The sequence below is a fragment of the Muntiacus reevesi genome, chromosome 12 (assembly GCF_963930625.1).
Source record: "Muntiacus reevesi chromosome 12, mMunRee1.1, whole genome shotgun sequence".
Taxonomy (NCBI): Eukaryota; Metazoa; Chordata; class Mammalia; order Artiodactyla; family Cervidae; genus Muntiacus; species Muntiacus reevesi.
Window position 1 is genome coordinate 11,762,621 of NC_089260.1, and position 72,089 is coordinate 11,834,709.

General features: G+C 44.0%; 1 protein-coding gene across 6 annotated transcripts; it reads right to left on the reverse strand.

The window, feature by feature from the left end:
• Nucleotides 1-25,976: 25,976 nt before the first annotated feature.
• TP53INP1 (tumor protein p53 inducible nuclear protein 1) lies at nt 25,977-42,045 on the reverse strand. Of its 6 annotated transcripts, none has more exons than XM_065903477.1 (5): nt 39,567-39,584; nt 38,805-38,876; nt 35,295-35,552; nt 34,339-34,699; nt 25,977-30,837 (listed from the first exon to the last, which is right to left on the reverse strand). In XM_065903477.1, the coding sequence occupies exons 3-5, from the start codon at nt 35,404-35,406 to the stop codon at nt 30,588-30,590; spliced, it is 723 nt and encodes a 240-aa protein (XP_065759549.1). In that variant the 5' UTR covers nt 35,407-35,552; nt 38,805-38,876; nt 39,567-39,584; the 3' UTR covers nt 25,977-30,587. The 6 variants fall into 6 exon arrangements, with proteins under 6 accessions (XP_065759549.1, XP_065759547.1, XP_065759548.1 ...); XM_065903480.1 differs by lacking the exons at nt 38,805-38,876; nt 39,567-39,584 and adding exons at nt 31,917-31,954; nt 41,848-42,045 and having other exon boundaries at nt 30,711-30,837; XM_065903475.1 differs by lacking the exons at nt 38,805-38,876; nt 39,567-39,584 and adding an exon at nt 41,848-42,043.
• Between the last annotated feature and the right edge of the window lie 30,044 nt (nt 42,046-72,089).

A 72,089-nucleotide genomic window follows, 5' to 3' on the forward strand; every position in this document is an offset into this window, starting at 1 on the left:
TGCGGCCACATTTTTCTGTTGAGTTTTCTTAGCCTTCAGGGAAGTTTCGTCGCTCCTCTTCAGATTTTTCTTGTGACGGTACCTTTGTAGAGATGTGTTCCTGCCAGTGCCTTTGATTGAATGTTGACTTCTAACTTTTTATCATTTTGGAATGAGTCAGAATTTTCTAAAATGACTGTTAGCGAGAGAATCCCTTGATGGGAATGAGGGAGCTTTCCGCATTTCTCAGCTCAAGGCTTCCCGCCTCTGTCCCCTCTGTCGTGTAGCGTATACCTGACTTTGTGGCACCTTCGTGTATCGGGGCGTCCTGTCAGTTTAGAGCTGTAACCTGGCCCAGCTGAGCTCCTGTCGTTAGTCCGGGGCGCCCCTGGGTCCTCCCCCAGCCTCTGATTCCCAGGCATCCTGCCCCTTCCTGCCTGCCTGCTCTCCTCGCTTTCCTGAGCTGCAACTGCGGCTGCCCCAGTCACTCACAGATTTATTTCTTCCTCCCCAGTGTCCCTGCCCTCTTCCTCCTTAGTCCGGCTCACCCAGCTGCTCCCCCCGCCCCCAGGCCAAGCCCTCTCCTGGGCTGAAGTTTTGTTGGGCGTTGCTGGGACCTGCCCCTGCAGGACGCTTGGACCACTTCTGCCCTTCCCTGGGGCACCTGCTGAACCTCGTTATAGTTTCCCGTGTTTGCTGGGGGCGGGGGCGACACTGCACACCATACGAAGTCTGTGACATTTCTCATCTCCTTGTTTTACTAAAGATGTAAGCTTGTTGGTGTTTCACACCTCTGTTCTTGCTCAGAATGATTTTCAGGAAAGTGGGAAAGATTCTGCACAAAACTGTCACCATGTACCCATCAGGCTGACCTAGCATCCTTGGCCAGGCATTCAAAGCCCTGCACAGTCTGGCCTCAGTTTCCCTCCGTGCTCTTGGATGTGACCCCGGCTCTGGCCAGACTCATCTCCCACCAACCCAGGAACTCACGGCGCACATGCCTTGCTCTCTGTTCCAGCCCGTGTTCCCTTCAGGGCCTCTTCATGGTAGCTGTTGTTTTTGGTGTCCCAGCATGTTATTTCTTCCCCCTCTCTACGTACCCACTAACAGGGATAGATGTGTAAACCCAGTATGTTAATCATAGTTCCCTTTCCCTGGGCAGCAGTCTAAGGGAAAGCTGAATGGCCCACGCAGGCCAAAGTCCCTCCCTGACTTCCTTTCGCTGGAGCTAGCTGACGCCTGCCTCTTGCCTCTGGGGTCACTGTGTCAAAGAACGTTCATCTGGAAGAACACACCATCTGCAAAATTACAGGACGTGGTGACACACGGGGAGAGCTTCCTTAAGTCCTGGATCCACCGAGGTTCCTGGTGACATAAGCCAGGCCGTCACAGTTTAGCTTAAGTGCAGCTGAACGAATCCTGACAAATGTGCCTTATTGTGTTCTCCCATTGTCCTGGTGTTTTTGTCTATCGTAGCGCACATTACACCGCATCATAGTTGTAATTGCCTGTTTATTTGTGTGTGTCTCCCACCGAAAGCCCTTTGCTGCAAGATCCACACTGCTCACCTGGGTGCCTGACCAGCATTGGGCCGTCAATAAATACTCAGTTGAAACTTCATTTTTGCCTTTCCTAATTCTTCCTGTTACTCAAGGTCTCCGCCTCCAAGTTCTTTGTGCAGCATTACACATCAAATCCAAGAATCTACGTAAAATGTCCCGGATGAAGCAGGTTCTCATCAGAGCTGCAGCCTCCCCTTCCCTAGTTAACTCGAGCCAGAAGTGATGTCGTCCTATATCTTCTTTAATTAAATGGTATCCACTCATACTGTCTTCAAAGAGAATTGCAAATGACCTGTAGCTGATATAAGTTTTCAAATGTGATTGTAGATGCCAGAAGCAAGGCCCTGGTACCGTGTTACATGTAAAAGAATCCGCAGTTGTTGAATGAAGAGCTGAGTGTGCAGCGCCGTGATCGATACTTCAGAGATCAGAGGGCAGCTGGCAGTCTGTTACTGGCTGTGGAGTCGTTATGTTAAGTGAGTCACCGGGTAAATTCAGAGGGGCCTGAAAGAAGGAGGAAGCTGAGTCACACTTTAGCAGAATGGGTGAAAGCTGTTCGAAAATCTAATTAAGCCAGAACAACTGACCACAGCTGAAAAATAGTTGCGGTTATTTTCTCCACCCAGACATCTCATTCCTTAGTAAAGGTGGTTAACTCGTCCAGGCTCAATAGCTGGAAGGAGAAATGAGACATGAGGGGATCTGGCAGAGTTCCTGATGTCTCCCATCCTGAGTGTAGCCCAAGAAGAGGCCCGCAGCCCTGGGTCCAGAACATGTTCATACCTCACAGCAGCCTCATACTTCTCTCTGGCTGTGTCTTACACATGTAATTAAAGCATATATACATATATATATGTTAGTTGCTCAGTCGTGTCCAACTCTGCAACCCCTTGGACTGTAGCCTGCCAAGCTTCTCTGTCCATGGAATTCTCCAGGCAAGAGTACTGGAGTGGGTTGCCATTTCCTTCTCCAGGGGATCGTCCCAACCCAGGGATCAAACCTGGATCTCCCAAATTGCAGGCAGATTCTTTACCATCTGAGCCACCAGGGAAGTCATATGTACTCATATAATTAGTGATAGTCTGGTTGATTCAACTCTTCTGGTGGATTGCAAGCTTCAGAAGGCCAGAGACCTGGTCTGTCTCGTGCAGAGCTCAGCCTCCCAACACCTAGAACAGGGCCTGGTCCTTAGGTCTGGGGCAATAGTAGGAGCTCCGTACATATTTTTTTAATTCATATCTACAATACTGGACACAGCTTGTTTACCTTTTATGTATCTTGCTAAGATGTTTACATGTCCAGATTTCCTTGTCTGATGCACATGTTAAAAGAACATCTTCAGGTCCAAGTCCTGTCATGTCAGTGACCTCCAGCGTCTCACTAAAGTATCTCCAGTGCTTAAAACAGAAGACATTCTTTCAATATTTTCAGAAAGAATGATCTAAGTATCTGATTAGTGAAGTTTAAACTAAGGGAAGAAATGTGAACAAGTGGCTCAGACTTAGTAAGAATGTTCTGCTGGGTTTGTTTTAACCTTTGCAGTTTAAAAGTACCCTCTCAAATGCTTAAATCTTACAGCAACACTATGAGGTTTATTTTGTCAGTTTTACAGATAAGGAAAGTCTCAGAGGAATCACAGCACTTGTATAAGATCACATAGCTGGCAGGTTGGGACCTGAACCCTAGACTGCAAATTGTACGACCTTTCAACTTTTTCATAGATACCACTTAGAGATGAGATGAAATTATCAGGAAACTATCAACATTCTATCATTGGAATTATAGAATCTTAGAGTCGGAAGTGGCCTTCCATGTCAAAAATTCCAAACCCCTCTCTCATTTTTCAAAATGGAAAAAGAAGTTTTGGAGAACTTCTGCGAGCTGTCCAGAGGCACGCCTCCCGTTTGAGCCGTGATTCAGCTGGTGGCGGCCCCTCCACGCTGGCCTCCGGCTGGTCGTCAGATTTCACTCGCAGTTGGAGACGGTGGGCCCAGCTGCAGGAGGCTGAGCTCTGTCTGCTTTCCTGTATCAGAGGTTCCAGACACCCCGCCCTCTCTTACAGGAGCCTGGCCCTCGCTGGAGGAAACTGGTTTTTTTTTTTCCCTCTTTTTGTCATTTCTTTTTCTTCTTTCTTATTTACCCTGCAGGTGAGGGGTGAAGGCTGTAGAAGAGGCATCTGGTCTTCAGTGTTCCTTACCCCTCCCCCGTAAGACCTGGTTTTGATACAGCCTTTGAGAGTTGATAAGAATGACCCCACTTACCTCTTCATTTATTTACTGTTATTATTGAACCATTCACACCTCAGAGTCCATTTGTGTCTTCCTTTCTTTCTCTGATGCCCCGGGTATAGACCCTACTGTCTTAACTGCGGGTGGGCTTTGCCCAGAATCCAACAGACCTTGCCCCTGTCTTGCAGGGATAACTACCAGCCTTCGAGGCAGATTGCATTGTTTGGCCTTGCACGTCACTCTTTTTTATGAGTCAAACCCTGATAACAGAAGAGCACAGATCTAAATTTTACCAGTAATCAAACAAATGCAATGAAATACCATTTTTGACTATCAAATAGGCAAAATATTATATCAGAGACCTTGGTAGTGTATCTGGCAAGAGGGTGAGAAAATGAGCGCTCATCCATTGCTGCTGTAAGTATGAATTGCTGTTCCTTTGGGGCATACAGCCAGCTACCTATTAAAAAATACAGAGATTACATCCAGTAATATCACTTTTGTTTCATTTATCCTGTGGAAATCAAGGGTCCAGTTTGTAAGGGTCTATGTCCGAGAAAGTTTATTAAAGCTCAGTTTTTTGTGACTGCAAAAAAGCTAAAGACAATTTGAATTTCTGTCAGAAGATGTTGAATAAATTATGGTTTATCTGTAATACAGAATATAGCATGCAGTTATTTTTTAATGAGTTAGGATTATATGTATACTCTTGTAAAACTGTCTATATTACATAAATATAGACATAAAGTAATGGAGTAACATTAATGGGTTGATCTTACCTTTGGAAAAAACCAAATCTCTGTATGTGTGTATTGTTGCTGTTGTGGTCATCAGTCACTAAGCTGTGTCCGACTCTGTGACCACATGCACTGTAGCAGGCCAGGCTCCTCTGTCTTCCACTGTTTTCCCTGACTTTGCTCAAACTTTGCTCAAATTCACGTCCATTGAGTTAGTGATCCTATCTAACTTTCTCATCCTCTGCCGCCCCCTTCTTTTGCTTTCAATCTTTCCCAGCGTCAGAGTCTTTTCTAGTAAGTCAGCTCTTCGCATCAGGTAGCCAAAGTATTGGTGCTTCAGCTTCAACATCAATCCTTCCAATGAACATTCAGGGTTGATTTCCTTTAGGATTAATTGGTTTGATCTTGCAGAGTAAGGGACTCTCAAGAGTCATCTCTAGCACCACAATGTGAAAACTTCAATTCTTTGGCACTCAGCCTCTTTATGTTCCAACTCTCACATCTGTACATGACTAATGGAAAAACCATAACTTTGTTTATACAAACTTTTGTCAGCCAAGTCATGTCTGCTTTTTAATATGCTATCTAGGTTTGATTTGTCATAGCTTTCTTTCCAAGGAGCAAACACCTTTTAACTTGATGGCTGTAGTCATCATCTGCAGTGATTTTGGAGCCAGGGAAAATAAAGTCTGTCACTGTTTCTACTTTTTCTTCTATTTGCCAAGAAGTGATGGGACCAGATGCTGTGATCTTAGTTTTTTTAATGTGGAGTTTCAAGCCAGCTTTTTCACCCTTCTCTTTCACCTTCATCAAGAGGCTCTTTTAGTTCCTCTTTGTTTTTTGCCATTAGTGTTATCATTTGTATATCTGAGGTTGTTGATATTTCTCCCAGCAATCCTGATTCCAGCTTGTGATTCATTCAGCCCAGCGTTTCTCAGGATGTGCTCTGCATATAAGTTAAATAAGCAGGGTGATGATGTACAGTTTTGACTCATTCCTTTCCCAATTTAAACCAGTCCATTGTTCCACATCTGGTTCTAACTGTGGCTTATTGACCTGCACACAGGTTTCCCAGGAGACAGGTAAGTTGATTTGATATTCCCATCTCTTAAGAATTTTCCATAGTTTTTGTGATCCACACAGACAAAGGCTTTAGTATAGTCAGTGAAGCAGAAGTAGATATTTTTCTGGAACCCCCTTGCTTTCTCCATAATCCAATGAATGTTGGCAATTTGATCTCTAGTTCATCTGCCTTTTAGACACCCAGCTTGTACACTTGGAAGTACTCAGTGCACGTATTGTTGAATCTCAGCTTGAAAGATTTTGAGCATCACCTTGCTAGCATGTGAAATGAGCACAATTGTATGGTAGTTGGTGGCTCAGACGGTAAAGATTCTGCCGGCACTGCAGGAGACTTGGTTTCTATCTCTGGGGCAGGAAGATCCCCTGGAAACAGAAATGGCAACCCACTCCAGTATTCTTGCTTGGAAAATTCCATGCACAGAGGAGCCTGGCAGGCTACAGTATATGGGGTCACAAAGAGTCAGACATGACTGAACAACTAACACTTTCACCCTTTGGACATTCTTTGGCATTGCCCTTCTTTGGAAGTGGAATGAAAGCTGACCTTTCCAGTTTTGTGGTCACTGCTGAGTTTTCCAAATTTGCTGACGTATTGAGTATAACACTTCAATAGCATCATCTTTCAACATTCTAAATAGCTCAGCTGGAATTCTGTCACCTCCACTAGCTTTGTTCTTAGTAATGCTTCCTAAAGCCCACTTGACTTCACACTCCAAGATGTCTGGCTCTAGGTGAGTGGCTACACCATTGTGGTTATCCAAGTTATTAAGACCTTTCTTTTTTAGTTTTTCTGTGTATTCATGCCACCTCTTTCTAATCACTTCTGCTTCTGTTAGGTCCTGTCCTTTATCATACCCATCCTTGCATGAAATGTTCCCTTGATATCTCCAGTTTTCTTGAAGAGACCTCTTGTCTTTCCCATTCCATTGTGTTCCTCTATTTCTTTTCACTATTTATTTAAGAAGGCCTTCTTTTCTCTCCTTGCTATTCAGTTGGGTATATCTTTCCCTTTCTCTCTTGCCTTCTGCTTCTCTTCCTTTCTCAATTATTTGTAAAGCCTCTTCGAACAACCACGTTGCCTTCTTGAATTTCTTTTCCTTTGGGATTGTTTTAGTCACTGCCTCCTGTATAATGTTACAAACTCCCACCCATAGTTCTTTAGGCACTCTGTCTACCAGAATCTAACCCCTTGAATCTATTCATCACCACCACTAAATAATCATAAGGAATAATTTAGGTCATACCTGAGTGACCTAGTGGTTTTCCCTACTTTCTTCAATTTAACCCCAACTTTTGCAATAAGGAGCTGATAATATGAGTTACAGTCAGGTCCAGTTCTTGTCTTTACTCACTGTACAGAGCTTCTCCATCTTTAGCTGCAAAAGACATAATCAGTCTGATATCAGTATTGACCATCTGGTGATGTTCATATGTGGAGTCTGTTGTGTTGTTGGAAAAGGTTTGCTATGACCAGTGTGTTCTCTTGACAAAACTCTGTTAGCCTTTCTCCTGGTTCATTTTGTGTTCTAAGGCCAAACTTACCTGTTATTCCAGATATCTTGTGACTTCCTAGTTTTGCATTCTAATTACCTATGATGAAATGGACAGATTAATGATGCATCCCAATAAACCCATCATAAAAAGTTAAAAATATATTTAATACACCTAATCTTCTGAACTTTATAGCTTCAGGATAGAAATAAAGGACAGAAATTGTATAGATCTAACAGAAGCAGAAGATATTAAGAAGAGGTGGCAAGAATACACAGAAGAACTATACAAAAAAGATCTTCATGACGCAGATAACCACAATGGTGTGATCACTCACCTAGACTCAGACATCCTGGAGTGTGAAGTCAAGTGGGCCTTAGGGAGCATCACTATGAACAAAGCTAGTAGAGGTGATAGAATTCCAGTTGAGCTCTTTCAAATCGTTAAAGATGATGCTGTGAAAGTGCTACACTCAATATGCCAGCAAAGTTGGAAAAGTCAGCAGTGGCCACAGGACTGGAAAAGGTCAGTTTTCATTCCAATCCCAAAGAAAGGCAATCCCAAAGAATGCTCAAACTACCACACTCATCTCACACACTAGTAAAGTAATGCTCAAAATTCTCGAAGCCAGACTTCAACATTACGTGAACTGGGAACTTTCAGATGTTCAAGCTGGATTTAGAAAAGGCAGAGGAACCAGAGATCAAATTGCCAATATCCACTGGATCATTGAAAAAAGCAAGGAAGTTCCAGAAAAATATCTACCTGTGCTTTATTGACTATGCCAAAAGCTTTGACTGTGTGGATCACAACAAACTGTGGAAAATTCTTCAAGAGATGGGAATACCAGACCACCTGACCTGCCTCCTGAGAAATCTGTAAGCAGGTCAAGAAGCAACAGTTAGAACTGGACATGGAACAACAGACTGTTTGAAAATTGGGAAAGAAGTACGTCAAGGCTGTATATTGTCATCCTGCTTATTTAACTTATATGCAGAGTCAGTTCAGTTCAGTCACTCAGTCATGTCCAACTCTTTGAAACCCCATGAACTGCAGCATGCCAGCCCTCCCTATCCATCACCAACTCCTGGAGAGTACATCATGTGAAATGCCAGGCTGGATGAAGTACAAGCTGGAATCAAGATTGCCAGGAGAATATCAATAACCTCAGATATGCAGATGACACCACCCTTATGGCAGAGTGAAGAACTAAAGAGCCTCTTGATGAAGGTGAAAACGGAGAGTGAAAAAGTTGGCTTAAAACTCAACATTCAGGGGTACTCTTTTGCCCCCTTCTGATGCCTATGTCAGAAGCTTTGTCTATCTCCTTTATACTTTAATAAAACTTTATTACACACACACACACAAAAAAAAAACCAACTCAACATTCAGAAAACTAAGATCATGGCATCTGGTTCCATCACTTCATGGCAAATACATGGGGAAACAATGGAAACAGTGACTTTATTTTTTGGGGTTCCATGATCACCAAAGATGGTGATTGCAGCCATGAAATTAAAAGATGCTTGCTCCTTGGGAGAAAAGCAATGACATACCTAGATAGCATGTTAAAAAGCAGAGACATTACTTTGGCGACAAAGTTCTGTATAGTCAAAGCTATGGTTTTTTCCAGTAGTCATGTATGGATGTGAGAGTTGGACTGTAAAGAAAACTGAGCACCAAAAAGTTGATGCTTTTGAACTGTGGTATTGGAAAAGACTCTTGATAGTCCCTTGGACTGCAAGGAGATCAAACCAGTCCATCCTAAAGGAAATTAGTCCTGAATATTCATTGGAAGGACTGATGCTGAAGCTGAAAGTCCAGTACTTTGGCCAACTGATGCAAAGAACTGACTCATTGGAAAAGACCCTGATGCTGGGAAAGATTGAAGGCAGGAGGAGAAGGGTCCGAAAGAGGATGAGATGGTTGGATGGCATCACCGACTCAATGGACATGAGTTTGAACAAGCTCTGAGAGTTTATGATGGACAGGGAAGCCTGGGGTGCTGCAGTCCATGGAGTCACAAAGAGTCAGACACAACTGAGCCACTGAACTGAGTCTTCTGAACTTCATAGCTTCATGTCACCTACCTGAAACATGCTCAGAACACTGCCATTAGCCTACAGTTGGGCAAAGTTGATATAAGCCCTATTTTATAATAAAGTATTGAATGTCCATGTAATTTACTAAATACTGAAAGTGACCATTAGAATAGTTTTCTGGGTACAGGATGATTGTAAGGGCATTGGCTGTTTACCCTTCTAATGGTGTGACTAACCGGTAGCTGTGGTCTGTGGTTTGAGAGTATCAGATCGCATGTCATGAACCTGAGAAAAGATCAACCTTCAGAATTTGAGTAGAGACTCTACTGAATGCTTATCACTCTTGAGCTGTATTGTAAAGTCTAAAGTTGGTAGTGGAACCGTAGTAAGTCAGGCACCATCAGTAGGTGACTTTGGAGAGGGAGATGGCAGGATACCAATTCAGCTAATGAAACTTATGATTCGAGGGCAGACAGAAAGTGGAAGGAGACATCAGCATGTCTGTGTTGTTTGTCTTGTTATAACAAGCATGAAATGAGTTTATGATTTTTTTTAATAAAGTGAAAAAAAATTTGAGAGAATAGGTTTGAGACATAGACAGATGGGTTATAATCTAGTTTCTGTCACTTAATAGTTGTGAGAGGTTTGGTAAAGTATTTAACCTCAGTCCTCATCTGTAAAGGACTTCCTTGGTGGCTCAGACAGTAAAGAATCTACCTGCAACACGGAAGACCTGGGTTTGCTCCCTGGGTCGGGAAGATCCCCTGGAGAAGCGAACAACTACCCACTCCTGTATTCTGGCCTGGAGAATTCCATGGACAGAGAAGCCTGGCGGGCTACACAGTCCATGGTGTTCTCAAAGAGTTGGACACGACCGAGCAACTTTGCCTTTCACTCATCCGTAAAAGGGGAGTGATACCTACATCGCCTTGTGTGAGTAAAGGCAGTAACATGTGCAAAGCACATTGTAATCCCTCTGTAAATGTTAGTTTCTTTTTCCCTCTGTACACACAATTTGTAGTAGAATATTGAAACACAAGCCAAATATGTTGGCTATGGTACCAGTGTGTGTTATCCTGATGTGCGCGATGCGGCACTGGCCTACCAAAGGGGTGATACAGTGGCTCTGTTTGCCCCCCTTAGTCCTTATAGAGACGAAGAATAATGTACAATGGCGCCATGCCTCTCTGGTGTTACTTACCTGGTGCCTCAGTTACAAGTAACCCAGCTGCAATGCAGAGAGGAAGGAAGAGGGCCTCTGAATAGCCAAAACAGATGTCTGACAGTCAGGCTCCTATGCGATCATTTATTCTTACTTTAGATAACCCGAACAAGCTTTTCCAGTAATGATGCTATGGCAGTTACCCTGAGAGCAGACAGGAGGATCTGAGCCCAGGCGTGCGTGGAAGACTAAAATGCGAACACAAGTACTCAGGAAGCCAGATGGTCTGGGGCTAGGCCCTGTTTTCACAATGAACAACTGGTCTTCATAATGACGATGCTGAATTATTAGGGAGAAATTAATTCATGCTTCATATAATCTTGTAAAGGCCCCTAATTAGGGGGCGATACAGTCTAGAAGTATTAGCTCCAAAGATGATTAAACTTTTCAGCTCCATTGTGTAAAAAAGTAAGTTTTGTTTTGGTATTAGTGCCAGAATATAACAGAGGTCTTTATCCTATGAGGGAAAGATAGTATAGCTGCCTGTAGTTAGAAGTCTGGACAGCCACCCGTGGCAGGTGTTAGAAATTGTTCAAACAGGACTTTTAACTTGGAACAACGGAATGATCTCTCGCAAATACATTATTTGCTTTTTGACTAAAAGAATATCCATAGTCTATAATTGAAAAATCCTTGGGGCCTGGTCAGTTTCGGAACTCAGAATTTTTCAGATTTCTTAAGCAGTAGTAGGTAATGTAGTAACCCCAGCAGAGTCTGACGTAGCATACGACGGTCACATATGTTAATATTTCTGTAGTGAAGTATTTATTAGGACAAATAGTGGGTAGTTTATTTAAATAACAAAATCACCAACATGAAATAGTGGGATGAATACAGAATGTAAATACTCTAGTAGTCTTATTTCTAAGAAAACATTTTATAAATCTTTCAGTATACACAGGTTTGAATTCAGCTAAGTATGCCTGTGCAAAGACAAACGTGAACATCCGTCGCCCCTGGTTGCTGGAGCGTCTTAGGGGAGGAACCTCAGTGCCTGTCGCCAGCAGCAGCCGGAGCGCCCCCTGATGGCAGGAGCAGGACTAAGGGCCATTTTAAGTACTTTTCCTCAGGTCAAATGCTTCGTTAATTTAGGTTTCCATCTTAGCAGTCCCTCTTAAATTGTGAAAACCACCATAAGCTCACGCTCATTGATAAATGTGGCATGGTTCAAGGCTAGCCCCTGACTAATCACACATTTTCACCATCTCATGTAGGGCTGTTTTTTTCCACCTGTGTTTACAAATTCATCTCCATCATCACTGTTATCCTCATGATTATCTGTATTTAAAGCCATTTCACACGGTCATTAGGATAGCTACTATCAGAAAACCAAATGACAGGTATTGGAAAGGATGCAGAGAGACTGGAACACCTGTGCACTGCTGGTGGGAATGTAAAATGGTGTCCTCACTGTGCAAAAGTGTGTGACAGTTGCTCAAAAAATTAAAAATAGAATTACTATATAATCCAGCAATCGTACTTCTGGCTGTATACTAAAAAGAATTTAAAACTGGGTCTCAGAGGTATTTGTACCCCCATTTTCATGGCAGCACTATTTTCATTAGCTAAGACATGGAAGCAACTCAAGGATCTGTCACTGATGCATGGATAAGCAAATTGTAGTATATACATACAAGTCAGCCTTAAAAAAAGAAGGAAATTCTGCAATATGCTACAGTATGCATGAACTTTGAGGACATTAGGCTAAATGAAATATGCCAGCCACAAAAAAGACAAATACTACATGATTCCACTCGCTTAAGGTACTTGTTGTTGTTGTTCAGTTGCTTAGTCATGTCCAACTCTCGCAATCCCATGGACTGCAGCTTGACAGGCTTCCCTGTCCTTCACTACCTCCCAGAGCTCGCTCAAACTCATGTCCATCAAGTCAGTGACGCCATCCAACCATCTCATCCTCTATCGTCCCCTTCTCCTCCTGCCATCAATCTTTCCCTGCATCAGGGTCTTTTCTAATGAGTCAGATCTTCACATCCGGTGGCTAAAGTATTGGAGCTTCAGCTTCAGCATCAGTCCTTCCAATGAATATTCAGGATTGATTTCCTTTAAGATTGACTGGTTTCACCTCCTTGCAGTTCATGGGATTCTCAATGTCTTCTCCAAAACCATAGTTCAAAGGTATCGATTTCTTCGGCTCTCAGCCTTTTTTTATTGTCCAACTCACATCTGTACATGACTACTAAAAAACCCACAGCTTTGACTATACAGACCTTTGTCGGCAAAGTAATGTCTCTGCTTTTTAATACCCCATCTAGGTTTGTTATTGCTTTTCTTCCAAGGATCAGGCATCTTTTAATTTCATGGCTGCAGCCACCGTCCACAGTGATTTTGGAGCCCAAGAAAACAAAGTCTGTCACTGTTTCCATTGTTTTCCCATGTATTTGCCATGAAGTGATGGGACTGGCTGCCATGATCTTTGTTTTTTGATTGTTGAGTTTTAGGCCAGCTTTTTTTCACTCTCCTCTTTCAACTTCATCAAGAGACTCTTTAATTCCTTGAGATACTTAGAGTAGTCCAAATCATAAACACAGAAATTATAATGGTGGTTACCAGGGGCTGAGAGGAGGGAAGTCTGGGGAGTTAGTGTTTGTAGGTAAAGAGTTTAAGTTTTACAAGATGAAAAGAGTTTTGGGGATGGATGATATGGTGATGGTTGTGCAACAGTGTAACTATATTTTAATACCACTGAATTGTATACTTAAAAATGGTTAAGATGGAAATTCCCTAGCAGTCCAGTGGTTAGGACTCTGTGCTTCCACCGCAGGGGACACAGGTTCAGTCCCTGGTCAGGGAATTAAGATCCTGCATGCTGTGTGGTGCAGCCAAATAAACAAAACACCAGTCCTTAAAAAAAAAGATTTAGCAATACTCACTTACAAAAAAATAGTTAAGATGATAAATTTTATGATGTGTAATTTTACCACACACACAAAAAATTACATTCACACACACACACACAAAGCCACTTCAGCATTTTCTCACTCAAGACATGCCCAATGGAAGTATTGTCATCAATGTGGAATGTTTCTTTGATGTCAGTTTATACTTTTAGCTCATAAACTTTGAGCAAAAAGCAGTCTTCTCATTAGTGATAGGAAATACTTTAAAGTATTTATCGCTGGATTTTGCTTCAAACATCACTGTAAACCAACAAATACAAGCATTATTAAAAATAGACTTTTAATTTTGAATAATCTTAGATTTTCAGAAAAATTGCAAAGATAGTATGGAGTTCCCATATACCCTGAGCCCATCTTCCACTAATGTTAAATAACTATGGCATATTTGCCAAAAGTAAGAAATTAATGATGGTATCATAGTATTCCTTAAAGCCCACACTTTATCAAATTTCACCAGTTTTCTCATTAATGGCCTTTTTTTCCCCTGGTCTGGGATCCAATTCCGTTTACCCCGGTGCCTTTCATCTTCATGTCTCCCTGGTTTCTCCTTGAATCTGTGGCAGTTTCCATGTTTCCTTGTTTTTCACAACTTTAAAACTCTTGAGAAGTGTTGGTGAGGTATTTTGAAAAATGTCCCTCGAATTGAGTTTGTCTGAGTTTTCTCATGATTAGTGATGGCACGCACTTTTCATGTTGATGTATCACTGTAATTCCAAGCCTGAGCACCTGATGGCATCCTGAAGATTGAACTTTTTCAGAAAGTCTTTGATTCTGAGATCCTTGTTAACTTAAGCAAGCAAGCATCTAGGACAGTATGTATCTTACTTGTTAAATGATTTTACGTGTTCTTCACCGAGGATAATTCCACATCGGCATCGCAGGAAATTCAGGGTGGCGTTGTGGAGCACTTCTCTAGGAAAAGTGAAGTCTTGCAGTCCTTCCCAGGCAGCCTGCCTGCAGGGAATGCCCCTGTGAATCCTCACTGACCCACCACTGTATCTCTGGTTACCTGTGTCCTCTTTGCGTCATGCAGCCCAGGTAAATCACACGCACCTTTCCGGCATCTGAGGCGCTGCTCCCTCCAGGCGCTGCTGGTTGTCTACTGGGGCAGCGGTCACAGCACACCCACGACCTGTGGTCACTCTGCGGTGTTATGCGTGTCTTTCTGAGAGTGTATCTCCAGGAAAGAGCTGTTTCGTCTACACTGTCCATTTGTTCAAGAATAAGGTTTTCACCAGGCAGGATTTTATCAGATTCACCCATATAATTTTCTGATCATTAGAAGCTTTTTCCACTTGATTTCCAGATCATTCACACAATGATGCTTCTTCAATGTGCCTGCTAAGTCACTTCAGTCGGGTCCAACTCTTTGCGACCCCATGGACTGTGGCCTGCCAAGCTCCGCTGTGCACGGGATTCTCCAGGTAAGAATACTGGCGTGGTTGCCTTGCCTTCCTCCAAGCGCTCTTCCCTGCTTCTTCAGTGTCTGTAGCCAGTTCTAATAAATGTTCACACATACTTCAGGTTCTGTTCTTCATGGCATATATTCCAGATACACATTCCCTTCTTGTGGAATCCACTGAAGGAAAACTTGGTCAAGGTCTTAACTCTTTTGTTCTATGCAGCGTTTTCTGTTTTTTTATTTTTACTAATTTTTGTCCATCATCACTATATACCTTAAACAGCACCTGCTTCTTTAAGTCATATTTAATAATTATTCTACTTCATAATCTCCAGTAAGATGCCTCACAGACTGCAGGATCAAGCTTCTGTAATGATGTCACTGTGCTGTGCTGTTGTTAATGAGAAACACTTATTTTCTTCTTTTTATCTTCTCACTATTACCACAGGGTATCTTTGACTCTGTTTGACGTTTTTATAGTTACAAAAGAACCAAAAAAAAAAAAGCAACAAAACACCAGTATTCAGCAGATATTTTAGGAGGATTGTTATGACACAATTGAGTCTTCGGTCAGTTCAAGCCAGGTTTTGCTTCAAAATAAGTTTTGTGCCAAAGCTATGAAATAACTTTTGCTTTTAAGAGCTCTTAGACTTCAGAATTGCCGATAAGCAACTATGGACCCATTTAAAAAGTCTTTTGCCCGTGCCTCATATCACGTGAGGTCCTAGTTCCTGACTAGGGGCTGAACCTGTGCACCCTGCATTGGCAGTACAGAGTCTTAACCATTGGATTAAGGGGCATCCTTAATGTCCATCATTATGTCCCTGTCCATACCAGGGACATCCCATGGGCCTACATTTTTTGGAAGATATTTTTCATGTAGTGAAAGAAATAACAGTTCCCTTCATTAAACAATGTTTCTTGAGCACCTAGGACAGTGAGAATGCATTTTTGTTTGTTTGTTTGTTTTTAACCAGAGACCCCTTTAGCCTTGGAGCTCTAACTGCCAAACAAAGTTTCTGATTGGCACTGAAATTTCATTTATAGAAACAACAAATATTTTGACTTGTATACAAAGTAATACTCAAAATTCTCCAAGCTAGGCTTCAACAGTATGTGAACCAAGAACTCCAGGTGTTCAAGCTGGATTTAGAAAAAGGAGAGGAACCAGAGGTCAAATTGCCAACATCCGCTGGATCATAGAAAAAGCAAGGGAATTCCAGAAAAGCATCTACTTCTGCTTCACTGACTATGCTAAAGCTTTTGACTGTGTGGCTTATAACAAACTGTGGAAAATTCTTAAAAAGATGGGAATACCAGACCACCTGACCTGCCTTTTGAGAAATCTGTGTGCAGGTCAGGAAGCAACAGTTAGAACCAGACTTGAAACAACAGGCTGGTTCAACATTGAGAAAGGAGTGCATCGAAGCTATGCGCTGTCACCTGTTTATTTAACTTCCATGCAGAGAGTGTTATGCACAGCGCTGGGCTGCGTGAGGTGCAAGCAGGAATAAAGACTGCTGGGAGAAACATCAGTGACCTCAGATATGCAGATGACACCACCCTTATGGCAGAAAGCAAGGAACTAAAGAGCCTCTTGAGGAAGGTGAAAGAGGAGAGTGAAAAAGCTGGCTTAAAACTCAGCATTTAAAAACAAAGATCATGGCATCCAGTCCCACCACTTCATGACAAATAGTAGATGGGGAAAGAATGGAAATAGTGAGAGACTTTATTTTCTTGGGCTCCAAAATCACTGCCGATGATGACTGCAGCTATGAAATTTAAAAAACACTTTTTCCTTGGAAGGAAAGCTATGACTAACCTAGACAGCATTTTAAAAAGCAGAGACATTACTTTGCCAACAAAGGTCCATATAGTCAAGGCTATGGTTTTTCCAGTAATCATGTATGGATGTGAGAGTTGGACTATCAAGAAAGCTGAGTGCCAAAGAATTGATGCTTTTGAACTGTGGTGTTGGAGAAGCCTCTTGAGAGTCCCTTGGACTGCAAGGAGATCTAATCAGTCCATCCTAAAGGAAATCAGTCCTGAATATTCATTGGAAGGACTGACGCTGAAGCTGAAACTCCAATACTTTGGCCACCTGATGCGAAGAGCTGACTCATTTGAAAAGACCCTGATGTTGGGAAAGATTGAGGGCAGCAGAAGGAGATGACAGAGGATGAGATGGTTGGATGGCATCACCGACTCAATGGATGTGAGTTTGGGCAAGCTCTGGAAGATGGTGAAGGACAGGGAAGGCATGCTGCAATCCACGGCGTCTGAAAGAGTCGGACACAGCTGTGGGACTGAACAACAGCATACAATTCAGGCCATGCATAAGATTTGTCAGCTTAATATATATTGCAGCCTCGGTATTTGTATTGAAAATGGCTTAGATTTTTTACTGGTTTTCCCACAAATCCAGGGGTCTCAGGCTGCAAACTGCCACACATGTCCCAGGTTCTCCACACAGAAGTGAACATACGGTTCTTAGAAGCACGGAGTGGCTAACGTGTGGAGCCCCCCATATGAAGCTGAGCCACAGGTGGCCAGGGCTCAGGACTTAAACTTAGCATGAGCCCCGAGAAGGTTCATAGATCGTTGTTCTCAAAGCACAAAAGCAAGCAGAAGTAGAATTGGAGCTTCAGAGAAATGAGTGGCTGGGAGTCTGCTGAGGGGGACTAGGAAGAAACAGAAGGACCTGTGGGGGTGAGTGATGCCTGTCCTAGACCTTGTAGGGTGGACCTTCCAGTGGGCGGGTGGGGAGGCACCCTGCCCTGGTGTCCGTGCCCTCGCTCTTCATCAGTAGTTAGATCCCCTTATTTTGCTGAAAGAAAGGCCAAGTACCCTTCCCCTTCTCCCTTGCAACTAGTAGAGACCACCAACTGGAATTCCCACTGCAGCTGGTAAGCAGAAACGGTGTATACGGCTCAGGCAGTGAGGCAGGAATGTGCGGTGAGTTGTAAGTCTTCAAGGAGCTGAGGGAAGTAGCAAGATGGCATGAAAGGAAAATAAAGCCTTGTGGAAGAGCCCGGCGCAGTATTTCCCCCTCCATTGTTTCTCAGTAGCAGCTCCACACTGAATCAACACAACGCATCACTCAGAGGCCAGCCAGGTGCTGGTCTGTGGGATCGATACCACCCCACGGCAAGAGACGTCCTCAGGAGAGCCCTGTCCCCGGCCCCTCCGTCGGAGGGGAGAGGCCAGCGCCCTGCCCCTCACAGCCCGTTCATGACCCGGCTCCGGCAGCCCAGCTGTCATCCTGTCAGATACTTCTGTGTATTTAGCATTTACATTTAAAGAAATTACCACAGAGTAGGCCCAATTTTAGCTTACCTTACCTGTTCAAACAAACAAACAAACAGAAAAACAGCCAGAAGAGTGAATTTAGAAGACAAACCACTGAAAAGGGTACTATCAATATTTAAGTTCCTACAATGAAAATCCTACAGTGACACCCCGAGGAGTGCAGTCCTCTGCTTTCTGCCTGTTCCCCAGGGTCCCCGGGTTAGAGGTACGGAGGCATTTAGTCACATCTTCAGTCAGCTTTACTTCCTCGGAATCGTTTCACACACTTACTGGAATTTCAGCCACAGCACAGGTGTTGGTATGGGATGTGACTAGAACTCACATTTCCCAGTATCTGACGAGGGTATTTCAACTGAAAAATAGATGTAACTTCAGTTTTGCCTGAACTGACAGTAAACATAGTCAATCTTTGGGTCTGAAGTAGGTGATTTTTGTGTAATAACCAGGTATTTGAATTACCAAGAAGTGTCTTAGCAATGGCACCCCCACTTTATGGTCCTAAAATAGAAAATACAGCCACAAAGAATCTCCGTCTAGAAGAAATTTAGTGTGTCGGCACTTCAGATTTGAAAAAATGTCAAGTGTACGGACTCTATTAAGAGGGAGGTGCAAAGTTTTAGTTGGAACCGGAAACTGATGTCATCTTAATTTGTCAAGTCCTCCCCTGAACGTTGCAACCTTGCGCAAGTTCTACCAACCCAATTTTATGACAAGGTATACAGGAAAGAATCCTTAAGTTTATTTACATTGCTTTAAGCGTATTAAATGCATCCATTTCTTCATCATTTTGCTTAACAGCAAGAGCATTAACGGAAGTTTCTTTGTGTTAATAATCCCTCAGGTACTTCTGCAGATCTCTGGGGCTGCAAATACATTCTGCAGCACGTGTTGCCGAACGCAGCATGTTTTTGGATCAGCAAAACTTCTTGTAAGATGTTCCCTAGTTCCAAGACTTTCTAACTTGTTCTGGATTTCTGGGTAGATATTTGCAATTTTTCTCCCCCCCACCCCCCGCCCCCACCGTCCCCGCCTAAAACTACTGCCTGACCTGTGAAACTCAGAAACTTCTAAGTGCAACGTACTGATCCGTTTGACTCCCTTACTGATGCGTGCCATCGACACAGCCCAGGCTCATCAGGGAGAAAAAGCCAGGTGCTGTTCTTGTCCCCTGCGGTCCAGGCTTGGTGTGAAGCAGGAAACCTTGGCCAGGGCCTCCTGGGGTTTCAGAGATAATAGGGACAAGCGGGTTCTGGGAAGGCTGGTTGAGAAAGAAGCTGTCCAGGGAAGCCACCACGTCAGCCTCTGTTACTGTTATTTTAGAGGCTTTCTTTATCATCAGCAAAGCCTGGTCAGCTCTGTAACTGCTAATCCACTTTTCAGTTTCACAAACTTCTCTAGGGTGAGCCTGTTAGAATTGCAGAGTCTCTGGTCCCACCCTGGACCTAGTGGATCAGAACCTGCATTCTTCATAAGGTCTCCAAATGATTCGCCTACGCATTAAAGCTTGATAGCACTGGGATGGGGTCTTGAGGTGAGCAGAGAAGGGAATTGTGTCGGGTTGACCAGGGGCACAATAGGATGACGCAACACTGGCGCTCGAGCTTGTACCCCCGAGTGTCTCATGGCCCCGAGCCCCACAACTGTGTGATGCTCCAGTAGCTCTTAGGCAGCTTGATTGTAGAAACAAAGGCCTGCATTTGGACTGGCCTGAGGTTGGGGATCAGCAGAGGAGGCCTGTGGGAAAGAGAGAAGGTGCAGAGTTAAGTGTGCGATCACAAGGATGGTGCAAAATGGCGTTGAGGCTGAGTGGGAAGAGGGGTGGCCGTGAAGGGAGAGGATGACAGCCTGTGTAGTTCTGAGAACAAAGCAGGTTCTCTGGTAAAGTGGGGAACGCTGCCTGGCAGAGCAGCGTTCCGAGACTGCTACACAGGAGCTGTGGAACTGCTGCTCGGCATAGAGATCGTTATGGGTGGAGGAAATGTTCTGTATCTGAAACTGCCTATTATAGTATCCCCTGGCCACATGTGGCTATTGAATACTTGACGTATGACTGCTGTGGCTGAGGGACTAAACTCTTACTTTTATTTGATTCTAAGTAAAATAACCACACATGGCTAGGGGCTACCATCTGGAGAGGCCAGGTCTAGAGTCTGATGTCTTATGGGATCTGAAATTGTACGTTCAGGCAGAAGTTTTTATTTGAAATATAAATTTCATGCTAAAGAAGGATGCCTCAGTATTTTAGACCTAAAATTAACCCAAAGACACAGAACTCAAGTCTTACTATAATTCTCAACTGTGTATCACCCATGGTCTAATAAAACAGAGGGAGAACCACTAAAGGAAGGAAGGAGATCAAGATAGAAGGATGCGGCAGGGAGCAGTCACACTCTTCTCTGGCTGGTCACCTGAGACCAAGAAGGAGCTTTATGGTGGGTGGGCCAGCGCCTCATTTCCAAGGCAGCAACGGGAACCAGCCTTCAAGAGCTCAGTATCTTGTGCCTGGGATGTCGGTGCCCAAGGAAAGGGCTAGGGCTCCCAGGGGAGCCTCCCTCCCTCTGGGGAGGGACACGGAGGACTGGGATTCCTGACAGCACAGTCCGCTGACTTCCATCTTCTGCCACCAGGGGTTCTTAACTTCAGTTGCCTAAAAATCCCAGGGAGCTTGAAGAACCCAGATTCCCAGGCATCCTCCAGAGATTCTGATTCAGTAGGTCTGGAATAGAACCAAGAAACTGAAAAAAAGTTACTTAGTTTCATTGAGGTTGTGTTAAATACAAAAGGATGTACACAGTGCAAAGTGTATCTTTCTCCAGCCCAGCTCCTAGAGCCCAGGTCTCCCACACTCCTGTGATTTCTCTTTTTCACGTTTTAAGACTCACTCCTGTCTGATGTCTGTGGCTCCAGGTGGCCCACTGGCCCTGTTGCACGGCCATGTGTTGCACGAGTCTTATCCAGCTTATCCAGTCTGCCATCGGAGGACATGTGGGTCGTTTCCAGTTTCTGGCTGTTGGGAAAAAAGTGCTGAAAGTTCTGGGACGTGAGTCCTAACGCACAGAAGCACACGTTTCTGTGTGGTCTGCACCTGGAACGGGACTGCCAGGACACAGTGTGGCTGTGTCAACAGTAGACCCACCTCCGCTTGTCATTGTCAGCGTTGGGTTTTTGCCAATCAAGTGAATATATAATCATATTTCATTATGCTTTTAATTTGCATTCCCGTCATAATTAATGAAGTTTAGCATCTTTTCAAATATTAATTGGCCCTTTGAGTTTCCTCTGCTGTGAAGTGCATGTTCAGGGTTTTAGCCATTTTTCTACTACATTTTTGAACTTTTAACTGTTTTGTCAGATTTCTACATGTATTCTGGATACCAGTCCTTTGTTGATTATGTGTTGTGAACATCTTTTCCCACTTTATGGCTTGTCTCTTCACTCACTGGAGCATTTTTTATTTTGAAGTAATCTTACGACTTCCAGAAAAGTTGCAAAAATAATACCCTCATTTAACTTCCCCTAGTGTTAAAAACATAACATAATCAGGACATAAACACTCATATCACGTAAATCGACCCTGACTATTCATTGGAAAGACTGATGTTGGAGCTGAAGTTCCAATACTTTGGCCACTTGATGTGAAGAGCCCACTCATTGGAAAAGACCCTGATGCTGGGAAAGATTGAGGGCAGGAGAAGGGGCAACAGAGGATGAGATGGTTGGATGGCATCACCGACTCAATGGACATGAGTCTGAGCAAATTTCAGGAGATGGTGAGAGACGGGGAAGCCCGGTGCTGCAATCCATGGGGTCATAAAGAGTTGGACAGACAGCGACTGGACAACCGTAACATAGTAAGGTCATAACTTTATTGGAATGTCGCTTAATGTCCTTTTTCTATTCCAGGACCCCACATGGCATTTGGTTGTTGGGTCTACTTAGTTCTCTGACAGTCTGTGGCAGTTCCTCATTCTTTTCTTATTTTTCATGGCCTTGACACTTACGATGAGTACTGGTCATGTGTTCTGTAGAATGTCATCAGTTTGGATTTGTCTGATGTTTTCTCATGGATCAAGGTTAGCTTTTTGACAAGACTGTCACAGAAGTGATGTAGTGTCCTTCTCAGTATATCTTATTAAAGAGTACGTGATGTTAATGTGTCTTTAACATTCTGTTTTTAATTCTCATTTTTGGCTTTGCTGGGTCTTGGTTGCTGTGCACAGGCTCTCTCTAGTTGCGGCGAGTGGGGGTTACTCTCTGATTCTAAGTGCTCGGGGTTCTCGTTGCTGTGGTTTCTCTTGTGGAGCACGGGCTAATGGTGTTAAAATGGAATGAAAAGGTGTCAGGGTAAACTATGTTTATCTATACACATATTAAAAATTGGGCTTCCCAGGTGGCGCTCGTGGTAGAGAACTCGTCTGCCAATCCAGGAGACATAAGAGATGCGGGTTCGGTCCCTGGGTTGAGAAGATCCCCTGGAGGAGGGCATGGCAACCCACTCCAGTATTCTTGCCCGGAAAATCCCATGGACAGGGGAGCCTAGCCGGCTACAGTCCATGGGGTCGCAGAGTCGGACGCGACTGATGCAACTTTAGCAGCAGTGCTGTAGCAGCAGCATGTTAAAAATTGGTTAACCCTGACACCTTTCATTCCGTTTTAGCAACTTAAGCCCATTCTAGTCTTCCCCATTTCCTTAGTTGTAACTTCTTTCTCCACTAGTGTAATTGGTTTTCGTTTTTCTTTGGGCCATACCACACAGCTTGTGAGATGTTACTTCCCTGACCAGGGATCAAACCCCAGGACCTTTGGCTGTGAAAGTGTGGAGTCCTAACCACTGGGCCACCAGGGAACTCCCTGTAGTTTGTTTTCCATGCCGCCTAATAAGTTACCACAAATTCAGTGGTGAGAACACCACCTATTTATTTCAGCTTCTGTAGGTTAGAAGGATCTACCCCTGTGCTCTCCCGGGCTGTTGGCAGATTGATTTCTTTGTGACTGTTGAATTCCTAGCAGCTTATTTTTCAGATCCAGCAATGGAAAGAGAGTTTCTACTGCTTCAAGCCCATGACCTCTAGACTCTCCTTCAGAGGGCTTGCCTGATTGTTCAGTCCATCCAGGAGACTCTTTTGATCTTAAAATCAGCTGATTAGGGACTTTATTACATCTACAAAGTCCCTTCACCTTTGTCATATTCTGTTGGTTAGAAGCCTTCACTGAAGGAAGGGAAGGGATTACAGAAGCTGTGACCTTGCTCAGGGTCACCTTAGTGTGTGTCTGGGTCATGGGGTGTGAAACTGGCTCTCATTATCCACCATATATTCTGTTCATATGTTCAGTCCTAATATACACACAAAATGACGGAACTGCTAACCGATACCTTTGTGAGCAGCAGATGACTACTTGGCTTACTTGTCTACAGTTCTTTTCATCTTAGCCTTATATGAATGGTAACCATTCAAAATGCTAATTTCCAGTTACTTAACCACACTTTCAGTGTGGTTATAGTCTCATTTGTAATAGGTCCAATTGTAATTGGTTCCAATTGAGATTCCTCCTTCACACACTCTGGCTGATTTTCATCTTTTATTTTGTGAGGGTGCTGGAAGCATTACTATGGTTTCTAAAAGCCAAAACTATACAAAAGGGACACTCAAGAGACATGTTGCTCTTTCCTCATCCCACGGAACCTGTCCCAGTTCCTCTCTTCAGCTTTCTTACCCGCCCTCTGCAGGTTTAATAACTTACCTGGTGGTTCAGACAGTAAGGAGTCTGCCTGCAATGCAGGAGACCCAGGTCTGATCCCTGGGTGGGAAAGATCCCTTGGAGAAGGAAATGGCAACCCACTCCTGTATTCTTGCCTAGAGAACCCCATGGACAGAGGAGCCTGGGGGGGGCTGCAGTCCATGGGGTCGCAAAGGATCAGACACGACTGAGCGGCTTCACGTTCTTTCTAAAGGTTTAGCTGCTGGTTTATTCTTCCTGTATTTTGTACAAATGAGCAGATACATGTGTTTTCTTATATTCCCTTCTTTCTTACATGGAGGGTATCTTAAATACTCTTTTGCACTTTGCTTTTTTTCCACTTCAGAGCCTCAAAAATCACTCCTTATCAGTTCATAGAGTTGATCTCATTTCTTAAAACCAATGAGCATTGACCTCCATTATGCAATACACCACAATATTTTCAACTCTTCTCCTATGTGTCAACATTTAGGTTGTTCCTAGCATTTTACAGACAATGCTGCAGTGACTAGTCTTCTGGTCAGTATAAATTCAAATGAAGGAGCTAGATAATCTTAGCAGGTGTCAGACTGTGAGAGCCTGACATACCCACCCCTCACAAGCCCGTGTTGCTTCTGAGCCGCCTGCGTTAGACCCCGTGCAGTCACTGCCCTGGAGCTGTGATGGAGCTGCTGGATCCCCGGACACTCCAGTCACCCGGAAGTGGGCCTGCCAAAGACTCAACGCCCCTCCACCTGCCCCGCCCGGGTAGGCGCTTTCATTTCGTGCTGCTCCATCCCCAATCAAACAGACCTTATTTTCGTCTTTGGGGTCACCCCTTTTCTTCACCCTTGCCCCCAATCTTTTCATCACAGCTGAAAGTTTCAAGAGATAACAAAAATGTATCCTGCGGTAAGCTACCATTCTAGAATGCCAATCTTCTTCAAAGATCCCTTCACACAGGAGTTATTCTTTGTGCTTCCTATTCAAATATTCTCAATGTTACTGGCTTATTTAAACTAGTGGCAGAGGAATTCCCTTACGGTCCAGCGGCTAGGGAACTTCCCTGGCAGCTCAGATGGTGAAGGCTCAGCTGCAATGCAGGAGACCTGGGTGTGATGCCTGGGTTGGGAGGATCCCCTGGAGGGGGGAAATAGCTACTCACTCCAGTATTCTTTGCCTGGAGAATCCCATGGACAGAGGAGCCTGATGAGCTGCATTCCATGAGGTGGCAGCGTCGGCCACGACTGACGCTCCAGTGGTTAGGACTTGGTGCTCCCACTGCTGTGGCCCAAGTCCAATCCCTGGTTGAGATACGAAGGTCCTGCAAGGTGTGCAGCATGGCGGAACAACAGAAACCAAAACTAAGGACGAGAGCGCCACAGCGGGACATCAGCGGGCCTCAGGGGTGTTGTCCTGCAGTGCTTACGTGAGACTGTGTCTGCATTTATCTGGGAGAGGAGCTATGAAGATTTCTACCAAGCTTGCTTAAAAAAGGCTAAGAACCAGTACATTAAATTCTGTATTTGTTTTTTTAACACAGATTGGCTGGAGGGAAAAGGTTCTGGCTGGGATCATTCCCAAATTCATGTTCAGGTAAATGATTATTCATTTTAGCTGAAAATTTTTAATACATTAATTTATACAAGTTTTTTAAAAAAGTAAAGTGCATATTAAATATATCCTTTGGACAAGTAAAACTAAAAAGCATTCATTTTAAGACAGCATATTAAAAAGCAGAGACATTACTTTGTCAACAAAGGTCAGTCTAGTCAAGGCTATGGTTTTTCCAGTGGTCATATAAGGATGTGAGAGTTGGACTATAAAGAAAGCTGAGCACAGAACTGATGCTTTTGAACTGTGGTGTTGGAGAAGACTCTTGAGAGTCCCTTGGACTGCAAGGAGATCCAACCAGTCCATCCTAAAGGAGATCAGTCCTGCGTGTTCATTGGAAGGACTAATGTTGAAGCTGAAACTCCAATACTTTGGCCACGTGATGCGAAGAGCTGACTCATTGGAAAAGACCCTGATGCTGGGAAAGATTGAGGGCAGGAGGAGAAGGGGATGACAGAGGATGAGATGGTTGGATGGCATCACCGACTCAATGGACATGAGTTTGAGTAAACTCCAGGAGTTGGTGACAGGCAGGGAGGCCTGGCATGCTGTGGTTCATGGGGTCACAAAGAGTCGGACATGACTGAGTGACTTAACTGATTGATTGATTAAGTAAGTTGTACAAAGTTTTTAAGGCTAATGACCATAAAGATAAAAGAATCTGACAAATGTGAAGGTAAAGGACATTTTATTTATTGACAGATTAAAAACCATAACTCCAGGTAGTGCAAAATACACCACTGAACCCAATTACAAAGAACTGGTATTAATATACAATGTTTAAGCAATGCTACAATTATTTTTTGGCAAAGTGCTGTATTGTTTAGTCTGTGTATAAAACTGACCATCTATGAACCAATCAGTACAAAAATTTTCTATAAAAACAGAAAAAAAATTTAGACAGTGGCTCAAGAAAACAAGCTGCCATTTATGCATAGATTGATGTACAGTATATAACCTAACCAAATGTCCCTTTTAAGTTTTCAAGTTGTTGAAAAAAAAACACAAAAAAACTGTGTCCAGAAACACACCAGGAAGGCACAGAGTACAGCCTACAACAGTCTTCAGTCTCTAGGACTCACGCCCTGCCCTTGAAAAGCAAATGTGTTCACAATTTCACTTGAGGGAAAAAAAAAAACAAAATCAAAGCCACTTAAAATAAAATAATACACACAATTACTGATTAAGATTTCCAAACCTCTGGAGGAAAACACAACCAAAAAGCAAGCAAAACCACTCACACACACCAAGCTTGGAAACAGACACATCTAACCTCCCCAAGCTGGTTTGGTTTTTAGAAGTCAACCTAGAAAACAAATACTAAAACTTCAGGCAAATACAGAGAAAAATTGAGCATTTAGCAATTACACAATTTAAAAAATATTTTAAGAAAAATTGTCAATGACACACAAAACATTATCCACTTAAGCTGCCTTCCTTAGAATAGTAACTTCTCCTCCCACATAAAGGATACTGTTGCAAACAGGAAAAGATATCCTTATCTGTATGCTTTCCAGGACTGCCTTCTCCACTCCAGACCACTGCAATTGGTGTCAAATTTCAAGTGAAATTGGTACATGGCAAGGCTGACACCACTATATTATGTAAGTTTTCTAAATAAAGCGTTTTATATAAAACTTTAAGCATTAAAATAAGTAGATAAGAATGCCATTTATAATACATCAACAGGGCCGATGGCAGTGAAACCATCCATGATAGTGGCCCAACTCTTTAAAGAATTTAACCAGTATGTATGGGACTTATAAAATAAAAAGATAATTTTAAGGTAACATTACAAACATATGCTAGTATCTCCAGTACAAGGAGCAGTCTCTTAACTGATTCTAAAAACAAAAACTAATAATTGGAAACTCTTAAACTTTTTCCACTAAGCTATTTAAATTTAAATGTCTATCTTCTAGAGTTCTTTTTTGTTTTGTTTCGAACTCAAAGAAAATGAGAAAAAGAAAGATATCCTTCTTTACTCTTTTTTCTTAAAAGAGTATGTAAGACAACATATTTCTTTGAGGAAGAAGAGAAATAGCAAAGATACTCAGATTCAATGAAGACACAAAGATTACAAACCAGTGTACTACACAGATTTGAGAAGCAAAAACATTAGGCAATGCTGAGTGGCCCTCTCAAGTTTTAAGTAAACTGTAATCTCACTAGAATCAAAGTTCTGATACAACAGAGAAGGTATGTAAACAGAAACAGTTTGCATCGGAACTGGGAAAAAACGCATAGGAAATCAATGTAAAAAAAGCTCCCTGCAACAGTGAGTAATAAACCCAATCACTCTGCACCTTCTGCAAAAAATTCCCTACCCTCCCCCCAACCCAACCGTATAAAGTCCCACCGAAGATAAATAATGGGTGGTTAATCTTCAACTTATGGTGCAGTACATAATCAAATTATTTGAGGAAGAAAAGTAATAAACATAAGATATACATCATAAAATGTTTTAAAAATGAAAAACACCAACTTTGAGAAACATGGTGCATTATAACTAAGAAACTCATTCATGAAGCACTGCTGTGTGCACCACATATTCCAGACTTTTTCCAAGTAACATGCTATATTATCAGTTTAGAACCAGAGCGCTAAATTCAAAAGGGTCTTCTTTCTTTCTCACCGCTGGAATTTTTAAGAAATACGCACTAAAGCACACTGTAAACCATTTATATTTACAACAGCAAAAATAATTAACTTATAATAAGCTGCATTTCAGCCCTGTTTCAAAGAATACTTAACAGGTCAATAGCACTCTCTGTTATTATTGGTCTTGTGAACCTGCACATGGTCGATCCCTAACAAACACGTGATGGCCAAGAACTGCCTTAGGGGACCACTTTCTTCAGTTCTTACACGGGCCAGTTTTAGACAGAAGCCTTCAGACACTGATGCAGAAACCACAGTATGATATCACAGATGTATGGTAGGCCCTACCCTGAAAAAACACTGAAAAGACTGAAGTCAATTGTTTTGCAGGTACAAAGCATAAAAAACCTGGCCCAAATAAGGCAAATGAAAAGTCAGTAACTGATAGAGATGTAAATGTATTTAAGGTATCAGGAAATCTGAAAAAATAATAGTTAAAAAAAAAGACAATTGCAGTTTTATATACAAATCTGTTCATGCGGCCAAACAAATTCTCATGGCTGAACTTCCGGAGCTCATGAGGTACTAACAACTTACATTTAGTATGTGAAAAAAAGAGACCCCCATGTATTCAGAGGCTTACACCTATGCTCAAGTTAGCAACATACGGCCCTTTAACAGTCATGGCATAAAACATACACACTTTCATGAACACTCTATCTCCCAATGCTGGTAAACACAAATAGTAACAAAACAACTTCTAGCTCAGTTTGACAAAACTTAACAGACTTGGCCCCTAATGAGGAAAACAAATAAATAAAGGGGTAGTCGAAACAGAAGGGGACTAAGGTGAGAAGGAGGATCTAGACCCTTGTTCTGGAGAGATATTCCTGGCCCTTCAGCACAGCCAGTGGTGGAGGAACAGCCTACCACCATCATCTAACTAAGCTATGTCACCTCTCCCGACTCCACACGTCCCAGTCTGGTCAGAATTCACTGCAAAGTCTCCCATGGTTCCCTGCATCCAGATGCTACAGGGTTGCTGAAGAATAAAACAATACTTCACATAACTATATGCTGCTTTTTCCTCGACAACACTGTCTAGTCGTGTACTCAATTAGGATTGCAGAGGAGACTGGAAAAATAAGCTATCTGACTATGAAGGTGATAGTATTATTGCTCTGTCAGTAGAATGTGCTTTGGGTTGTAAATGTGTTCAACTTAATTTCAGAGGAAACTGGTCAGAGTGCAGATGGCTCAGCAAAACCCATCCCAACTGCGAAAAAATAAAGTGACTAAAGGTAAAGAAATAGGTTTTCTCTGCGTTCGTTGAGCTAACTGGCCTCGGTGTGACCCGAACCCCGCACCCTGGCCTCACAAGCACCAACACTCTGAAGAGGAATTGTGGCCGAAAAGCTGCCCGGCCCCGCCCCTGCACTAGACTCGGCACAGGGGCCCTTGGAATTCCGCCCAAGGATCAGTTCAGGACAGCCCCACTTCAAATCAGTACGCGGTCCTCACGACTGGGAGGGAGGTACATGTTACTACTCCCCCCGTGGTGGAGGCACCAAAGGCCAAAGTGGTTAAGGAATCTGCCTGAAGCCCAAGTTAAAAACATATATATAAACTTAAGGAAAAACCCAACCTGTCACTCTTCATTTAGATGCTGTGAACAGATGTCACCAGGAATCCCCTTCACTCTTGCTTGCCAGCTGGCGGAACAGGCTCCACAGCAGAGGATCTATCACTGTATCAGAAATACAAAGCCTATCTCTTTTCCCCTGGGCAGATATAAATAGGAAGCCACTAGAGTGCAGGACACGTACTTCTGAATTTACAGCTGATGTGAGGTGGCGAGCAGGCAGAGCTGGCAGGAAAGAATCCAAACAAACAGTGGACCAATGTGTTACTTACAGATACACATTTCCCCAAATACAATTTCACAGGTCGAATTTAATCCCTCTGCACGTGAGACGGGCACTGTTGTCCCACGATGCCGTAATGTCTGTACCACGTTACACATTCACATCGGAATTATTGAATGCATTGTTCACTAACACTTAATGTACCTGAATTCCAAAATGAACTGCATGGCTAATCTGGGAAATAAAAACCCCATACACACAGAAATATATCAAGTTTTCTTCCAAAAGAAAGTTCAGCCATAATTCCATTATATCTGTGACAACCACATCACCTGTTAATGCTCATGTTAGTGTGTAAAAATGAATTCATTATATACAGAAAAGATTATCAAGTACTGGTCAATAAAGTGTATGGCTGACCCTGAGAATAAATTTCTGCTTACTCAAAAGACTGATTAATACCCAATAAAATGAAATTGAAAGATGCCTATTCTCGTACTTGGGAAGAAACATCTTTAAATTGCTAACTCATGTACACCTTAATAGATTTAAAGACCTTCCCAAACACTAACTGTACTGATATGTTTCCAAAAATATTCTGAAAAAATTTTTACAAAAAAGCAAATGTTAAGAGCAAGGCATTACGTGATACACAGCATATAAATCTGGTTTTCAAGACAGTGTCTAAACACACCGATCAAACTATGTGATTGGTCATCTGTTGGCTGTAGAGAGACAGCAGCTTCACCGTCCACACACGCACCTGCCCACACGTATGCACAACTACGAGAAGCCAACCAGACACGCTTCAGATTCTTAGTAATTGTACTGACGGGGGCAGGGCTGATGGACAGCCCAGCCGCTGTGCTTGACTTGCCGAGAGTGGCAATCTCTGGTAAGATTTTGGCGACGGAGGCTATTTCTGTTCAGAGACTGTCTTTCACCGTGTTCTTTAATCCACTGCGAAGGGCGAAAGCTCTTGGGTTGTTCCAGAAAAGCTGTATGAGCAGCGAGAGCTGCAACGTAGCAATGAATATGCTGCCCCATCTCATTCTCAGTTTCCACTCTGCAACAGAAGAAACTGGGGATTATTACAGAACATCGTGCGTTATCGAGGAAACTGAAGAAGCTACTTGGCAATTCAGTTCGCCACACTGACTTGTCTGGCTGACCGAGCGCTCAGGGTCTCAGGGCCGTCAGACAGGTTCTGACTTTGTGAGCACGCTGACTGATAATGGCAGACAGAGGCAGCCAGCTCTCACTGAAGTACGTGATAGAATCCACCCACAGGTGGTAGGCTGAGTGGACTGTAGTTTAAAAAAAATGCTTTACACTTTGAGTGAATTTCAGTTACACACCAAACACATTTACACACGTATTTTGATTCTCACTATAACCTTAAAAGAAAACTATTTTAATTCCTAAATTTTACTAATCAGAAAACTCAGGCTCAGAGAGGTAAATGTCACAATCATTACCTAACTCAACCAAGAATGTAACAAAAGTCACGCTCCAAGGTTTGATTATGAGGCAGGGTTGATACTGAGGCATTGTGCCAACAGCAGCTCCACAGACTTTATCTGTTTATAAGCAAAATGTTCTAGGAAAACAAGCTTTAAGTCTGAATTTAACAGAAATATGCATAAAGAAATTCTCATCTCAAATTTGTCTTGGTAAGATATCTGCTTATTACAAAACATAACTCTTAAGTTTTAAATTTATATCACAACAGGCACACTTTGGAATGGCATTTGCAGAGCAATGTTATAAAGACCCTTGGAGAACACATAATCTTAATATACGGCTACAAACCATGTAATTACTATATATTTTCTGTATTAAAAGCTAATCAGTTCTAAACTACATTAACACATAATGAAGAACTTTAAGATTTTTAAGGGTTATTTTACACAGGAAGGCAGTTATATATTCTGCCTACAACTGCTAGAGGAAAACACAGTTATGTTTTTAATATATTATTTTTATTAAATAGTAGAATTAAAGCAGGTCACATTAAGAAACTAATAGAAAGCAGTTAAAACAAAACAAAGACAGTGGTTTTTAAAAGTTGGATGCCTTGAGTCCTTTGCCTTCCTACTCAGACTGATAACACATATCATACAGTCTCAAATGAAATATACTTACTCTGTGCCAGTGAGTCTTATAAGCAGCTTTTCCTGGCCCTACAAATGTTAAATGGTGAACTATTAAATCACTAGTAAAGTTGAAAATGCTGTTTAATTTTACTATTAGGATGTGGTCAACTTTTCTTTATTAAAACTGGGTTACTATGGGTCATTAAAGGAACATGTAGTACTTAAGATTATGATAGCACATAAACCTTCACATACAATATTTTATAAAGGCTAAAATGCAGTAAAGTACATACTCTGATGCCTGTCTTTAACTGTTAAGCACCTTACTTTTATGTACTTTATGGTAATCTCTACAAGGATACACAGGATGAAAACAATCTTAACGTTCGAAAAGCATATGGTTTACTTCTTGCTCAGAAAATACAGATATTTACCACATAGCCATCTTCCTAGTTTTGGTGACATCTGATTTCTATCTTGATTTACTGGGCCTTTCTTATAAGAATTTAAAATCCAAATATAAAGGTGTTAAAATGTTTTAGTTATTATAAAACTGTAATAATTTACAGTACTTTCTTATGTTCAGAAAGAATTCATATAAAATTAGGTGTGTCCATTTGATCCTTTATTTATAATTAACTACCCTAAGTGTTATATCAAAACATATAACAAGATACAGTGACAAACAAGATATAAAAAATGAACATTCTCACTGCATCAAAACTGCAAACACTTAACCAGGTTCAATGCAAGGTCCTGAACTGGTTCCTGGTTTGAACAAACTAGATGAAATATTCTGGGCTTTAGTGGGCAAATCTGAGTATGGTTTGTATAGTTCACAAAGTAAAATTTTACTGGGGAAAAAAAAAAAGTAGAGATCATTGCCTAAGAAAGCAGATTATAAAACAGTACCTATAGCTTGATCTCATTTAGGTTAAAAATGGTGTTATATATCCATGCATGGACACATCCAGAAAATACCACCCGGAACGATATGCCCTAGAATCTTGACAGTATTCATCTCTCAGTAGTGAGAAAAATGTCATTTAAAATTAAAAAATTTTTGCCCTTTCTAATTTTCTGCAGTGCATATGAACTGCTTCTATTGTCTATGAAGCTGCTAAATATACATATGTAAATACACATACTTTAAATATTGAAAACATAAATATACAAATGCTAGTAATTAATCACACTAAATTCTCGAGTGGAACTCCTCAGTGATGAGATCAAAATAAGGTAAGAAGAATTTCTAAGAACTGAAGAAATTAATTTGAATCAACTGCTAAGCAATTAAATAAATTAATTAAACCACCTCAAAGAACTGTATTTTAAACTTCTGTTGGAATGCCTGAAACATTAACCTCTTGATATATTTATAATATGGAATAAAGTGCCAGTCAAAGATCAAAGATCCTACCTAATACAAAGCTTGGGTAACAATATAAGCAAATGTTTTTCAGTCTGGCACAAGCGTATATTTATCTTCATTCAAGAACATCTACAATATTGAAAGTGCAGCAAACTCTGGTAAAGTTATCAGATTAATGAGCTGCCTGGGCTTTGTTTATATTTGGCAAACAGGAAATAGAAGGAGATACACATACAGTGGCGTGGTTAGTAGAGTCAGAGCCTGGACAACTGAGAAAGAGGCCCTCGGGGTGACTGCACTGAGCCACAGAACACTGAGCCGCTCCAAAGCCCAGTTCACCTGTCCCCTTGACAGGCATGAAGGGAATTAAGGCAGTGCCAGGACCCTACCAATAGCTTAATGCTAGAGGGGACCTCCCACCAACATGCATCACAGACCAGCTGGACTTTGAGCCACTGCACGCAGCCACCGGCTTTGTTTTAGTGGGTGGGAACCATCTTGAATGTAGTCCCAGGATAAAGGCCAGACTGTGAGTTTGTTCTGGAATGGATTACTGACCAGACACGCTCCCTGAACCATTCCAGACACTCAACCCATCCACCAACCAAGCAGAGCCTTTCAGACCACTTGGGGCACCCATTTAACCACAGAACAGTATTTGGATGTGAAAGCTTCCCTCTGCAAGGCAGAAAAGAACACTCTGAGCAAAATGCTTTGCTAAATCTGCCATGTTCTTTACCTCATGCTTCAGATTCCTCAGGTTTTCAAGGCTAAGCACCATTTGATGTGACCTAGTTAGGACTACTTCGAAGATCACGAGATTTATTTTAAGATATACCGTTCCTGTCAAATTTGATACCCCAAATAATCCAGACTATAAAGTGCCAGAGTTATATTCTAAGATACTTAGCAGAAATGCCAGTCTTTTCTTTCCATTCAGTAGCAGAATATTACAAACGAGACAGCTCTCATTACATAACTGGGGCCATGCTAGAACTAATATTTTGAAAATCTCAAATGAGTTCATCTTTTCATACCATCACCCGCCTTATGCACTAGGCACATACTTTCACGAACATCGGTGGAGACAGTAACGTACCTGGGACTGCCTGGGTTATGGAATTCCTCAGTCCCACAGTGGGCCTCACCGAGACTGGGGCAGGGGTCATGCACAGCATAGACGGACATGCTGGGGTGTTCGATGAGAAGGTTTTCCATAGGACTGGTTTCCACCTTGATAGTGGTTAATCCACCTGCAGTAAAACATGGGGGAGGGGTGATAAACCAGCTCTCCTCCATTGGACAGGACTCAAACTGGAGGAAGCAGGAGTCACTCGTGTCAGCCAAGCACTCGAGGGACGCAGGGAGACAGGAAAAGACTGAAGGGTGCTCGGGAGGTGACTCTTCACTGATGTCATCTTCTTCCTCATCCTCTGCTGCTGAGAAACCCGTGCAAGTGTCTAGATGGTAGTCCACACACGTTGTTGAAGTCCCGCGGGGTATGAGTAACACATTGAGATCACATCAGAGCACAGAAAAAGAAGAGATGATGCTGTTAGCTGATGCTCACAGTCCTCCCTTTATTTAGATCAGACACAAAACCATTCATATTCACTCACAATGATCATAAAATAACTTCTGAGCACCTAGTGTGTGTGTGTGTGTGTGTGTGTGTGCGTGCGTGTTAGGGGGCAGTGTGTATCACTGTATGGGATGGAATATGTTGGTTTGGCAGAACAGTTTTTAAGATTGGTTTCTCTTCTGCTGCATAGACACATAATGCACCAGATGGGTTACTGCTTGTCGGGGATGGGGGTGTCCTATAAAAGTGCCTCTAACTGGGTCAGGGTTTAAGAGCTGCCATACTGGAGAGGCTGACATCAGTTTCACTGACCTGATCATCTGGCACAGAATGCTTCCTGCAATTTTTTTAGACAAATTCTTGTTTATTTACTTTTAAGGCTTAAAAACCTTCAGAATTATTGGTTTACTTATGCAAAATCTCGATAAAAGAGTTTCCACTTTTGCTGTGATGATTAACGGCTATACCCTTACCTATGAAGTCAACAAGAATCCACTCATCATCTTCTTTCTCACTAAATTCTGGTTCTTGGTTCGAAGAAGTATTGACTTCACCCACAAACATTTTATTCAATCTCTGAAACATTGTTAAGGCAAGACTGAGACTTTGGCTGGATGTCTTTGTAGCTGAGATTTCCAAAACCTGTCTTCGGTCAGCCTGATGCCACTGACAGGGGATTAAAGTGCACAAGGTGCTTATTCAACTTAGGCGAGAAGCAGGAATCATTATCCCTAAAATAAAACAGAAAAAAAGGTTATTTCAAATCAGCACATATTTATATAAAGTGTACATCTGCTCACCCCTAGAGAAAAGCATAGGCCTTAGCCTACAGCTTGGCTCTTCCCTTCTTTCAAACACAAGGATGCAAAATCTCTTTTTTCTTCAAAATCTCTTTTTTACAAACATATAATCGAGTACTCAAATGCAACCTGTAAATATCTCAAAATGCACAATGGAAGGGGTTAGTTCTCTTTCACATCTGTGCTTTAATAGTAAGGGATATAAAATAATATCCCTGGGTAACATATTTCAACTGAAATACTACTTTTCTGTAAGTAGAGCGAAAGCTAGGTTTTCATGGTCAACTGGTCAGAAGCTGCCCACGGCGCCCAGCACTCGTGCCGGCTACGTGTCCACTGCCGCGCCAAGCCCTCAGCTTCCCCTGGCACCTTTTCTCTCCTGCTCTGTTCCTGTGTATGATTGTAAGCACACCTAATTCCATTAACATCTGTAACTACAGCGCACTTTGACCTTCAAAACCATTCCCACAGCTGGTGTGGGAAAAGTCACACTGTAGAGAACTCAGGTGGCCCAGCAACCAGAACCAAGAAGGACCACTGTGCCTGGGTTCAAAGGTGGCGTGTCTCCTACCAGGGTGAGGAAGTCACCCTACTCCAAGGGTTCTACCCCATGGAGTTCTGGTGAGTTCTAACGAGGAACTCCAGCCGCGCCTGATCTTATTCCAGAGTTCCAGATTTATATACCCATTTCTGCCTGGTTACCTGTTGGGCAGGCCAAACCTAATAAGTTGCAAGGAGATCTTTTAATTTCCCCCCACAAACATACTCAGGCTCACTGCCAGCCTCCCCTCTTCTCAGGAAAGAGAGGCAGTAGTTATTCAGACCAAACACTCAGCCCTCACCCTGGACTCCCTTTCATCCTCACCCCCGCACCCCTCACCCAAACTGCACACATGGCTGGAATCCGCCTACTTCTCTCCACCTCTCTCACCCTAGTTGAAGCCAACTGGTTTGACTTTGCCAATCACCACCTCCTAGATGGCTCCCCTGATCCTACTCTTGTCCAGTGAGATAGTGCAGGCAACCTACTTAGCAAGGCACTTGGTACAGAGTTCTCAGTCAGCGTCAACTGTTATTCTGCAAATATTTGCTGAGCACCTATTATGCATCAGGCCTAGTGCTCAGGGCAGGAGAGACAGCAGCGGACAAGGCCCTCCCAAGGCAAGCCCACCAACCCGGTGTGATGAGTGTCACGTGAGAAGTACTGGGGATTCCTCAAATCCCAGACAGGGGTCACAGGACACCTGCAATCATGACCTTAATCGTGAATGGCTGAGCTCAAGAACAAACAAAGGAGAAAGAATGCTATGGAAACGTGCAGATGAGTGAGAATCTGGCTCACTTCCATTTGGCTCAAGATCCAGGCGGACAGTCTTGACAGCAGACTTGGGGGCTATGTGGGGACTGGATCCTGCACGGTGTTGTGTGCCAGAAGTGAAGGGGAGGGGAAAAGTCAAGGATGCCCTAGGTTTTCGGCCTGGCCAACTGGGGGGGGGGGGGTGGTAGGACAGTTCAGTGGAAGAGGAACACAGTAGAGGTGTAGGCCATGTGCTCTGGACACGAGGAAGCAGGGAAGTTGATGAGTCCTGGGGATGTCTGCAAGGAGCTAGATCTAGGGCTTTGCAGTCCAAGAGCACAGTGTCTGCTGAGGGCACAGATCTGGGAGTTACCAACACAAAGTGGGTAACGGGAACCATAAGAACCGTGAAAGTAGGTGAGATCACACAGGGAGCCTCAGCCCTGAATCCCTAACTTCAGACTCTGGATATTTCACTTTCAAAACAATCATCCTTAGCTATAAATGATGTGGTTCAAATCTGTTGGTGATGAGACTCCTGGTTCAATTCTTCATGTGTTCTCTGGACTGCTACGACTGTTTGGCAGGCTACTACTCATGTAGTACTACAAGTATGTGTTTAAATAAATGACACTGGAATACTTCTGTGGTCACAATCTGTCATCTTCAGCCATTAATTATGAAAAACGGGTAAACAGGAAGTGTCACTTGCATAACCAGTCTCCCTAAAACCCTTCTGGAAAGCAGTCTGGCCAATCATGTAGTCTAGAGCTGGAGGATGAGAACTCAAAGTGAACCTTATGTTGCATGTAACAGAATTTACAAGAGAAGTGGGTTGTGTAGTTGGCTAGACTTGATTATCCCAAAAGATGAGCTATCCCAGGGCTGATGTGTACGTAAAAGTTTTGAGCATATGAGCTAGGAAGGAGAAAGGATACTTTAATCATTCCCCCATTTCTCTTAAATTATTGGCCCCAAGTACAGTTCTGTGTCTGCTGACCTAGTTGGATGAATTCTCCCGAGTGCCCGGCTGGACTCAGGCCGCTGGGTGGGGAGGGAACACCCCACGGGAACCCTAGCTCGTTCTGAATATGCCCCTATCCCCCAACTGTGGTGCCACATGTGGTCAGTCCCTGAGGCCCAGGCCAGTTAAGTGGCAGCTACAAGGCAGAAATCATGCTGGGGCCACTGTGCTTGGGCAGCTGCAGGTTCCAAACTGCCTCCTCTGGCTGTGCCCTGTTCCGAAATGTGCGGAAGCCAGCCTAGGCCTGGAGGACACACGGCTCTGCCAGGGGAAGGGCGTCTCTGGAGGAGCTTCCCCCAGGACCGCACGAGTCAAGCCTCTTTTGGTTTCCTAAAGTGAGGTTGGCCTGACTTTGCCAAGTTCCTCCAGCCCCGCGTTCTGTAGCTGTCACAAAAGACAAGGAGCTGCTAGAGAGGCCCCAGTACACTGACACTGTTCAGTGAGATGGCCTCTGGGCACATCAGGTGAACGATTATTTGAAATGCAATTAGATTGAAAAACTACAAAAAAAAAAAAAAAAATTCTTTGGCCCCATCACACGGCATGTGGGATCTGAGGGATCTTAGATCCCCGACCAAGATTCGAACTCACGCTCCCTGCAGTGGAAGCTCAGAGTCTTAACCACTGGATCGTCAGGGAATTCCCTGAGAAACTAAATTTTTAATTTTATTTAATTTGGGATATAGTAGGTTAAATAAAATATATTAACAAAATTAATTTCACCTGTTTTCTTTTTCCTTATTTAAGGTGGCTACTTAAAAATCCAAACCTCCATACACAGCTCACACTGTATGTTACTATTGGACAATGCTGTTCTAATGTCTTGATGGCCTATCTTCCCAAGGACCCAGACTGTCCCTACCAGGTCACTGCTACTCTTCACCTTGGCTTCGGCCCAAGAATGGAGGCTCTCCTTGGGGCTGGTCCTCTGCAGCTAAAAAAAGGGAAAGCAGGGCTTCAGACTGCACTCCTCAGCAGGTCACAGGCTTTTTGATATTCACAACTCTAGGATAAAGATAAAACTAAGGTGAAAATTCCAGAGAAGGCCAGTGTCCTAAGAGGACAAATTTACAAATACAGCTCTGGAATTTAGCCAAGAGGTAGAGGAATGAAGGCAAGGTGGGAGGCGCTGCTGTTGTCCCCAGCACCTGCGGGCCTGGCAGTCTCACCCTGGTGGAGAAAAGAAACGAAGTGTCTGTGCCCCAGCACTTCAAGGGGGCAGCTGTGGCCTCTTCCGCTTGGCTCTAAATACCTCCATTCCCTCCCTTCATTATAAAATGAACCAAGCCACCTTACAGAAAGTTTAGAAAATAAATAAGGAAACTGTTACTCCATACTTTGTTGCAATCAGTTAGTACAGTGTGCATTTTCTTCTACTAATAGTTTCTTTTTTATCACAATTGTAGGCCAATGCATGCCCAATTTTGTATCCTGCTTTGTTACTTTTGTTATCAATATTTTTCATATTACATGAGTAGAAATGCTCTGTGAGCAGAGAAAGGTGACTGAGTTTAATACTCATGGGGTAAAGCATTCTAGTTTGAGAACTTAGAAAAGGAGTTACTAGGTTGGGAAGAGTTTGTTGATGTGATTTATTTTCTCATTTTTGAGACAGGCAACCAACCTTGAGGCCACATGGCTCTGGAGTTAGCCTGCTCAGTTGAAAATCTTGACTCTGCTCCTCAGAACTTGTATTTAGGATATATATAGTAACTTCTCAGTGCCTCACTTTTCTTATCCCTAAAATGGGGAGATAGGGCCAACAGGAGGAATAAGTGTGTATCACTTAGAAGCAGGCATTCTGCAGGCACCCAGTAAATATTAACCACAAGTTCACTTCAAACCAGAGCAAGTCACTTAGCATCTTTGGGTCTGAGTGTCTTTATTGGCAAAATGTTCATAAAGTCATCAGAGCTGCGATTTACTCAATGTTTATTGTATGCGACACACTTGAGGTACTTATTTGTCCCATTTGATTAATAAGGAAACTGAGGCTCAGAAATTAAGTAACTTGCTCAAAAGTGACAGAGCTATTCAGGGGTGGGGCCCATGTTAGAGCAGAAGTCTATCTGGTTCCCAGGACCCTGCGTTCTTGCCCCCCACCTCCAGCATGGGATGTCTCAGGTTCCTTCCAGCCTCAACTCTGGCTCTCTGAACTTCGGAGAACTGCACTTTTCAGTTGGTTTTGGCTGCCAGTAGGCGGCTCCAAAAACATTTTAAATTAAAAAAAAAAAACAAACCCACAACTTTGATGATTTAACTCCTAACTATGTGTACAGTTGTGGCTTCTTGACAGTTTCGAAATATCAGGTGGCCAAACTAACACATCATCATCAAAAAGCAGCTCAAAATGATCTCTTTATCCCACCCTCTCTCACTAGTTTAGAAGAATAAATGTGCTGACTCAAGTAATTTTACATCAATTTTAAACTGTTGAAAAACCAAGCCAAGAAAGTTGTCTTCACTTGTTCTACTCTATCCAACCTACTCAGCCAGCTACAAGGAGGTTATTCTCCCCAGGATCCACCAGGTTGGCTCCGAAGCCTTGAATGACAGTGAACAAAGACAGCAATAAATGGTAATTCAGAGCCTGTTAACCCTGAGGTTTGAAAGTGGGACCATTCCCAAGAGAACTATGAGCAATCGATGAAGCATTCACAGAAAAGAACAAAAGATAAAGAAAAAAACAAACCAGACCTTAGTCATAGAAATTAGCAAGGTCCTGATTCCAGGCTGGAACCTTCGAAAATTATGCTGCCAGTTCAGGGTTATAGTGACTGTGCCTTAAAAACAAACGCTTCCTACAACTTTTTGCATCTGCAGTGAAAAAGATGTTTCAGTTACCAAGCGATTTCCAGATCTTGGGGCTCCTCATTTCCTCTGTTCAACAACCCCAGGGGACTCTTTCCACTCCCCTTTCTCAAAACTACTTTGCACTCAGAACGGGTTCTTGTCTCAGTGACGGAAAGGGGGAGGCCCTCCTCCTTAATCTCCTCGAAATTAGAATTAACACAGGAGACAATGAGCAGATGTAATTAGGAAATACAATTAAACACACACACACAGAATCCCTACAGAACACACACACACACACACACACACACACACACACACACACACACACACACACACACACACACAATCCCTACAGAAAACTCATCTTCAACTTAAAACACCATTTCCTTCTAACGGGCTGTGTGGTCTTGAGTAAGTTAAGTCCATCTCTCTGGGCCCTCAGGTTTCCTATCTGTAATACAGTCTAACTTCACAGGATTATTGTGGGAATCGAGTTAACGCATGTAAAATCCTCACCGAGTTTGTGGCACACGCTAAGCACCCAATGAGCGTGCATGATCAAAATGATGAGGATTTTAACAACGATGGGAGATAAAGTGCCTACCACAGGTGCAACCTCCACCAGTGATAGGTAAGATCAAAGCAGGAGTCACGGAACCTGCCACCGACGGGCGGGCGAGCGCTGGTCGCGGGGTAGCGGAGCCGCCGCGCGCCGGGAGGGCTGCCCGAGCAGCCGCAAGCCCCGGAGGGCTGCGCCCCGGGGCGGCGGCGGCGGCCGCGCTCGCCCCTCCCGGGCACGGGGCCCCCGACGCCCACTCCCGGGCGGGCAGCCCCAGCCCAACGGCGGAGGGCAGGAGGCCGAGTGAGGAGAGGGCAGAGCAGGTCGGTCCCGCGGCGGCCCCGAGAAAACAGGCCGCGCTCGGGGTGAGGGGAGGCAGAAACCAAACACCCAACCGCCGCCCCGCGCCCGCGCGCACCTCCGGGGCCGCCGAGGTGGTGGGCAGCCGGCCCGCGGCGGCGAGCGGAGAGCGGGGTTGGAGCGCACCGACCGCGGCCCGAGGGGCGACCCGGAGCGAGCGGCCCTGGACGCCGGCCCCGCCCGCACTTACGTGGGCCCGACCCGCGGCCGGACGGGCGGCAAAGGCAGCTGGCGGGGACCCGCGTGCGGGCGGCTGAGGTAGCTGCGGCACCCGGACAGCGGGGCGCGGGGCGCGGGGCCGCTCCAGCCCTCCTGAGGCCGCGCCGCAGGCCGCCGCCGGTGCGTCCCGCTCCTTTTGTTGTTGTGCAGCCTCGGAACAGCTGATCCGCCGCTGCGCCCGCCCGTCGGGCCCGCCCGCCCGGACGCCCCGCCCCAGGGCGGGGCCAGGCCCGGTCCCACCAATCGGAGGCGCGCGGGCCCCGGGGCCGCCCTGCCAGAGGCTGTCACTAACGCACGTGACCTGGCCCCGGGCCGGGCGACGCTCTGGAGCTAGAAACAAGCCCGGGCAACAACGCCCGGGCGCCCAGCGAGCGAGGAGAGAGGGGCCCGCGGAAGGCGGGGGTGCTGGGGGCTGGTCCGAGGGCGAACCAACGCGGAAACCCGCCCCGGAGGGTGAGGACCAAGCAGACCTGGACGCCGAGAGGAAGAACCCTGACCCCAGCTGTCCCTTTGGCCGAGCGTCTGGGGGCACACGGGGACACAGAGTTGCTGTGAGAGGAAAGCTAAGGGCCTCGAGTGTGATGGGAGCCCAAGACGGTGAGGCAGCCCCACCACATCTTGGCCGTCGTGGGAAGGAAGGGCTGGGTCCGGTGGGTACAGGCGTGCCGCCCACCCTACCTCCTTGTTTAAGACCAGGAGCCAGGCGTCCACCTTGCTGTGGTTACTGACCCCGGGAGCTGACTGACCTCGTCTATTGGCTTGGGATGCAAGCCGGCAAGGCAGAAAAGGCCATGAGACCAGACCTTGAAGGCAGAGACGCCAGGAGCCTGGAGGGGCTCTGCTCCAGAAGACAGGAGAACCCGGGGCAAGGAGACAGGGCCCGGTCCAGGCTCTGCTGTGACCCAGGGAGCCGAGGCTTCAGTTCTGGTGTTTACACAGCACAAAACCGTGGGCGTTTACCAGAAGCCTACCTGGTCACCCGGTTATTTATAGTGAGTGGAATGTTAGGGGGCTTGAAAATATTTTTCAAACCAAAGCTCTGTAGGGGTATAGACAGATTCACACTGTTTGGCAAAGACTAAAGTAGTCATTTCGACGTATCTCCACCCTCAGGTGGATTTTGTTTCCACTGAGATGCAGTTCTCCTACCCAGGGTGAAATTTGTACAGAGACCCCTGAACAGGTGTGTCATACATGAAAGATCTGAAAGATTCTAGCCCCCTGACCCTCAGGGGTATCCTGTGGCCAGTCTGTTTCCAGCAGTACTCGTTTTAAAGGGTGTAAAACACAGGACTGTCTGACACCCGGGAGTAATAACCAAAATTCAGGGGCCACTTGACTTTTTTTGTCAAGACAGATCAAGGCATTAACTTGGATTTTGGCAAATCAGGCTCATCCTCATATTTTCTCTTTATTGTCATTGCTAATGTTACATGCCCCCAAATCTCGTTTCTTCTTAGGAATTTGCCAAGAGACTGTCTTGTCATTCAGAACCCAGGCATGATGGTAATTCTAAGAGTCTGATTTCTTAAAAGGTCACAGCGAGACCTACCTTTTTCCAGTGTGATAAGATTTATCATCATTAAAGGCAAAATGTGGAAGCATACAATACCTTGTTACAACAGAGAAAACAACCTGAGGTAGATGCTGATTCCAAAGATGGTCACAACAGTATCTCCATCATGAAGTCTGTTTTTTCTTCCGTTTGAATTGGGGCTGGCCCTGTGACTGCTTTGACCTATAGAATGTGGCAAAAATAGTGTTCGAGTTCTTCCAAGACCAGACATTAAACAAAGCTGATGGTTTCTGCTTTGCATTCTGGGGAACACCAGCCGCCACATAAGGAGAACCCACCATACTGTGAGGAAGTCTAAGCTATGTGGAGGGGCCACCTGGAAAGAGATGACTGACTGGCCCCTAGTTGTTCAATCTGTCTCAGCTGAGGTACCAGACTTGTGAGTGAAAAACCGCTCTAGGAAGGTCCAAGGCCAGCAGATACCACATGGAACAAAGATGAGCCATCCTCACTGAGCCCTGCCAAAACTGTAGAATCATGAGCAAATAAATGATTGTTGTTCTAAGGCACTAAATGTTGGGGTAGTTTTAAAAGCAGCAATAGGTAACCAAGACAAAGCTAAACAAGAGAAAGTCCCCTAGGATACAGATCAACCTTCTGTAGACTCCACAAGGCAGAGTTTGGGGGATAATTCTTTTTTTTTTTTTTTTATCTTATCTCAGGAGTTATTTGCTGTCTGTTTACTCTCTTGATGATTTATAATCGTACCACCTGGTGCTTGTTTATCCCAGTGTTATACCAAAGGTGGGGGGAGGAGACATAGGAGAAGTCTGCCCCAATGAGGAAAGAGTATTTTATCACTGTACCTTGTTTGGAACTGTTAGAGCATGAAAATAATAAAAAGCAAACAGAATTTTCATCAGTTTTATTATTGTTTTTAAGTTCTCTCCACTCACACACACACAGAAATCCAATGCTTGTTGCCTGAACGGGTGGCTCCCATTGCCTCCCTCCTTGGCGTGCCACTGGTTTACATACACAGTGAGACTCAGAGTAATGTCGTCTCCACAGCACAGAGCTGTCTGAACACAACCAAACTGTCAAATCACACAGCTGCAAACCAGCCTCTTGTCTGTTGGCTGACAAAGACCCAGCCAGGTTCCCTGCCTGGGCAGACCCAGTGAATCCAACCTTCCTTTAATTCACAGGATAATTCTCAGTGGGTTGCCATAGTACCCACTTCCAAGCTGACCCCCTGCTGTGGGGGTGACCCTTTCCCCATCTGTCAGAGCCCTCCTGTCTGTTTTCCATGGAGCTCAATGCACTGCCTTATCTACCCCAACAAAAGAAATTCAAACTCAAGTTTTGTTTTGAAGGACCACAGGGCAGGGCCACATTTCTGCCAACTTCCAGAAACAATACAGCTAATGCCCCTGCCTCCTGTTAACAAAGGCAGGCTACGGCCATTACCCTGCCAGTTGCGTCAAGGCTGCTAAAGAATGTTGTTTCCTACCAAGCTGCAGATGGGGAACCCCATAGGGTGGCTGCTCAGGGCAACCTCAGAACAACAAAGCAACAAGTCATTCAGTCTTTAGTGAGGAGACTCCCAAAGTGAAGTCTGCCCAGGTAATTTTCAATCTGTCCATCAACACAGGGTTTGCTAGCCTTCTACTATCCATCCAGCTTGATGTCAAGTATCTGGGAAAGATGAAAGATCTGTTTGTTGTTTGTGCATTTTGGGAAAACAATCACTTGAAATTCCAGTGAAATCTGTTGTCATAAGAGAAAGAAAGAAAGGGTCTGTCTTGGTCTCCAGAAAGCCTGGAACAGAAGGAAGCAAGAGGTTTGGTGAACTCCACTTTCTGGAAAAGAAACAAAAAAGTCAGGCAACTGGGCTGCCAGTTATCATCTCAGGAAGAAGTCAGGAATGATACTAGAGTCATTGTGTACTAGCTTTTCAGACTCTGGAACCTCTGTTACTCCAGCAGATTCAATTTTTAAATGAATGATGATTAAAATAAAATCCTTAAAATGAAAAGGGTCTGTGTTCTGGCTGAGGCTCCAGGAGGGAGAAGGGAGGTAGGACCACCTTGTTCAGCAGCCAGTGTTTGAGGAGCAGAGCCCCCAAGAGCCGTGGTGGCACGGGGTGGATTGTGAGTGACTGGCGACAGTCCCCCAGACCCAGTGTGCTTTCTCCAGTTTCTGTAAAGTCCCCACTTGAAAAACTTTTTGGTTTCTAGGTGAATGCACAAAAACTGTCCAATTATTTAAAATTATGTTAAAATGTATCCTTACAGCAGAGCAGAGAGTCATCTCTCCATGGATGTGACCGAGATCCATGATCTAGAGTAGCCCTCTATACACAGCACACACACCAGGGCACCATGAAGCTGAAGACAACACCCGTCCCCCACTCTGGAGGGGCAAACATGACCTGTCCCAGTACTAAAGCATCTGTTATCTGAGGAGTGTGAGCAAAGGTCTTTTGTTGCTCCTACTGCGGAAGCTACCTCTTCACTCTCACGGCTACTTCTGGGTCATTGCCCAACAGCCCACATGTGCCAGAGGCAGCTCCAGGTGGGATCTGTAACCATGAATCACTCGGTTATGGGGACAGCTTGAGCAGAACGTGTCTTGCTGCCTTTCTCCAAGAGGGTGACGTAGACAATGTGATTGCTCCTTATGTAAGCTGCACTCTGCCTGCCAGTCTGCCTGTTTAAGGAAAACTTGTTTACTGGGTTATTCTTTTTGCTGGAATTAACTACCTTAAACATCCATTACATTTTGCAAGGTTAATTTGTGTTCAGGTTTTTCAAGGCTTTGGCCATGAAATCAGAGGCAGGAGGATTTTTGATTTCTATTCTTGGGGGCCTCTTTCCCTGTTTACTCCTCTGGTAGGAGTCATCATGCCCCTCCCTTTGAGGCTCAGACAGCAGAAGGAGGATATGCATAATATAGCCTGTAAAGACTGAACATCACCCACTCATTTCTTCAGGCCTGCTGTGTTTGCAGCATCCATTCATTCATTCAGTAATTATTTAATGAACACCTACTCTATGCTAAGCACTGGAGATAACCACAGTGAACAAAACAGTCTCAGCCCTCAGGAAGCTACCCTCTAGTGGAGGAGATAAGTGTGGAATGTAATGAATGCTGTGAAGGAAGACAAAGCTGGATTCAGGATTAGACAGCCATTGGTGGGGAGGCCTTACAAACAGCCATGAAAAGAAGAGAAGCAAAAGGCAAAGGAGAAAAGGAAAGATATACCCATTTGAATGCAGAGTTCCAAGGAAGAGCAAGGAGAGATAAGAAAGCCTTCCTCAGTGATCAATGCAAAGAAATAGAGGAAAACAACAGAATGGGAAAAACTAGAGATAGCTTCAAGAAGACTAAAGATACCAAGGGAAATTTTCATGCAAAGATGGCCACAATAAAGGACAGAAATGGTAGGGACCTAACAGAAGCAGAAGATATTAAGAAGAGGTGGCAAGAATACACAAAGAACTATACAAAAAAGATTTTCATGACCCAGATAATCACGATGGTGTGATCACTCACCTAGAGCCAGACATCCTGGAGTGTGAAGTCAGGCCTTAGGAAGCATCACTACAAACAAAGCTAGTAGAGGTGAACAAAGCTAGCTAGGTGAATTCCAGTTGAGCTCTTCCAAATCCTAAAAGATGATGCTGTGAAAGTGCTACACTCAATGTGCCAGCAAATTTGGAAAAGTCAGCAGTGGCCACCGGGCTGGAAAAGGTCAGTTTTCATTCCAATCCCAAAGAAAGGCAATGTTAAAGAATGCTCAGACTACTGCACGATTGCACTCATCTCACACACTAGCAAAGTAATGCTCAAAATTCCCAAGCCAGGTTTCTACAGTACATGAACCATGAACTTTCAGATGTTCAAGCTGGATTTAGAAAAGGCAGAGGATTTAGAAACGATCAAATTGCCAACATCCGTTGGATCATCGTAAAAGCAAGAGAGTTCCAGAAAAACATCTACTTTTGCTTTATTGACTATGTCAAAGTCTTTGACTGTGTGGATAACAACAAACTGTGGAAAATTCTTCAAGAGATGGGAATACCAGACCACATTACCTGCCTCCTGAGAAATGTGTATGCAGGTCAGGAAGCAACTGTTAGAAGTGGACATGGAAGAACAGACTGGTTCCATATCAGGAAAGGAGTACATCAAGGCTGTATAGTGTCACCCTGCTTATTTAACTTGTATGCAGGGTACATCATGAGAAACACTGGGCTGGGTGAAGCACAAGCTGGAATCAACATTGCTGGGAGAAATATCAATAACCTCAGATGTGCAGATGACACCACCCTTATGGCAGAAAGCGAAGAAGAACTAAAGAGCCTCTTAATGAAAGTGAAAGAAGAGAGTGAAAAAGTTGACTTAAAGCTTAACATTCAGCAAACTAAGATCATGGCATCTGGTCCCATCACTTCATGGCAAATAGATGGGGAAACAGTGGAAACAGTGGCAGACTTTATTTTTGGGGGCTACAAAATCACTGCAGATGGTGGCTGCAGCCATGAAATTAAGACGCTTACTCCTTGGAAGAGAAGTTATGACCAATCTAGACAGCTTATTAAAAAGCAGAGAATAAATTTGCCAACAAAGGTCCGTATAATCAAAGCTATGGTTTTTCCAATAGTCATGTATGGATGTGAAAGTTGGACCATAAAGAATGCTGAGTGCCAAAGAATTGATGCTTTTGAACTGTGGTGTTGGAGAAGACTCTTGAGAGTCCTTTGGATTGCAAGGAGATCCAACCAGTCAATCCTAAAGGAAATCAGTCCTGAATATTCCTTGGAGGGACTGATGCTGAAGCTGAAACTCCAATCCTTTGGCCACCTGACACGAAGAACTAACTCATTGGGAAAGACCCTGATGCTGGGAAAGATTGAAGGTGAGAGGAGAAGGGGATGACAGAGGATGAGATGGCTGGATGGCATCATTGACTCAATGGACATGAGTCTGAGTAAACTCTGGGAGTTGGTGATGGACAGGGAGGCTTGGGGTGCTGCAGTCCATGGGGTCACAAAGAGTCGGACATGACTGAGTGACTGAACTGAACTGAACTGGTGGGGAGATAGGATGATCAGATGGAATTCTCTGAGGACAGAACAACATGAGGTGAAGAGGCAGCCCAGGCAACCAGGAAAGCCAGCGCAAAGGTCGGAAGCACAAGGGCCCTCGTGCTCATGGAATAGCGCTACTCTCGTACCAAGCAGTGTCACTGAGAATTTGGCAGGACCTGGTATCTGACAGTTACCTGAGCAGACCCCGTAAGTCCATGAGTTCAAGAGGACTGGCCCGGATCTTGAAATTCCTCTGTTAGTCTTTGGGTTTTGGCCACAAAGGCATATAGGTCCCTGAGAAGTGGCTTTTGTGATTGTCATTATGTCCTGGGACTAAATTTCAGAGTCCCAAGAACAATGGCTTCAGGGAGTCAATTCAGTATCATGTTGGGAAGGCAAAACCACTTTGCGGCATGTACTATCTGGGAAAGAAGGAAGGGATAGGAATTGCAGAGTTCCTGTGCTATAGTGGATCATTTATCTTCTAGTGCCTCAGTTTCCTTAATTGTAAAAGATGGGAAATAATACCTACTTAGACAGTGATAGCAGAAAAGTGCTTGGGACATGTAGGTATTTGACAAATGTTTGTTCTCACCAGAACACTGATGTTTATCTAAGAATTTTATTTTAAGGATTTTATTTCTAATCACCTTGTGGAAATAGGATGTTTTTTAAGAGAAAAAAACTAAAGTTTAAAAGTGTTAATAGCTTCTGAGAACTTGAGCCTATCTCCAAACAAGAAAGATGAGGAAAATACCCTTATCTTCTTTAATAAGTCTATAAGCAAGAACCACAGAGGTGGTCTGGACGCATGTTTGACTTTGTCCCCATGAAACCTGCATTTTGTATTATCTGATTGTTTAAAACCAGAGATTGGAAAATAAGTGCCTCCCTGGCAAACACTGATACAGCAGAGTTACTTTACCAGCTCAAACACAAGTGCAGTGGAAACTAATTAATCCTGGAAAGGAAATTCCTGGAAGCCATATTGTCCATAATCAGGAATAGCATTTAAAGCGAGAAGCAGCTGAGCTTCATGGTTAAGAGCACCAGGTCTGGAATCAGACCTTAGTGCAAATTGTTTAACCTTGGTTTAACCACTCTTAGCCTTGGTTTCCTCACTTGCAAAGTAAGGATGATAAGAATGTCTCATTAGGTGGCTGTGATAAGTAAATGAGATCATGCATATAAAGCATTTAATATAATGCTCAGCACTATAGTAGGAGCTTATTAAAATGTTATTAGTATAACCTGAGTGTACTGAATTCTGCAACCTTCAGGAGAGTGATACTGAGACAATGGGTCAAAAAAAAGCCTCTCGAGAAGGTGAATTTTGAGTCAAGCCCTGAGTGATGCAAAGGACCAAATAGGCCTTGTGAGGCTCTAGGCAGTGACTCAAGAGTACAGGCAGAAGGAACAGTAAGTGTAAAGGCCATCCCAGGTGTGCATAGAGGGCCAGCAGAGTGCAGGGGGTGTGGTGAGGGAAGGGACTGTGGAGGAAAATGCTGTCTAAAGGGTAATGAGGAAACTTGCAAGCAGGAATGAGAAATCTCGATTTCATTCTAAATATGATGAGAAGTTAAAGCCTGGATCTTCAGACACCTTGAGTCTGAAATGCTCTTTGGATATTCAGGGAAAATGTTCCAGGCAATTGAATATTGAGCCTGGAGCTCAAGGAACAAGTAGGTAGGGGTTGCTCAGGCAGATGTATGACTTATCAGCTTTTTATTAACACTTCAAGCCAAAGAACTGAATGCAATGACCGAGGGAAAGATTATAGACCGAGAAGAGGGCTGAGGCCTGGCCAGGGGCTCTCACTTTTAGAAGACAGAAAGAAGGAATATTCAGCCGAGAAGACTGAGAAGGAGCAGCCGATGGGGTGAATGAAAACTTAAGAGTGAAATAACCTGGAATCTGAGGGCTCAAAATGCCTTCGGAAGGAAAGAAACTGCAGAGAAGCAGAGTCTGATGAGGACGGTGTTGTGGCGTCTGGATCCAGCAAGATGGCCGCCAGCGGTAACGTCGGGTGAGCAGGTCTGGCGGATTGGTTGGTGGCTACGGAATGATGACTGGACTAGGTTCACAAGAGGAAGGAAAATCCCGAGAGAGACTAGGAAAGGAGAAAGCAGAGGCAGAATGTCTAAGTGTATTAATTTGCTAGGGCTCATAACAAAGTGCCACACACTGGGTGGCTTAAACACTAGACATTTATTTCCTCACAGTTCTTGAGACTTGGAAGTCCAAGATCAAGGTATGGGCAGGCAGGGTTGATTTTTTCCTGAGGTCTCTCACCCTCAGGTGGTGGCCTTCCCTCTGTGTTATGTCCTAATATTCTCTTCTGGTGAGGACACCAGTCATATTGGACGGAGGCCCTCTCAGACTGCCCCCGTTTAATCACCTCTTGAAAGGCCCTTTTACGAATGTTGTCACATTCCGAGGTGCTAGGGTTTATGGCTTCAGCATATGGATTTCAGGGCAAGGGGGCACTTATCACTAAGCAATTCCTTTTCAGGAATTTTGCTGTGAAGGAGAGCAAAGGGCTGCACTGGAGGTGACAGGGGAGACAGGGAGGTTTTGTCTTTATTTTGGATTTTTACTCTGGGAGAAGTTCCAGCCACTGGTACAGCTGGTGAGAAACGCACGACAGAGAAGCTGAGACCACTGTGAGGGAGAGAGCGGGTCAGTACAAAGTCCTCAAAGCTCTGAGAGGGGATGGGATCAAGCGGTGTGAACTGACTTACCCAGGTCACTAACTTGTGAGTGGTGGGGCTTGCACTCGACCCAGAGACTCATGGTCTCGCCAGCTACATTTCAATACCAGCAATAACTGTAGGAATTCCCCAGGAAAGGAGCAGAGGATCACGATGGAGTAAACATGAGCATGCATGGATTTACAGCTGTCCCAGCTACCTACTAGCCCTGCACTCAGGGGTTGGCTGAGTGGTCTTGGGTCCACAGAAGGGGAAGGAGGAGAAGTAGGTTAGGCTCTGTCCGACTGATCAATGAGCTGAAACACCCCCAGAAAGTCCAGTTTCACCGTGGTTGAATATTTGGAATCTGTGACCCAGAACTGGCCTATTTATTTGAATTGAACTGGGCTTCAGGTCACCACCAGTTTCAGCCAGTTACATCATCAGCTTTTCACATGCAGATTGCTACCCTCTTTCATAAGCCCAAGGAACGGGTGGCTTTGTGATTTTGCTTTTACAAGCTCTCTTATCACAGCATGTGTGTGTTGGAGTCCAGATGTTAAACAAATCAATCAGTAAATAAACCTTGGCTTCACATTTTGTACAAAGTTAACTGACACATGGACACACAGTCTCTAAGCTGAGCCTCTATGTCACGGGGTCTCTGAGTGAAAACACTTCATTCTTTTTTTTTTAAACTGCTTTATTGAGATATAGTTCAACTGTCATAAATTTCCCTCATTTAAATTGTACATTCACTGATTTTTACTGTATTCACAGAGTTGTCAGCACTTCCTTCCTGACACTGTGGTTTTCACCTGAGCAGACAGGTCACACCCCCAGTGTGACACACACAGTGTTGGTACACCTCTGCTATTTTAATCATGGCCAGTTCCTACCCTGGAAGGTTATCTGAAGGCAAATGTAGACCTGACTGTGACTTCCTTGGTGCCTAGTGAGCAGCTGATGAACTGGCCAGGTTCACTGGTAGAGACCACTCAATGTCTGTTACATGAGAGACTGTTGTGGAATAAATAGATTGAGTGAGCAGGTTTTACTACAGGGAGGCATGGACACTCTACTTGGAACTCAGACAATGAGGTCTCAGTATGTTTAATCCAAACGGCAGAACACCAAATCCCTTACATTTGTTCCACATCTTCTTACCAACCCTTTCCCCTAAATGCTCCATTTCATTATCCCCCAAAGTATTTGTTTTGAAACTACGTATGTCCTCCTTCCTCTCATGGAAACCACCTGTAGCAGCAACCACTGGGACTGCTGCAAACATTTGTTTTTGATAACAGTGTATTTTGAACGTCTGTGGTTTCAATTTCTATTTTTGTCCCTTACTGTCATAACTTTTCGATCTTTTTATGCCTTTTATGGGTAGTTTTGCTTTTCCCAAGCATTTGCAATCTGCTGAATGTGTCAGCTACATAAACTGTGAACTAAGAAATTTATAATTTCAAAATCAGTATAACTATCCATGACTTACAGCTCTCAAGATGTTTCCATCTACACTATTTAAGTTGATCCTCACCACAACTCAATGGTCAGAAAACCAAGGTTTCCTGGCTGGTCAGCAACAAAAGTTATAGTAAGAAATGGGTGATCTGAATTCTAGTCTAGGATTTTCCCCTTCCAGGACGCTGGCCATCATATATGACCATGGTTCTCCAACTTCAGCTGAATCAGAATTGTTGAGGGGTCTTGATACAACAAAGATTGTGAGCTCCACCCCCAGCATGTCTGATTCAGTAGGTCTGGGCTGAGAGCCAAGAATGTTATTCACATCCAAGCTCCTCCACTTTCACCCCTGCCTTCCCCTTCTAGCTTCCCTTGCAGCTAGGGGTGGTCATGTGACATATTCTGGCCAATGAGATGTGAGGAGAAGTCTGGGAAAACCTGTGCTTTCCTAATGCAAAAGGACACACTTGGCCTTTCACCCTTCCTACTTCTTGTTTAGAACTTATATGGAGTGCTTGGAGGTACAACAGCATTTATGAACAACACACTGAAACTGGAAGGACAGGAAGATAGGAAGAGGCTAGGTCTCTGACAGCCCTCGGTTGCTTATCCCCGGATTTCTCTTCAAGTGAGAAAAACAAATCTCTGTTTAAGCCACTGTAGTCAAGTTCTCTGTTACTTGTAGTCAAAAGCATACCTACTCAATACAGAGAAAGAAGGATAGAAGGGTGAATGAGAATCTGGGGCACTGCGTGAGAAATGGCACTTAACAAGCATTTGTGAGGCCCTATTCTGTAGCTGACATTGTGCCAGGTGAATGAGACATGGTTCCTGTTGAAAAGGCCACCATGTAAATACACAAGTAATAACACATGTGAGTATTACTCAGCCATGGAAAGGAACCATGTTGGGTCATTTGTAAAGATGTGGATGAATCTAGAGTCTGTCATACAGAATGAAGTAAGTCAGAAAGAGAAAAACAAACAGTACAGGTTAACGCATATGTGTGGCATCTAGAAAAATGGTACAGATGAACCTATATGCGAGGACAGGAATGAAGATGAAGGTGTAGACAACACACATGTAGACATGCAGAGGGGAAGGGGAAGGTGGGATGAATTGGGGGATTGGGGCTGACATACCTACACTACCATGTGTAAGACAGCTAACTAGTTGGAACCTGCTGAATACCACAGGGCACTCAGTTCGCTGCCAAAGGGGTGGGATGGGAGGTGGAAGTGGGAGGGAGGTCCAAGAGGGAGGGGATATATATGCACATATATATGTGTATGTAAACATATACATGTATATATACTTTCATTTCATTGTACAGCAGAAATTAACACAACACTGTAAAGCAACTATACCCCGAAAAGTTTAAAAAACAAAAACATTTGACAAACACAAAGGTAGAAGCAAAGTGTTTTGGAAACCCAGACAAAGAATGTTTCCTAGGGAGGTCAGCGAAGGTGCCTAGGAGGAGACATTTTAGCAAAGTCCTGAAAGCGAAATAAAATTGTCAGAGAAGAGGGAGGAAAGAAAAGGTCTATGCAGCGTGTTGCTTCTCACCCTTACCCTCGGGGGCTAGAGGCTGGCCCGGCTGCGGATATATTGGGACAGACTGCCTGCGGAGTCCACAGCTATGCAGAGAACTCAAAGTCCAATGAACCAGGAGTGAAGTTGTCAGGATTGGCAGGAACTCCTTGTTGCAGTTCAGGGAGCCAGAACTCTGGGGCTGAAAGAGCAGAGCAAGAGATCAGAGGGCACATGGGCAAGGGCAGGGCAGGAACCCAATAAGATGGGCAGACATTTGCTTCTCAAGCAGGTAAGAAACTCAGGGCACCAAACACCCCATTTCATGATTTCTTATCATTCAACTTCATTTTCACTCTCAGCCCCCATCCTGTTAGGCTTGCAGGAAATTCAATCTTAGTCTTTCCTGTGGCTTCCCCCTGCACCCCAGGCTCTGCTGAAATCCTGGTCTGTTACTCAGCCAGCAGGGCCCCACATTCCCCTTTGCTGCTGTCTCTGTGACACATGAACCCTGGCTGCAGGACCCCATCGCCCTGAGATAGCATGACTATTTCCACCAACTGCCCAGTACATCCTCCAGTGCTTCTAGAAAGCAGGGCTCAGGTCCCTGCTGCTGGCAGGCCCCAGAAGCCCCTCTTTCCTCTCCCCAGGCCCAGCCATCTCTTATTGGTTTGGGGGATATATCTCCCTCTGGTCAGTTTCCACTAGGGATGTACCCTCCCCACCCCCACCCCATTCAGCTCAGCTAACTTAGGCCTGGGGAAAGATGAGCCAGGAAGGGAAGTGTCTACAATCCGACCCTGTTCCCCTGAGACTGGAGCAGAGCCTTTTAGAATGGGTGAGGGCAAAGGGGGAAATGCAGGGAGAAAAGTTTAAGTTTTCGATTATTGGGCCACATATTAATGGTGGTGCTGTGGTTTAATGGACCGCACACACACACATCCCAGGAGGTGTGACAGAGTCAGGGAAAGCCTGAGACGTCTGGAGAACAGTGAGTTCTGGAGAGGGAGAGGGAGAGGGGACACCTTAGAGGACCGTCTGTAGAATTTGGATTTTATTTTGTAGGCATCAGAATTCAGGGAAGGTCAATATGCTGTGTTGACACAAAACTTTTTGTTTTTTTTAATCATGCCCACAGCATGTGAAATTTCCCCAATCAGGGATCAAACCTGTGCCCCCTGCACCACCAAGATCTTTTTTTCTTGTTTGTTTTAAAGGGGCAGCTCTGATGGAAGATAAGTTGTGGAGAGCCTGTGCTTGGCCACAGGAATAAGCCAGACAAGGGGGAGCGAGAGTTTAAACCAGGGAGCCAGAAAAGTGCAGCCATGGTTCTGGGATAAAAGCAGCAGAATCTGGTCACTGGTGGGCTTTGATGGAATAATGGGGAATAACAGAGAAGTTGAAGGAGAGTCCAAGGTTTCTAGCTTTGGAGACAGAGTAAAGCCATTTACCTTGTGGTGAGAGGACAGAAGATAGAGGGGAGGATGGGAAGGGTGACAGGGAGGAGGTAGCTAAACATATTTAGCACTGGTTTCATGCCACGTATTGTTTCTGTATATTTTTGTCATAAAAACCTACTTATGAAAGTAGTGGTATTATGTTCATTTCACAGGTGAGAAGGCTAAGGTTTAGAGGTGCTGCTGTTCCCCTAAGCTTGCTTGGAGAGTAACAGAGTCAGGGCTGGAAATGACACCTGCCTGACTGCAGAATCCATGCCGTCCCCACCTGCTTCTAAGTGCCCCCCAGTGGGGATATCTGAGTCCGTTGGGAGCTTGGGAGATAGGCAGAAGGTGTAGGCATCATTTTGGGAGTCTTTATGATGTAGATGGTTCCTGAAACAGTGGGAGCAGATGAAACCAGCTGGGAGAAGTGTGTGGCACAAAAAGAGAAGACAAGAACAGACCCTGGGGAAGTTCACAATTATGGGTTACATCAGCTCCGCTACAGACAACAGATTTTAATATTCTCATAACAGAAGTTCTGATGGGGCTCTCTGTATGTTGACTTCATTAGCGAGTCAGGCAGTCGTTTTTCCTCTCGCCATATTTAATGTGTGCATTTTCTTCTCAAATTTATCTCAATCACAAAACGGCCACTTTGGGTCCCACTATCCCATTTCAGGCAGACGGAAAACGGAAGAGGCCAAGAGAAAAGTATATCTTCCTGCCAAATGAGTCTGCTTTTAAGAAAGTCTTTCTAGGAGACCTACTCCATAATTTCTGCTTACATTGGCTAGAATTTAGTCACTTGACCTAGCTTCAAGGAAGGCTAGGCGATGCAGTTCTTCAGCTAGGCCTCTTACTGCTCCAACTAAATTGTGGTTCTTCTTAAGAAAATTTTTTTTTCCTTTTTGGCTGTGCTGGGTCTTCATTGTTGCAAGCAGGTTTTCTCTAGTTACGGTGCTCAGGCTTCTTATTTCTGCAGTTTCTTTTGTTGCAGAGCATGGGATCTGTGGTGTGCGGCCTTACGTAGTTGTGGCTCTCGGGCTCCAGAGCGCAGGCTCAGTAGCCATGACGCGTGGGCTTAATTGCTCCACAGTATGTGGCATCTTAGTTCCGGGGCCAGGAATCAAACCCTGAACTGGCAGGTGGATTCTTAACCAATGGACCACCAGGAAAGTCCTAAATTGTGGTTCTTTTGGTTGAGAAGAAGGGAGAATGGAAACTTGGTAGACAACTGTAATCTCTGCTATAATGGGGTAGGCAGAGGAAAGAAGATAAAGAACATTTGGGGGCATGGGAGAGAATGACTCCATAAAAAATGTAATAGTTAGGATGCTTTTAGTTTCAAGTTATTGAGAACTCAGTCCAAGCTAGCTTAAACTTTGCTCAGATAACTAAAAAAATGTAGAGTAGAGCTCATATGTTGGTTGGGGCTCTGGTTTTGCATATTTTCCTGGCTCTGCCCCCTCTTCATTGGCCTTGCCTCCTAGTTGGCTTCACAAAGGGTAGTAAAATGGCTGAAATAGTTACAGACTCACACATGCACACCACATTGTCCAGAACAAGACAGGCCATCTTTTTAGCATGAGTCCTGAAATTCATTCATTCACTCAGAAATATTGCAGGGTAATGCGGTATGCACTTTTCTAGATGTTGGGGATAGTGTCAATCAAGCGGATGGATTCTGGCCCCACTGGATCTTGTTTGAGTCATCTATTGCTGTGTGACATATACCAAAACTGAGTGTCATAAGACAGCTAACATTTGCTATTTCCCAGTTTCTGTGGGTCAGAAATTTGGCCATGGCCTGACTGGGAGACTCTCCTACGGCTATAATTAAGATATCAGCTGGGGCTGCTGGGGGACCTGTTTCCTGCTCATTTGTGTGCTGTTAGCCTCAGGTCATCCCTGTCTGTTGGCCAGAGACATCAGTTCCTGGCAATGTGGGCCTGTCCTCTGGGCTGAGGGTTGAGGTGAGGGGAGTTACGATAATTAGTGGCTTCTGTAACCTAATCTTGAAAGTGACCTCCCATCCCCTTTTCCAGGTTCCATCTGTTTTTAAAATAAGTCGCTAGGTCAAGCTTACACTTAAGGGGAGGGCATTACCTCAGGGCATGAATACTGGAAGGTGGGGGTCATGGAGAACCACTTTGAGGCTCTCTACCCCAGGGCTGTATTCTAGTCAGTGGAAACGGAGAGCAGACACAGTATATCCTATGTAAGTGACAACAAGTGTAATGAAGGAGAAAAATAAAGCAGAGTGAAGGAAGGTGTCCCTCATGAGACGACTCTTGAGTAGTGTCTAAAGCAGCCCAGGCAGGGAGCCATGGATGTCTGTGGAGGAGCGTTTCAGGCGGAGCCGAGGGCAGGAGCAAACTCCCTAAGGCGGGAGGGTGCTTGGCATCTTTAAGGAATCACAGGACCAAAATGGCTGGAGCTGAGTGAGCAAGGAAGGAGAGAGAGGCAGGGTGGGAGACGGATTATGGACGGACGGACGGGACACAGTAAAATCTTTACTGGAAGGTTCTGAGTGGTGGTGTGACATGATCCACCTTACTTTTTAAAGGCTGTGTGGTGTGTGAAACAGATGATACAAGGGCCAAGAGTGAAAGCTGAGATTCTACAGCAGGAGCTCGGGTAGGCGATGATGGTGTCTCAGGTTGGGTGGAAGTGGCCAGGAGTGATTGGATGCCAGACATGTTTAATAAAGCTTGTGGATAGACCGGATTTAGGAAATGGCAGAGAGGAGTCAAAGTCAACTCGGGCTTCCAGCGCGAGCACCTGTGAGGCTGGGCTTGCCATTTGCTGGAATGTGATCGGAGGAGAGTAAACCAAGGATATACTTGCAGTCAGGTGAAGTTTGAAGTGCCCGTTAGATATCCAAGTGGAGATGGTTGCAGAGGAAGTTGGAGTCTGGAGTTCAGGGGTGAGGTCCAGGTTAGCAATAGAAATTTCAGAGACATCAGCATCAAGTTGGCATTTAAAGCCACAGGACTAGATGAGATTGCTCACCTGGTGAATATGTCTCAATGGACAAGACATCCCTCAGAACTTTTGGACATGGGAGAATGAGGAGGATCTGGTAAAGGGGATTGAGAAGGAGAATCTAATGAGAAACAGCGGATGGTTCTGGGGAGGTGGGCAGCAGGCTTCACTCTGGCAGCCACAGAAAGTGGTACTCTCCACCTTCCAGATGCCTCCAGGGAGTCTGGGGCGGGGGGGCGGGCCACAGGACTTGAAAGGTGGTAGAAGATCATCGATGACATTAGCAAAGGCAGTTTGCAAAGCATCCTGGAGTCAACAGCTGGATGATGGTGAATTTTGGAAAGAGTGAAGTTTAGGAAGAGACCCATTGGGACCCATGGGGTCCCACTGGTGTGACCCTCTCTTTTAAGAATTTCAATGTTAGAAACAATAACAGCATGAGGGAAAACATTCATTAAATTATAAAAAATTGGTATATGTCTCTATCAACAAAAACACTGTAAATTAAAACAGCCCAAAGAAAGAAGGAAACCTCTTAGTAAATATAGCAAGTATTAGAATCTTTATAATAAAAAAAAAACTCATGCAAATTGATTAAAAACAAATACTAAGACCCTAACAGATAAATGGACAAAGGACTTGAACAGGCTGTTCACAAACGAGAAATATAACAAGTAAACAAAGATAAAGAAAAATGTTTGGCACCATTAGCCAGGAAAGAAATACAGAGTAAAACACAGGATGACATGTTTTAGACTATCAAATTAGCAAAAAACTGTTTATACCCTTTAACCTAATAATTCCAGCTTCAGGGAATCCTAAGAAGCTAAGCCAAAATGCAGATGAAAGAGCCGGCCATAGCTTTATTTACAGTAGTTAATAAGAGGAAATAATCCAAATGCTGATACCAAAAGAATGACTTGGAAAATTTTGGTACATTCATAAGTGGAATATTAATCAACCATATATATACCATGTATACCCAAAATGAGATGAATTTGTGGCAACTGTGTCTTAGTCCTTGTGGGCTGTTAGAACAAAATACCAGAGACTAAATAGTTTACAGACAACGGAAATTTAATTCTCACAGTTCTAGAGGCTGGAAGCCTGAGACCAGGGTGCCAGCATGGGTGGCAGAGGGGGCAAGATAGCTCTTTGGGCCTTCATATGTAAGAGCACTGAGCCCATTCATGAAGGCTTTACCTTTGGGGCCTAATCACCTCCCAAAGGACATACTCCCTGCTGTCATCATTTGGGGCATAGGTTTTCAACATACTGATTTTGGGGGGAGGAGACACAAACATTCAGACTATAGTATACTGGACAAGGCCTGTATCATGTTAACTGAAAAAAGAGTAGGACTTGAAATGGTGCCTATCTTATATACTCACCTAAGGGGAAAATATTTATAGAAAAAAGGAAACCCACCACAGTGTTGTCACAGAGGAAGCCTGGCTGCTTTCTTTCCTGCAGCACACCTTTGTTGCTGTGCTGATCTCTCTTGGCCAAGTCCTGGGATTACAAAGATAATTCCGAAAATCTGCCCTCGAGGAATTTGCATCTAATCAAAATTTAAAAAACTGTCTTGTGGGAGTTAACAATAAAGTCTCAAAAGATATGAAAAGAATTGGGAGAATTCCCGGGTGGTCCAATGGTTGGGACTCCATGCTTTCACTGCATGAGGGCCTGGTTTCCATCCCTGATCCAGGAACTGAGATCCGACAAGCTGCGCGTGGCAAGGCAAAGAAGAAAAAAGAAAATGAAATATTGGCATCTCAAAATATCACAACAAAAATGAGTCCAGCCACAAATTGAACATCAGCCACACAGATGGGCCTTTGGTGGCCCCATCCAGAACTGCAGTTCCAGGGTTAAAGGTAATAGGGCATTGGGCATGCAGACTTAGCTGTCAGTTAACAGAGAACCAAGTGCTGGAGTTGATATAGCCTTGACCCCAAGAGAAGAATCAAGGAACAGCTAATGGAATTGGAAAATGAAGCTGATGCTTCTTAGCAGGACGTGTTTAACTTCCTGCTCTAAAAGGTCTGGTGCCCAGGAGTACCTGAAACCAAAGATGAGTCATTATTCTTCCCACTGGGGTTGTGTCTCCATCCCACCTGTTTGACAAAGACTGGCTTGGAGTTCTTACTGTTTTGTCAGGATCATTTCTGCTGGGAATGTTACTGTTTTCAGGTTTCTCATGGGTGAAAAAGACAGAGAACCATACCTTCTATTTCTACAGTCCTTTACATATATTTTAAAAAAAATTCTGACTCACCAGCAAATTGAAGAATGGTGTCAGTGGTTGTGAAACCAATTCTGTTATTTATTTTCTGATAGGGCCATCTCAACCTTGAGTCCTTCACCTATCAAATTGCAGCCATTTGACAAATACTAAATAAGAAAAATAATGGCTCTGATGATATCGGGGAGAAAGCTCTCCTGGAAAGCTGTGTTCCGAAAAGGTGAAAGAGGTTATTTTCAAAGTGATTGTTTTAGTCCTAGAAAGATCGATTTAGAGAGCAAAGGCAACGTCATTAAAAGAGTCCACCTAAAGGAAAATGAGTTGCTGTTTGTAAAAGCAAGTTACACTTAAAACATTCAGTTCTCAAGAGGAACTGTCAGTAATTACCATGTAATGAGGACTCAAATGTCTAAAGACAAACTGCCTGGGTTCAAATCCTGGCTCTGCCTCTTACATTATATTGATAGCTGTGTGACCCTGGGCAAGTTACTTAATTTCTCTGTGTCTCAGTGTTTTCCTGTAAAATGGGGACAGTGATAGGACCCACCTCATAAGGTTGTGGTGGGAACTAAATTAGTATTTTGTAAATAGCTCTCAGCAGTACTTGATATGACACCTGCTGCCTAGTGAAAGTGAAAGTCGCTCAGTCGTGTCCAACTCTTTGCGACCCCTCGGACTATACAGTCCATGGAATTCTCCAGGCCAGGATACTGGAGTGGGTAGCCTTTCCCTTCTCCAGGGGATCTTCCCAACCCAGGGATCAAACCCAGGTCTCACACATTGCAGGCAGATTCTTTACCAGCTGAGCCACAAGGGAAGTCCAAGAATACTGGAATGGGTAGCCTATCCCTTCCTCAGGGGATTTTCCCAACCCAGGAATCAAACCGGGGTCTCCTGCATTGCAGGCAGGCTCTTTATCAATTGAGCTCTCATGTTTGTTAAATAAAATAATGAATAAACTAAAAGTAAATGCTATTTTTTCTTGCTATCACTTGTTTAAGTAGCAATCACCCCTAAAACAAGCACATGAAATACTTGGTAACGACAATGTATTGAAGTATTATTCATCGAGGTTTCTTCTTCCTCTAGCTGTCTGTTCTCCCCCTTTCAAGCAGGTAGCCTTGCTCTCTTGTGTCTTTGGCCAGAGGGATTCATTTGGAGCAGGAAGTCCAAGGGATGAGAAGGTGACTGAATCCAGGGGCTCTTCCAGTCTTTAAGGAAAGCCTAAGCCTGTTGAAGTGATGGATGATACTGAGTGTCCCTGGAGCGGTGGAAGTGGGTGAGGCCTGGGAGTGTAAGAAAAGAGGAGAGGGGGGAGAGTTTCTGGAGGCCGGTCTAGCAGCTGGGAGCAGGTGCAGGGCCTCAAGGGTGGCTGTCCCTCGGGGGATGGATGTTCTGTGTGCTGGGAAAAGTAGCACCATCTTCCCATGCCTCGTGGCCCAGAAGTTAGGCACTCCAGACTCCTGGGATCCTGGACTAAGACAATGTCAGCCTTGACTGTGAGAACGCAGTGGTTAGTGCTGACCAATAGAAGCATAATTCGAGCCACATTTGTAATTTCAGTTTCGAGCTACAGAATCTAGCTCCACCTTAAAAAAAATCCACCTTAAAAAAAATTAAAGGACACAGGTGAAATTAATTTTAATAATATATTTTGTGTCTAAAATTTTATCCTTTCGACATGTAATCAAGCACTACTGAGATATTTTACTTTTTTTTTCCCTGTGGGCCTGTGAAAGCTGGTATGGAATTCACACAGCGTATCCTCATCCAGATTGGCCCATTTCCAAGTGTTCAGTAGGCACATGCGGATGGTGGCTACCATGTTGGCCAGGCCAGGCTAGAGGCTCTTGTTTTCCTGGTTGCAACAATTTCCTGGATTCTAGTATGACCCTGACAGGGAAAAGGACTCTAAATTGTTTATATAAATACCAAGAGGTATTTATGGAATGCCTACCATGTGCTAGGCCCATCATTTCCCAAATGTGGGTCAAGGAACCCTTGCAAGCTGCAGTGAACTCAAGGAGGCTTCAGGGAGTGTTCTACATTTTTGAGGGAAGCCTGGTCATTAGGCCAAACTATAGTCCTCTCAGATGCCATCCATCTTTGCAAAGCTGGGTTCTCAGCAGCTACTCTGATAAAATGTTCAAGTTCTATAGGGAAGTGAATGTGAAACAGGAAAGGAGGGTGGCAATGAATAGGGCTTGGGAATCAGAGTTAGGTTGATTAAAAGGGAATTTGAGCTTCCCTAGTGGCTCAGAGGTTAAAGCGTCTGCCTGCAATGCAGGAGAACTGGGTTCGATCCCTGGGTCGGGAAGATCCTCTGGAGAAGGAAATGGTGACCCACTCCAGTATTCTTGCCTGGAAAATCCCATGGATGAAGGAGCCTGGTTGGCTACAGTCCAAGGGGTTGCAAAGAGTTGGACACGACTGAGCAACTTCACTTTCACTTATTCATAGAAGGTGATACTTCTTACATGCCAGACTTTATAGACATTAATTTATTATACACCTATGCTGGGCTGTGAGCTGTTATTTTAAGAGAAGATTTATTTTAAGGGGTGCTCGTGGAAGTGAGGAAAGAAGATATCTTCACGGGAAGTCCGGGAGATCCTTCCATTAGGCCTTAGGGCTAGAATAGGATGCTGGCGTCTCTGCACCTGTAGAGACTGGTCACTGGTCAGAAACTGGAGGTCACCTGGGGCATGGCTCGGCTCTCCTGACTGGGTCACCTCCTACCCCTTTGCACCAAGAATGAGTTGCTGTCCAACCAAATCTGTGTCTTTTCTGAGTGTCTTTTGGTTCTGTTCCTGAGAGAGTCAATTCCTAGGCAGGTTGAAGAGAAGTCTGGGATCCTTGAGGAGAAAATGGTCTGGAGTTCTCCAGGAAGAGAAAAGTTCAAACCTCTTTTTCTTGAAGCCCAGAGCTGATCATTGCACAACAAAGCAACTCATCTTGCTCAAGGACATGCTTGGCCTTAAGCTCTGTACCGATGGATTATATAACAGCAATGTATGCTGCTTGAGGACATGCTTTTCCTTCTTGAGAACCTTCTGACTAATCCTGTCATCTTAAAATGTATATTATGGGAGTGAGTCTGGTAGGATCTTTCTATTGTTGGTCCTAATTCCATTATCTCAATCTGATCTCTGGTTCCTCTGCCAAAAATTGCCAACATCGCTAGGATTATCAGAAAAGCAAGAGAGTTCCAGAAAAACATCTACTTTTGCTTTATTGACTATGCCAAAGCCTTTGACTGTGTGGATCACAACAAACTGTGGAAAATTCTTCAAGAGATGGGAATACCAGACCACCTTACCTGCCTCTTGAGAAATCTGTATGCAGGTCAGGAAACAATAGTTAGAACTGGACATGGACAACAGACTGGTTCCATATCGGGAAAGGAATACATCAAGGCTGTATATTGTCACCTTGCTTATTTCATTTGTTTGTAGGGTACATCTTGAGAAACACTGGGCTGGATGAAGCACAAGCTGGAATCAAGATTGCCGGGAGAAATATCAATAACCTCAGATATGCAGATGACACCACCCTTATGGCAGAAAGTGAAGAAGAACTAAAGAGCCTCTTGATGAAAGTGAAAGAGCAGAGTGAAAAAGTTGGCTTAAAACTGAACATTCAGAAAACAAAGATCATGGCATCTGGTCCCATCACTTCATGGCAAATAGATGGGGAAACAGTGGAAACAGTGGCAGATTTTATTTTGGGGGGCTTCAAAATCACTGCAGATGGTAACTGCAGCCATGAAATAAAAAGACAATCTTTGGAAGAAAAGTTATGACCAACCTAGACAGCATATTAAAAAGTAGACACATTACTTTGCCAGCAAAGGTCCATCTAGTCAAGGCTATGGTTTTTCCAGTGGTCATGTATGGATGTGAAAGTTGGACTCTAAAGAAAGCTGAGCGCCAAAGAATTGATGCTTTTGAACTGTGGCGTTGGAGAAGACCCTTGAGAATCCCTTGGACTGCAAGGGGATCCAACCAGTCCATTCTAAAGAAAATCCACCCTGAATATTCCTTGGAAGGACTGATGTTGAAGCTGAAACTCCAACCCTTTGGCCACCTGATGAGAAGAACTGACTCATTTGAAAAGACCCTGATGTTGTGAAACATTGAAGGCGGGAGGAGAAGGGGACGACAGAGGATGAGATGGTTGGATGGCATCAGCGACTCAATGGACATGGCTTTGAGTAAACTCCAGGAGTTGGTGATGGACAGGAAGGCCTGGCGTGCTGCAGTCCATGGGGTCGCAAAGAGTTGGACATGACTGAGCGACTGAACTGAACTGATTTATTTTAGAATAACTAGAAATATTTTGAAAGCATCATGTAGGTGGACTCAGTCTAAGCAACTTCAATGTTTATTTAATAGGTACAGTAATAAGAATTGTAAGGTATGGGTGGAGGTATAGCCACAGAGGTCACTGAAACAGATCAGAGGACCCCACAATAGACCCACACAAGTTGGACTAGCTGATGTTTGATGATGATGAGAAAGCAATTTGATTGATGAAGGGTAATCTTTTTAATGATGTTGGAACAATTAGACATCTTGAAGGAAAAACCCTCCCCAAACAAACAACAAACAAAAACACTTGGGCCTATGCCTCATACTTTATACAAAAATAAACTCAAAATTGATCATGGACTTAAAAGTAAAATGATAGAACTTTTAGAAAAGAATGTAGGTGAGAAATCTCAGAATCTAGAGTTAGGTAAAAAGTTCTTAGACTTAACACCAAATGTAAGGTCCATAAAGGGAAAAATGGGCAAATCAGACTTCACCAAAATGACAAATGTGCTCTGAGAAAGGCCCTGTTAAAAGAATGAAAAGAGAAGCTACAAATCAGAGCATACTGCAAACTGCATATCCTACAAAGGACTGGTATCTAGAACATATAAATAAGTCACAACTCAACAGTGAAAAATCTGTTAAAAAAATGGTCAAAGCATATGAAGAGACATTTCACCAAGGATGATATACAGATGGCAAATAAACACATGAAAAGATGTTCAGCCTCATTAGTTATTAGGGAAATGCAAGTCCCACAGTGAGACAGTACTACACATTTATCAGAGTAGCTTCAATAAAACATAGTGGCAATCCCAGATTCTGGTGAGAATGCATAGAAACTGGGTCACTCATACATTGCTGGTAGGAATGTAAAATGGTACAACCACTCTGGAAAACATTTTGGCTGTTTCTTTTAAAATTAAACATACAACTACTATGTGATGCAGCATTGTCCTCCCGAGCATTTATCCAGAGAAATGGAAGCTCATTCTCACACAAAAACCTGGACACGAGTCTTCGTGGAAGCTTCAATTCTTAACAGCCCAGGACTGGAAGCAATGCATATGTCTTTTGATGAGTGAACAGTAAACAAGCTGTGGTACATTCACACTCTGGACACGATACAGCAGGGAAAAGGAAGAGGCTGTTGAAATAGGCAATGACCTGGATGAATCGCCAGAGAACTATGTTGAGTCAAAAAAAGTCAGTGGTGAAAGATTACATGTGGCAGCATTCCATTTATGCAACATTCTTTTTTAAAAATCAAAGTGTAGTTGATTTACAATATTGTGTTAGCTTCAGGCATACAGCAAAGCAATTGAGTTACATACGTATGTTTTTTTGGTTATATTCCATTATATATTATTACAAGACATTGAATACAATCCCCTCTGCAGGTGTGCATGCATGCTCCATCGCTCCAGTTGTGTCCGACTTTTTGACCCTGGGGACTGTAGCTCGTGAGGCTCCTCTGTCCATGAGATTCTCCAGGCAAGAGTACTGGACTGGGCTGCCATGTCCTCCTCTAGGAGATCTTCCCAACCTAGGGATCGAACCTGCATCTCCTGCATTGGCAGGTGGATTCTTTACTGCTGAGTCACCAGGAAAGCCCGTAATTCCCTGTGTTATACAGTAAATCCTTGTTACTTATTCTCCATAGTAGTTTGCAGAATAATCGAGTAATCTAATCATCCTCCGGAGAAGGCAATGGCAACCCACTCCAGTACTCTTGCCTGGAAAATCCCATGGATGGAGGAGCCTGGTAGGCTGCAGTCCATGGGGTTGCAAAGAGTCGGACACGACTTCACTTTCACTTTCACATTTCACTTTCATGCATTGGAGAAGGAAATAGCAACCCACTCCAGTGTTCTTGCTTGGAGAATCCCAGGGATGGGGAAGCCTGGTGGGCTGCCGTCTATGGGGTCACACAGAGTCAGACACGACTGAAGCGACTTAGCAGCAGCAGCTAATCATCCTATACTCCCTCCCTACCTTAATAACTGTAAAATTTGTTGTCTATGTCTGTAAGTCTGTTGCTGTTTTATATATAGACTCATTTGTACTATTTTTTAGATTCCACATATAAGTGATATCATATACTATTAGTATTTCTAATAGTAATACTATTACTTTTAAGTAATTACTATTACTTAATACTATTAAGTCTGACTTAATTCACTAAGTATAATATTCTCTAGGTCCACCCATGCTGCTGCAAATAGCAATATTTCATTCTTTTCAATGGCTCATGTATGTAATATATATTAATATATACACTATTGATACATGTTCTATGTCAGTCATCTGTTGATGGGCACTTGGGTTGATCCCATGGCTTGGCTATTGTAAATAATGCTGCTATGAATATTGTGATACATGTATCTTTTCCAATTAGGGTTTTCATCTTTTTTGGATACATGCTCGGGAATGGGATTGCTGAACCACATGTTCACTCTTAGCTCTTTAAGGAAACTCCATGCTGTTTTCCATGAAGGCTGCACCAATTTACATTCCCACCAACACTGTAGGAGGGTTCTCTTTTCTCCATACCCTCTCCAATGTTTATAATTTGTAGAATTTTTTTATATTTATAAAGCATTCCTGAAATGACAAGAATGCAATTATAGATATGGAGACCAGATAAGTGGTTGCCTGGGGTTAAGGAGGGGATGGAGGGGAGTATGAATTTAAAAAGACAACAAGAGGGATCCTTATGATGATGGAAAAGTTCTGTATTTTGACTGTATCAGTGTCACTGTCCCAGTTCTGATCTTGTACTACAGTTTTGTAAGGTGTCACCACTGGGGGAAACTGGTGAAGGACACCTGCTATCTCTGTATTATCCCTTAAAACACGTTGGATGCATGAGACAAGTGCTCAGGGCTGGTGCACTGGGATGACCCAGAGGGATGGGATGGGGAGGGAGGTGGGAGGGGGGTTCAGGATGGGGAACACATGTAAATCCATGGCTGATTCATGTCAATGTATGGCAAAACCCACTACAATATTGTAAAGTAATTAGCCTCCAACTAATAAATATAAATGGGGAAAAAAAAAAACTGCCTGTGATCTCAAAATTTAAAAAGTTGAACCAAAAAACTTCTTGCTAGGAATGTCTGCTATACTTCCAGGTCGAAATCTCACGCAGATAAATGGGTTATCAGTGAGGGCCTGGCCCAGGATCCCTCAGATCCAAGTTTACTGGTGGATGGAATTTTTCAGAAGGTTTTGTTAGACTCACAGTGCTAGTAGCCTTCCAAAACTAAATTTACACCCTTTATCATTGGCAAAATGAAATCCAGTGTATATAAGATATCTGGAGAAAGCTGCATAAATCCAGATGATTTTATAGCCCTAAAAGTGGGAATCAATGGGGTATTGTAAATATGCAAAATATATGTATGTGGCAAGAGTTCATGGCTATAAAACAGTTTGGAGAATGGGTCACCTGTGTGTTTCAGCTCTCAGTTCCCAGAGAGACAGCAGCTTCCGGTTGGTAACTGAGACACGGTTGTAGTGGGGGCTGGTTCCTTTGGAAGGCAGAGTGAGTGACCATCTGTTGAGCACCTCCCCTGCGCTAGCGGCTTTACATCATCCGGTTTAATCTTCAGCCCTGTACTAGGAGGTGGGTAATATTACTCCCAGAGCAGGCTCTGAGTCTCTCAGTGCTTCAGTGAAGACATTTGCCTCTAGCATTGACCTGAGCTTCAAACCCAAGGCGTTATAGGATAAAAAGGAGTAAGTGCCAGCCTGAAAGTCAAACCTAGGTCTCCAGAAAGCCAGCTCCTTGCTGCTACCCCTCCTGCCTACCAAGATCATCACTTGTGTGTGTGTGTGCCGTCATAACTGTGTAATCCAAATGCTGAGTTACTCCTAGGAGAAGGCGAGCATCTCTCTGCCCTCCTACAGCTGCTGGGGTCAGGCAGAGACAGGGAGGTGGGTGAGATGGAGGTCCCCCTTTCATTCACACTCGTCAGGTGGCTTTCTTGAGTCATAAAGCTGTCTTAATTAATCATTTTAGCCTCACCTCCTAGGGTGAGGTGGGGAAGGAGAAGAGAAAAGATGGAGGCACAGTGAGATGTCTACTGAACTATTCCTTCTTCCAAGGTCTCCAGGTGTACCCTCACAGAAAGTTCCAGAGATGTCTCCCAGGCCCCAAGCTCAAATCCTGCCAAGACTCAGGCAGAGATGAGCCAGAGCAATAAGATGGAATTCACAGATCTCCCGTGACCTGCAGCTGCTGGTCACCTGGAAACTTTCTCTGTTGACCTTGTCTGGACCCCACACTTTTGTGTGGTGCTCCGTACCTACCTGTACACGGTGTAGGGCCAGGATTAGAGAAAGGGAAGGAGACAAGGCAGGAGGGAAGAAAGAGGCTGAATGAATTCTGGGAAGTTAATCATCTGAAAAGACTACCATCAAGGTCATGTCCAGTCTGATATTCAGACCATTATTCATTTTTTCTGTCAACAATCATTTATTTTCATCATCTTTAGCTGATTCTTGCTTATGATCATCTATTGTCTCACAGTCTCGTGTTTTCATTTCATGGAAATAATTCCCAACAGCTGAAATCAACCTTGGCTGCACATTGCAGTCACTGGGAACACTGAAAATACTGATGCTTGGGTCTAATCCCAAGGAATTCTGACTTCACTGGGAGGGAGGTAGTGAGGTCTGAGAAGGGACATTGCTCAGTCGTGTCTGACTTTTTGCCATCCCATGGACTGTAGCCAACCAGGCTCCTCCGTCCATGGCATTTTCCAGGCAAGAGTACTGGAGTGGGTCGCCATTTCCTTCTCCAGAGGATCTTCCCGATCCGGGGATTGAACCCAGGTCTCCCGCATTGCAGGCAGACGCTTTACCGTCTGAGCTACCAGGGAAGCCCACCTAGTGAGGTCTGGGGAGCAGGTAAGTCAGGTCTGGGGAGCAGAGGACATGACAGCTCCTTGGTGATTCCAGCATGCAGTTGGGGCTGTTGTCTATGAGGATCTGAAATCCCTAATTTTCGAGTTCTCATTGAGCTGCTGATTGTTGTGTCAGGTCCAAGTTCCTCCTCGTGTTGAGGCTTTTGGATGGTGTTAGCCTTTTTCAGAGGCTGGGTGAGCTCACCTTCTTCCCCCTGGGTTATACCTCTGCCTACACCTCTGTGGTCTGACTGCATCAATTCCCATGTAGACGTTATTTCATGGTGTGTCTCTGCTTACCGTGTGGTTTCCCTTCTCCACCTCCTTAAGGATTGCTGCTCAGCCGTTAAGGAGTGGGCCCTTGCTTTTCTTCAAGAGTGGCTCTATTATCTTTCACTTTCCATCTTCTCTTTCTTCCATCCATTCTTTCCCTCCCCCTGACTTCCTTCTTTCTTCCCTTTCCATACTTTTAAAAATTTCTTCTTGGGGGTCTTATGAAGAAGTGGAGATTTCAGCATGAGTTTAGTCCACATTCTTAAAATGTGGTGATTTTACTTTTTAACCACATGCACTTTTGCGTTATTTTCCCACAAATGTATTGCTTTTGTAATATCTTTTAAAATATTTTAATCAAAAGTTATTATCTGCATAAAGTCTAGGTAATAATCTGGAAAACTGTTTATGCTAAGGAAAAAAGAAGAAATACGTGCAGGAGGATGACAGCGTGAAAATAAGACAGTGACATAAAACCAACTTTATGCATGGAAGACAGACTAGGATGAAATAACATAAAAAAATAATGGTTTTGTTTACATGGTGAGAGCGTATAATCACTTTTTTATTCTTCATGTATTTATGTTATATATGTATATTTTTGAAGAGCATACTTTTTTCATAATGGGTGGGAAAATTGAACCACTCATTTTAAAGGAGATTAGTCAACTGTAGAAATAGCCCGCTTTAAGAAATGGTCTGTGGGAGACACCCAGGCTCAAAGAAGCTGACTGGGGTGTATCCTGAAGGCGGTGTGTCTCAGAAGAAAACTAACACCCTCAGCTTACTGTAATGTCTCGGGCATGAAGCCCTGGTTTAGTGGATATTTGTTTGCCTCTCTTCCCCATTTTTCCAGCAAGAGTGCCTTTTATCTGTTTGGGCATCTAGCCCATCATCAAACTACAAAGTGTCTGGGCTCCACCTTCGCCTCAAGAGTCACGGCACACGATCAAGGCCCACAGCAGTCAGTGTGTCGCATTCTTTTTGCCTCGTGATTGGCCAAAAGTGAGCAAGTGATTAAGCCAGTTAAACTGAAGCCACTAACTACTAAGAGGCTTTTTTTTCCCAGGCGGAACTTGAACTTGAACTTTGTTGGTTGCAGTAGATATAGCCATTCTGCTTCCCAGTGGAGCCTGAGAACTCAGCAACATACGGAGAGGAGGCGATGATCTGATCCCCAACTTAGCCTTGGTGATGCTGGCTCTTCTGCCCTTAGATTTTTCATTTACGTGAGTCGACACATTTCCCAATCATGCTGAGTTGGGCTGTTAGACACTTATAACCAAACTAGGTCTACAAACTGTGCTTGTGGACATGCACTTTAAAAGGAGGACTGCAGAATAAAAACGTGTTGCCGTCTATCCACTGCTTTCTTAAGAGAGCTGATTCTCTGATTCCTGACCCCTATTCCTTGGGCAGGTGTGTCTCCCCCGTGGAGAAACAGTTATTCATTTGGTTAGCCTACCTTGATGAAAATATCTCACCATGGCACCCAACTCCGATTTCTGATCCCAGATTTACTAAACTGTCCTCTGACCTGCCCTTTGGTCCCTTGACCGGGCTAACGACTAGGTAGGCACTCTCCCATTGCCCACAGACACACTGGCATGACGTGCCCAGTCAGCCTCCACTGGGTTCGATTATGCAGTTGGTTGCTTAACCCTGATATTCTGACTGCAAAGCTGAGAACAGTCCCAGCTTTGTGTTGTTCCACCATGACGCAGAGAAGCCAGTCAACTT

Coding starts and splice junctions, on each gene's coding strand:
- TP53INP1 (XM_065903475.1), bottom strand. CDS start 35,406: ATGTTTCAGAGATTGAATAAAATGTTTGTGGGTGAAGTCAATACTTCT. Junction 34,700..35,294: donor GATTCTTGTTGACTTCATAG/GTAAGGGTATAG, acceptor ACTACCATCTAG/ACACTTGCACGGGTTTCTCA. Junction 30,838..34,338: donor CATAACCCAGGCAGTCCCAG/GTACGTTACTGT, acceptor CTTCTGTTGCAG/AGTGGAAACTGAGAATGAGA.